Genomic DNA, 72,089 nt, shown 5'->3' with positions numbered 1-72,089 from the left:
TCAAGATTATAAAATCTAATAGGAGAACAAATTGTTAACCGACATTAATATATCTATAGAAGTCCTAGAGGTAAAATGTGAGGGGTGCATTCAAATCCAAATATCCCAATCTTAGTATAGTCATCAGAACCACGTCAATATTCCCAACTATGATCAATTCTAATCCCCGTACAAGCATCCTCTCACTCTCTCCCGCTTCCACCTGCCCTTGTCTTCTATATATATATATATAACACTATTGATATATAAAAAAACATAATTCTAACACTACAACATAACCTTAAACTATAATCCTAACCATTAGTTAACATTATCATAAAATCCTATAATTCTCTTAGCCATGAGGAAAAATAAAAATAGGTAAATAGTTATTGACATTACCTTCATTGTCACTCTATTATTAACCATGTTGTTTTTTCAAATTACCAATTCTGTCTACAAATAAAGACAAATAATGAGAGATACAAATATAAAAAAATCTATAATTAGGAAAAGGGAAGAAATAGATAGAGAGAGGTATTGGGAGAGATGTAGAAAATAAGAGATAAAAATACATAGTAATGGTAATAGAGAGATGAAACATTAAAGAGAGACATATATAGAATTAAGTAGATATATATATATATATATATATATATATATATATATATATATATATATATATATATATATAGAATTAAGTAGATGGAAAGATAGAGAAAAGATGACGAGGAAGAGAAATATAAATGAAAATAGGTAGAGTGATAGAGGTATAAAGATATAAGGAGAAATGGAGATAGGGTAAAGAGAGAAATGGATAGAGGGATAGGAAAACATAAAGAAATAGAAATATACATCTAAGAATAGAGAGGAAGAGATAAAAAGAGATAACCAATACAATGAATAAAAGAGAGGAAGATAAAGATATGTGGGAATGAGAAGGGATAGATGTATGGATAGAGGGATAGACTGAAGAATTGGGAGGAAGTAAGATAGAAGAAAAAGAGGAGAGATGGAGATAGGAAGGATGCATGCGCGCGCGCACGTGTGTGTGTGTGTGTGTGTGTGTGTGTGTGTGTGTGTGTGTGTGTGTGTGTGTGTGTGTGTGAGAGAGAGAGAGAGAGAGAGAGAGAGAGAGAGAGAGAGAGAGGGTGGGGGGGGGGGGGGATTCAGTGCTTATAGTTTAGAGAAAGAGATAAATAGATATGTAGAGAGAGAGGTAGGGAGTTGAGGGAGAAAGGTGCAGAGTGAGAGATGAGGATATTGTTGGAGAAGAGGAAGAGATGATATAGATTTTAGGGATTATGGTTATAGGGTCTTAGGTTTTGAGGTTAGGCTTTAAGGTTTAGAGAGAGGGAGAAAGAGGTGAAATTGTGTGTGTGTGTGTGTGTGTGTGCGTGCACATGCGATTTGAATTATTTATTTTAAAATATGATATATTCTTACTTTATAATATTTCAAACTATTGATTGAAAGTGCCAGAGAAGCTAAAGCTCCAAATCACTAGGATATCTCAAATTAATGGTTAGATATCTCACCATCCATCTTCAATTAAAAGATATATGCACACCTCAACATAATTTCATTATGAATATGAAGTTCTAGATTGAACTATAAGACATAATTTTTTGTCACACCCAAACTTAGTTCTTGGTTGGTAACATGCACTTTCTTTTTTTCCTCATTTGATATTATCTTAGGTTGAAAGTTGGATATCACAACCTTCCTCTTTAGGTAAAAGAGTTGTGTGCATTTCAATAGGGTCTGGTTGCAAATATGAAGTACAAGGGTAAAATACATCTTATGTTTTTCCAGATACATAAATTTAGCTCTATGATGACATAAGATGTTGAATGCGACATCCATCTTATTATTGGAGTGAATTTTGTATCTATACTTACCTATTAATGTTTCATCTAGAATTCTCTCCTACTAATTTTAGCATTCCTAATCCATTTGATATGGAGGGGTCAACTCCATGCTATAAATAGAAACCCTGTAGGTCCTCTCAAGCTCGAATGACTTCCTCTTGTGATAACTTACAAAAATATATAATGAAGGATAATTTTTTTTTTTGGAGTGCATAGGATAACCTAAATTCATACCATAGTTTCACTTAGTCCTTCTATGTATGCTCCATTTGTATCCATATTATTTCTTTACTAGTAGCACACATGTACCCAAGTTTTCTGAGCTACATTTTTTCCTATAAAAAAGGGTTTCATAATACAAGCATTTGAATTAGTAGTAATGCAAACAATGATAAGAAAAGATAAACATGGCAAGAGGCCTAGATTTGTTACATATTAAGGATAAACAAAAGAGAGAAAATGAATTAACAACTCTTATTATAATTAAATGTCAAATAAATTTTCCCTTAAAATTACCAATAACCTAAGTCTATTCGGATAAACAACAAAGAGAACATGAGGTGGTCCATCTAGACTACCATTTGATATTTGAAGTTTGTATAAATGAAGAAACTAAACAATAATTCAAAGAACAACCAAACCAATGAATTATCTTTCTAAGAGATTTAATATCTAGCATTTATTTTATAAATAAATTTTGTAAATAATATAATTAAAAATGTATTATTAACAAACTAATTTTTTTGACAATTATTATGTTTAATTTATTTTATTAACAAAATTAAATTTAAAAAATTACAATTAAATAAAAGGACTCTTTTCTATCACATCGTTTTTCAAAATTTGGTGGCCCAATTTTATTTTTTAAATTATACTCACATTTTTAATGTATAAAAATTAATAATATGATACAATATCTATATTGAATAATAATAATCTTTCATTAGTTCGGTAAACTATTGGAATCATTAGATTTCAAAGAGCAATTAATTTATCTAATTAGATTTTGGGATTTTTTGAAGTTCATAATTATTTTTTACAAGCTCATTTATTTTAAATTTTATTGGTTTAGTGAAAATTAGCAAGTAAGAAATTAAATTATACAAAAGAAAATTGTAAAAAAAAATTGATAAGATTGTACATTTATTGTCTATTGTATTTGCTATAGGCAATATACTATTTGTACTTAATTAATGATTAATATGTTTTATTTCAACCTATCAAATGAAAGTTTTTTTTTCTTTTGTTGTCACTTTTCAATTTTCTAATGTATATATGTGAGTTTTTTAATTTTTTGAATTCATTAAAATTATTTTAATACAATCCGATTGACTAATATATTTGGGTGTTATAAAAATAGATTTCAATATTAGACAATATACAAGGATGCTCAATATATTAAAAAAACTTTACATTATATTTATTTTAGTAAGTGTTTGTACTTTTTGAACCATAGTAATTTCGTTCTACAACCCATAATTCTGTACTATCACTATTTTCTGTAGCTATGCAAATTCAAAATAACTTAGTATTACAGTCTAACTTTATTTCCCACATTTATTCATATATTATTTGCATCTATAAAAAATCATTTCATAATATTCTTTTTAAGGGCAAACCGATTAGCACTGTTTAAATTATAAAATTCTCAAATATAATTATTTAATTTTTATGTATTATTTTTAAAAATGTTTAAAGTTAATCATTTTAATGTATAATATAATAATTAAAGTTTTTTTGGATTTGATTGTGTATATATTTTTTTTAGCATCAACGTTTCGGATCACAGTGATCCATCATCACAATGAAGAACAAGAGTATAATATAATTGTAACTTAGTATATAACTAAAAATTTAATAAACATATTTAGATATTTAAATTTAATACTTTATATTATAGATACATTTAATATTTACATATAATTTTTTTAAAAATTAGTTAGTATTAATAAATTGAGAAAAATCAAAATTCAAGATTTATGGTGTAAATTTAAAACATCATTTCTTCTTTTGAAAAATTATTAATAAATTTACACCATAAATCTTGAATTTTGATTTTTCTCAATTTATTAATACTAACTAATTTAAAAAAAATTATTAATAAATGACAATTCAAAAAACAAATATCCTATCATTTGTCCAAGGAAGCAATAACAATCTATTGTTGTTGGCTATTGGTCAATTTGTTTATTCTTTGATATTTGATTTTATTTGTCTAATTCATTATTTTTAGCTATTGGCCAATAAATTTATTCATAGCTATTTTATTTTATTTTTTTAGATAATTAGAAAGTATATGTTGTTTGAATTTATAGTTTTCAATAATAAATATAAACAATTCAAATCACAAGTTTTATTTCTTATTTAAATTTTTTTTAAATGATTTTTTTTTTTTTATATTTATCATTAATGTATCTACATATCCATATATATTTATATACCACTTCATTTCAATGTGCTCAATTCTAAATGTAAAACTATTTACCCCTTCCTTACTCTTCTAAATTCTTCATCTTTATTATGCATCTTAAAAATACTTTTGGTGCGTCTCTTGTTTATATCTATATCTAAATAAAATAATATTATATATTAATACATATTTAAAATATAAATATTATGTATCTTAGTATAAAATCAAATTACAAAGATCATAAAACAAAAAAATGGAACTAATGTTTTCACTAATAAACCCTCTCAATTAATTTTTTTAATTCAAAATTTTGGCATCTCTAAAGTTTAATGAGTTTTTATTATCAAATTAATTTATGTTTTTTCATTGGTTCTTATGAATTTTTCTAGGATTTAATTTATTTTCTCAATAATAAACAAGAGCTCTGCTTTGCAGTTAATGATCCATATTTTAATAAAAGATTAAAAAATTATTTAATCTTTAGACCATATGGATGTAATAGTCAAACACATACAATGTTTTTGAAAAGAGAATTGTGACTAGCCTTTGTCTAAAAATATATATGTTAATGTAATGCATTGTAAAATAACGAAATTTGAATTAATAGATTTTTAACCAACAAAATTTAAGATTTTTAGAATTTTATTTTATAAGTTAAATTTAGAAATTAATCATTTTAAAAATATTTTTTATTAATATATACTAAAGTCTATATATATATATATATATATATATATATATATATATATATATATATATATATATATATATAGCAATACAACTCTTAATAGCAATAGTATATTTTAATAAAAAATCAAATTTAAAAAATTACAATGATTATTGATTAATATAAAACTAATTTTTAAAATAATTTAAAATATATTAACATTTTTAAAAACTATTTTCAAAACTAAAAATTGTGATAATTAATATTGATTAGACATTATTTTTGTTGTGGAAGATTAAAAACATTATTTTTTTGAAAATCTAATGAACTTGTGACAAATGTGGAAAAGATAAAGTTATAATTAATAATAAATTTGTCACAAATATGAAAAAGATAAAGTTGTAATTAATGAATTCATTAATGCGTGTTAGAAAATATTTGTTTTTTTTTGGGAAAAAATTGATTTTTCTTCCTAGAAAATAGTCATTAGCCAATTGAAAAAAAGGATTTTTGCTTTCATATATAGATTTAAAAATATACAAGTATATAACATTAAATATAACTTTAAGAATAGAACAATTATTCTTTAATAAAAAATTAATAGAGGGGGTGGAAAAAAACAATAGTGGCAGGAACTTAAAAAAGAACACATGAACATTAGTGAATTGCATTAACTATATTGTCAGTTGTTTCCAATATTTCGCTTCCACATATACTTAAGTTACGATATTAAGTGGCTAATGCTCTGGTCATAAATGTAACCGCGTCGTGCATAAACTATATAGTCAGCTTCCCGACATGCACCGTGGGAAGTTTCAAGTTGCTGTTGTGATCCTCCATCTCATATGGTTCGAAATTGCAAGCACACATAACCCTGTTTCCTTTTAGTTTCAATTACAAGAAGAAAACAATTAAAAACAAGAGACCCATCGAACAATGATAGGGCTAATATGTACATCAAAACTACGAAGCATAATAATCACTATGTTTTTGACATTCTTTTCATTTCGTATATATTTTAAAATAGATTTACTAAAAATAATTTTGAAAAAAAATCTTAATTTAAACTTTTAAATTTTAAATTTTTAACATTTATAGTTTTAAAAATAATTTTAAAATTTAATAAAATAAAAAATTAATATAGTAAAAAAATTTATATTGTGATAATATTTATATGTTTTATTTTTTTAAAAATTATATTAATCAAAATTATATTTCACATGTAAATTAGTAATTAAAAATAATAATATTATATTAAGTGTTTACCAATGATTTTTTTAAACATACTTATGTAAATAGTATTATTGAATCTTTGATATATATAAGATTTTTTCACAATATTACAATAGTTTTAGTAGTAAACACACAATTGATTGGTAGCTTGAATAATTTTACCAAGTTATTAAATTATAATGTAAAAGATAATCAAAAGAAAAATAATTATTTTCTTCTAAAATATAATGTTCATTTATAATCTTATAAATCATTGAATAATCATTCTCTTTTTTGACATAATAATTATATAACTATTTTTGATGTGATAATATATTTCTTCAATTTTGTTTGTTAGATAATTGTTTTCTATGATGAGTATGTAGATTTTTAATTTTACTTTAGCTATGTGCTATAAAATCTATACATTTAACATTAGCTTTATTTTATTGCCATATGGTTAGGTAGCCACAAATTGTAGAAGCAAATTTAGTTTTAGTTTTGTTTTATTGTTCTTACACATTTGGTGATGATCAACTTGCTTAAGTTTGTCAGCTTTGTCATAAAGATTTATAATTTTCTTTGTTGGTCAAAGTTGATAACTACTTTTTTATATTACTTTGTTGAACCGTCATTTGAATTGCAAGTTGGAGACCAAACTAGTGATTGATGTAGATAACACTTTTTTCAAAATTTTAATGATGAAGGTTTTATGAGAAAAACATAAAGAAATATAACTACCTTCACTAGTAAATATAAGTGAATACATGAATATTATTAGCAGAAATAAATGAATTTAAATATGTTGTAAACTTTTGGTTCTCCACATCTTTGTAAGCATTTATTGACCAGTTATTGTGTCCACTCTTTGTAGATTAGTATTTCTAATAGTCTTTCTATTTTTGAATAGGCAGGGGACTCATGCTCAAATAGAACTCTTGTAATTAAATCAAATGAAAACTTCTTAGCACTCAAATAGAGCTCTTGTAATTTAATCAAATGAAAACTTATTAGCACTAGTCTAAAAGTATTTTAAAAAAAAATACAACTCTGTACTACCATATTATTTTTCCAAATGCCGGTGGCAAAAAAATTAATAAAAAATAATATTCCATTAGTGCTACCACCAGCTGTCATGCACACAAGTTTGGTATGGTGCCATGCATTTTTGAGATTTTAATGTAGTACGATAATGTCAAGATAGACTGCTCCTTATTCTGAGATTCACACAAAAAAACCTCTCATTCACACAAAGGTATTTCAGAGGTTTGTTACAGTATTGTGTCAGAATTATGCAACACTAGGTGTGCCAGAATTCATGCTTGTTAAATGATGCGTGAGATATATGATTCTATGAATTGTTAATTAATTAATTAGCAAGGAAGTTCATATTCCTCGAAGTGGGAATTGGAAATCTACCGTTGACAGTTGTTATCGACGAGATTATCATTTGGATTAGTTTATTATTAGAAACACAAAACAAAAAATAGGTTGTTTGCCTGAGTGGTTAAGGGGGAAGACTTAAGATCTTCTGCGCATAAATACACATGGCTTCAAAGCCCATAGCCATCATTTAATGGTTCCTCTAGGTGGGTTAATGTGATTATCTCTTTCAAAATTCAAATAAACTTTAAATCAATTTAAAATATGGAATTATAGCAGTGCTCTTTCCTAAAATACAAACTATGGTTCACAAAGAGGATCAAGTCAAAAAAAAAGAGTACAAACTATGACTCTTTCAAAATTTAAATAAATATTAAATCAATTTAAAATATGGAATTATAGTAGTGCCCTTTTCCTAAAATACAAACTATGGCTCACAAAGAGGATCAAGTCAAAAAAAAAAAAAAAATACAAACTACGACTCTTTCAAAATTTAAATAAATATTAAATCAATTTAAAATATGGAATTATAGCCGTGCCCTTTTTCTAAAATACAAACTATGGCTCACAAAGAGGATCAAGTCAAAAAAAAGTACAAACTATGGCTCTTTCAAAATTTAAATAAATATTAAATCAATTTAAATTATGGAATTATAATTTGCAATTTGTTTTTAAAGTAATTTTGTTTATATTTTATAACTCAAAATAAATAGTCTTTTATTAATTTTTTTAAAACATATAATTATTTATTTTGAAATTTATTTTATATGTATTTTAAAGTTTCCAATTTATTTGATTATTTCTTTCAAAATTCAAATAAATTTTAAATCAATTTAAAATATGGAATTATATTTTTCAATTTGTTTTAAAGTTATTTAAAGTGATTTATTTATGTTTTATAATTTGAAATAATAGTCATTATATATATATATATATATATAAAATTTAATTTATATGTATTTTATATTTTCCAATTTATTTTATAAATTATTTGAAATAATTTATATTTTGATTACAAGATAGATTTACATTCTTTAATGATTACTTCTCAAATAAAATCTTTCATTCAATTTTAACTTTTCAATCACTTTCAACTATTTTAGAGCTTACCAACTTGTGAGGTACAATTCATTTCTTTATAGCATCACACCAAATGAAATGGAATGCATCTAGGTTTTGTCAACAAATGTAGGAATTAAGAATGATAAGTTTATCAATTTGTTTTGTAAGTTATTTAAAGAGATTTTATTATTATTATTATATAATTTTTTATTATTCTTAAAAAAATACTATTATTTGTTTCAAAATTTCAATTTGTTTTTATATAAATTTACTATATGTAATTATATTTTTCAAATTTTTTTGTAAGTTATTTAAACTATTTTTATTTTAGAATAAGGGGAAGATTTACATTCTTCAATGGTGTTAGTTCTTAAAGTGGTGCATGAGCACCTAGGTTTTAGGTCCTCTAGATTGCTAGCAAGAAAATAAGATTCTTTGGCAGACTTAGGAGTAGTCCTTGCTTAGTTTTGAGGTCCTTATGCATGTGGGGAAACAATGTAATGCATTCTAGACAACTTGGTGTCAAAATGTTGTGTTGTCAAAATATTGTCAATTAGGACAATTATTGCTAAAAGTTGTCTTAGAGGGCCAGTTTAGTGTAGGAGGCTAGTTAGGAGTGGAAATGGCCTAATCAAGGTCAAAATAACTTCCATGTTTGATTTGGAGTCATGATGTTTAGCTTCATATAGATTAGAGTGTAAAAATGCAAAAATTGTCAATATTGCAAAAGTTGCAATGTGACAATTTTGCAATTTTGCAATTTTCTTGTCCAAGAAGTTGCAAAAGTGGTTGGAGAGCACAAAGAGGTTATCAATGAGTAGAAGTAGGTTGAGTGAGTTGTTATCAAAGCCCTCCAAATCAAATGGAAGAGGTTAAAAGTTGTGAGGAGGATGGATGCTAATCAAATAATGGAAAAATACTAACAGGTTTGAATAGAAGAGAATGAATTTTGTAAGAATTTGCCTTAGGGAAAAATCACCCAAGATCAAGGAACTCAAGCATAAGCAAAAGACTAGATGAACAAGGTATGATTAGAATAAAAATATCCAAATGAATTGATCTATTTTCATGTCATACACACTAGGAGTGCCTGTATATAAAGGCCTCTAAGATGCATCTAGAATGGTTCTAGAAAGAGTTAGGAGATAAGCATGACAACTAAGCACACATCCACTAGAAGTGGATTATCCTCCATTTTGAATGAGAGGATAAGTATGACAAGGTGTATGTTGTGTAGAGATGTTGTAGACACCATGTGCTTAATTAGAATGCTAACTTCTGTGTTGTCAACTAGACAACACGTAAGAATACACATACTCCTAGGTGACTAACTAATAAATAATAAAATAATGCATTAACCTAAGTAAACTTAATTCAAGTTTAAATAGTAAATACGTATTTACACCAATAGATTTGATTGCAATGTGATTCAACTAGTCTTCTATGTTTGTGATTTATTTTTTACATGTTTATATCTTACCTTTTGAATTGGTTTGAGACTTCTAGCAATCTTTTAGTGTTTTAAATAAATGTTTTTTGTGAACTTCCTATTCACTGGCTAGAACTAGGGTAGATTTCACAAAATGGTGTCTACCAACATTCTTCTAAGAATTTGGTATAGCTCTGATACCATGTAAGAATTTGCCTGAGGCAAGAATGAAATTCCAAGATCTAGAAGCTCAAGAGATAGCACAAGAGAGACAAGATATGATCAAATGAGAATGGATATCAGATGATTGGATTAATCAGATAATTGAATGAATACATCATAGAAGTGCCTTTTAGATAAAGTCAATTGATATGACTAGGAGTTAGCAAAGAGACAAGCATACCAAGCACATGTCCACCAAGAGTGGATTATCCTCCATTGTGCATGAATGTACGTACAAAAATGAGAGGATAAGAATGTAAAGGTGTATCTCATAAAGAGATGTAGTAGACAACTTGTGCTCAATTGGAGTGCAAACTACTGTGTTGCCTACATGGCAACTCATATGAATATGCAAACTCCTAGGTGTCTACATGACAACTAATATGAATATGCATTATCCTAAGTAAACTTAAGTAAAGTGTAAATAGTAAATGCTTATTTACACTGACATCCCCCCTTAAGTGAAACGTAGGAGAATGTACTTAAGCTCACAAAAGCTAGATAATAATGCAAGATGGTTCCTGACTACTAGGCCATGTTAGCTACCCATGTAAAATATCCAAGTGCAAAAGATAGATGCAATGCAATCTCTCATAAAGCGAAGAAAGTGGGAAAACCACATGGGAAAACCCCCCCTCCAAAAAGAGAGTTAAGAACAATAAGAGAAAATGAGAGGGAAGAAGACCTCATGTGAGAAAAAGATCCCCCCCATAAGAGAGAAGAAGAGGAAGATAGATCAAGTAAGCCCCCCTCAATGTAGAATGTACACCTATGGTAGATGCACATGGCTCAATGTAGAAACTCCTCCATGAGTTTAGAACAACATTCCTACCCTTAGGAAGAAACAAAACCAAAGGTGTATCAATGAAGCCTCTCCCATCTGTAGGAAGAAACCTCAAAATGTATGAAATCTTTGAAACCTACTCTCAAGTGTCCCCATGTTAATACTGAAAGGTGCCTCCTCCAAATCATGTGCACTATGCCACTTTGTTGAAAAAGACAAACTGGGCTCAACTAAGGATGAATGTAGAACATGTACCAAAGACTTAAGTGTCTCCTCTAAAGAGAAAGTGACATCCTCCAACTGTTGTATTAAAGGATCATCCATCATGTCAACCTCGAAAGACCAATCAAGTAGAGAATGAAGATGAGGGTTAGAGTGTTCCCTTGCAACAACTAAAGAAGGATCATCTTCACCAAAGAGAATATGAATGTCATCAATAGTGTCTCCAAAATCCATAATGTAGGGCTCCAAGAACAAACTAGAAATGTTTGTCAAGTAGTCATCCCATGAATTGAGTCTAGAAGAAAATGAATATCTTGTTGCACTAAATCACTTGAATCTATGGCTATGTGAATACAACTATCATCAGGAACAACAATAGATGTAATATTAGTGGGAGGACAAGAAATGGAAGGCTCAAGAACTTGATCATATGTGAGAACACCTAAGTTCAAGTAGCCAAAGTTCTCCTCAAAGTCTGAATCAATAGTAGAAGTGTGATCAAAATCTACTGAGAAATCACTTTCATCATCATGAGAAAAATCTTATGTAAGAACACCTAAGTTCAAGTAGCCAAAGTTATCCTCAAAGTCTGAATCAACAGTAGAAGTGTGATCAAAATCTACCAAGAAATCACTTTCATCATCATGAGAAAAATCTTAGAAGTAGTATAGCCTAGATGTGTAATCAACCACCCGCATAGCAATGGTCTCTCTAGTCTCCAAGTCTCTGATATAAATTGAATTAGGTGTGAATTCCACAATTCTTCTATCTCCATGAGTGAGCTAATAGATGGAAAGAAGATTATGACTTAGGTGAGGTACACATAACACATCTTTGAAGTATCCCTCCCCCTTATCAATATTGTGTTTCCAAAAAATATTCATGTAAGTATGATTTCCCATCAAGATAGGTGGAGTATGACAAGGATCAAATGATGAAAACATAGACTATGAAGATGCCATATGATGACAAGCCATCTCCCTAAATCTTTACTTGAAGTAGCTATTAAGGCTTGACCTTTTCCCATGTGATCCTTTCCTTTATCAAAATCTGAATGTGAAGAAGAGGGTGAAGTAGTCAATCTTGAAGATAGACTAATTTGATTCTTCTTAAGAAGATTCTTGAGTTCATCTATCTCCTTCTTATAACAATGATGTTCTTCATGTCCATTCTTCTTGCAATATGCACAAGTAAGAAACTCCTTCTTGGATTATCTTACCTTATTGTTGGAGTTGTCTTGTGGTGAGGAGGTTGAGTGTTCTTTCTCTTGTTGTGAATTTTGTTGCCATTATTTTTGCTTCTTGTTAGACCCTTTTCCTTGATTCCCTTTACTAGCCACTAATGCTTTGGACTTTAAAGACTTGAGAATCCCCATGCTCATCAAATTTGATTGTTCTACCATCAACATCTCTATGAAGGAATCAAATGAAGGCATGGTGTAGGAAGAACCTAAGGTCAACTTATGAGTGTTGAAGCTTGAAACAAATGATGCATACTTTGGAGGAAGTTTTCTCATCAAATTATAGATCAAATTTTCATCCTCTATGGTAATTCCACAATCCTTAACCATTGACCTTAGCTCATATGCCATATTCTCTAGAGGAATTTTTCTCATAAAATTATAGATCAATTTTTCATCCTATATGGTAATTCCACAATCCTTAACCATTGACCTTAGCTCATGTGCCTTGGTGATATAGTCTTAAATTGTGTCAAACTCCTTTGGATCTAATGAAATGAGATTTTCATCAAGTTCAAAACCCCTAGCTTTTTTGACTTTTACATACAAGCTAGAAAACTTATCCCATGCTTCCTTTATTGTTTTACAATTATCAATATGGAAGATAAGATCTTCATGTACATACTTCCTTAAAGTACCAATAGAAACCTTATTGTTATGATTCCATTCATTTAGTTGATCAGAATCAGATGGTGCAAACATGGTTCCATCAACATAATCAATTAAACCTTTTTCCATCATTTTACTCCATGCTCTAATTTTCCATGTAGCATAATTATGTGGAGTTAAAAATGGAAACCTAGGAGAAACTATGTTGAATATGTGTCCAGACGAGCCTGAAATAAGCCTTTGAAGTTGCAAATTAGGATTTGTGATTTTTAGAAAAATTTAGGAAAAGGGATTGGAAAAAACTTGTAGTAATGTGTAGATCATGAAATTCTACCCCAAAACAAAAAAAAAAAAAATTTCTTAAAAAAAGGAGTCCCTATGAGGGAGATATCGTTGTTTGAAAATCACCTCTGTAATTATTTTTTCTAAATTTTTGCCGTCACACCTATAAAAAACAAATGACTCTAGATTTCACTTTAGATGTCTGATTTTGATGAAAAAAGGTTGATTTAGGGGTTTTTTGACCTTTTGAATGTGATCCCAATATCTGATTTGCTCTAGCAAGCTCCAACCTTGACCTACAAAAAACATCTCTCCAATGGCTATGCAATGAAACTCCTATGGCTCTAATACCATGTAAGAATTTGGTATAGCTCTGATACCATGTAAGAGTTTTCTTGAGGCAAGAATGAAATGCCAAGATCTCGAAGCTCAAGAGATATCACAAGAGAGGTAAGATATGATCAAATTAGAATGGATATCAGATGATTAGATTAATTAGATAATAGGATGAATACATCATAGAAGTGCCTTGTATATAAAGGAAATTGATATGGCCAATAGTCAGCAAAGAGATAAGCATACCAACTAAGCACATGTCCACCAAGAGTGGACTATCCTTCATTATGCATGAATGTACATGCAACAATGAGAGGATAAGAATGTAAAGATGTATCTCACAAAGAGATTTTGTAGACAACATGTGATCAATTGGAGCAAAAACTACTATGTTGTCTACATGACAACTCATATGAATATGCAAACTCCTAGGTGTCTACATGACAACTAATATGAATATGCATTATCCTAAGTAAACTTAAGTAAAGTGTAAATAGTAAATGCTTATTTACACCAACAATTCCCCATGGTTGGAAACCCCTAAAACCCTAAGAAATGTTAGTAGAAATCCTATTTATTGTATCTTAGCAAGGATGGAGAAAGAAACATAAGGTTATGCATTTTCTTCGGAAGCCATAAGTGAGACTGGGTAGTTCTCGACTAGAATTTGAGACAAGGAATGTTGATATCTTGCAAGGGTAAGCTATTTTTGATGTGTTGGTGTATTTGGGTGGTAAGAGAATATCTAGAGTGAAGGTTCTATGGGTGCAAGGAGAGGTGTTCCAAGTCACAGGTGAGTGAGAGAAGGCAGATTTACCTTTGACTATCAAGAAATGTTGTCAAACCCTAACAAACACTTGAAGTTTGGGTTAGGGCATCTGGTGTACCTTGGGAAAACAAGACCTCAAAAATCATGAATGTCTTTGGAAAGGGTATCCAAAACTAAGGTTAGTTGGGAACCTTGTTAAGGAAAGTTTAGCACAAACCAAGTTTTAGTCCATTAGGAGGGCTAATTTAGGGCTACTAGGCCTAGAAGGAGATTTCTCTTGTTTTGAAGAGATCGTATAGGGGTTAATGAAAGAAATTGTGAAGATGGATGTAATCATATCCAAAATACCCTAAGAAGAGCCTCCAACCCTTGCAAGACAAGAACAGTCATAGGGAGGCCTAGAAAGAATTTACAAGCTAGTAAAGCAAGCCTAAATCAATGGCTTGGTCTATTAGAAAATGATCTCTTAGTGGTTAGAATTAATCTTTATCTATATCCAAGGGGTGTGTATCATCTAACTACACCTTAGAATATTCCTATCAAATTGATATCAGAGGAATTTGATTTTGGGAGTTATAAGTGTATGTCTAACTTTGAAGTAGATTCCTTCATAGGATCCACCATGGTAACAAATGCATAATTAGCAAAGAAGGTTCAAGAACAGGATGAGGAAAACCTAGAGTTGAAGGCAAAGACAGAAGTCTTGGAATCAATTGTTGAGGAAACAACCCTCAAGATTGAAGTAGCGACTAGCAAGGTCATCCAATAAGAAGAGTATGGTAGGAAGAAGCAACTAGTGTCTAATGAAGATGAGGCACCGACACCTGATCCTAAAATAATTGAGGAACCATTCCTTAGAGAAATCAAGGCACTAAACCAAAAATCCTTGGAAGGAGTGCTACTATTTAGTGGAAAGTTGGATGTTGATCATGTTTAGAATGGTTGGAAGGCATTGAAAACTATTTTGAGTGTGAAAGTGTGATGCAAGCCAAGAAGTTCAAGGTAGAAAAAGAAAGAATGAGAGGAGCAACTCTCACATGGTGGAAATTCACTCAAGATGAAAGAGTGAAAGAGGGAAAGAAACCCTTTGCAAATTGGAAGAGTATGGTGAGTCAGATTCAACAAACCTATCTTCCTTAATACTTTGTAGTACAATTTCAAACAAAGAGGTAGAATCTCGAATAGAGAGAGAATGATGTGGCAAGTTATATTGAGGAGTTTCAAAAACTTTGTCTAAGATCCAAAGTACAAGAGGCTGAAAGCATTACAATTGTAAGATATATTAATGGCTTGAGGTGGAACATCCAAGAGGAACTTCAGTTGTGGAGTCCTAATATAGTAAAAAAGTGCTACCAATTAGCTCTAAAGGTAGAGGAGAAATTGAAGAAGAAGCAAGATTTTAGTAACAGGAACAGAGGCAAAGGAAGAGAGAAGAGCAATCAGAGAGGTAATTTTGGGGGTGGAATAGGTCAAGTAAATAGGCCCCAAGGGGATGATATGTCAAGTGAACAAAGTGGCTCAAGCAGTCCAAGAGGTGGTTTTGATCAAAGAGGCAGAAGTAATGGTAGTCTCAAAGGAAGAACTAGTAGCCAAGGCAGAGGTCCCTCATATTTTTCAACAATGAAGTGTTACAATCATAACCAACTACAGAATCCATCATATAGATGTCCAGAGAAGGCTTCTACGTTAGGAGAAAGGAAAGTGGCCTATGTTGGAATTCTTTAGAATAACTAAGATAGGGGTGAATCAGTTATCCAAGGTCCAAATGTATAAATAAAACTTTTCACAACTTAGTAAGCCCATATCCATAAAACATATTCATGCATGCATCCATTAAATCATGGAACCACTTAAACTTGTAGGTTACTATCCTCAGTCAAAATAACTTTTCACACTAATACATTTGGCATCAATTTGCGATGGCCATTTGTCACAATTACGATAGCTATATGTCGCCACTACGATAGTAATAGATGTCGCTATTTCTTAGTCACAAAATATGATGTCTACTCTATTCTATCACAATTACAACACATAGCTATCACAATCCAACCACTTTCTTGTGACACCAACCTCGTCACAATTTGTGGGGTATTCATCGCAATAGCCATGCCTCCAAGGTTTTTGTGATAGCAGTTGGGGCATCCACCTACAACGACTCCAATAGCAACCCCATCGCAATAATTCCTTTTGTGTCACAATTGCGATGGTGATGATTGAATTGCGACAGAAGGGGGTATCGCCTTTACAAAAACCTTGTCGCAATTCATCATTTTTTGTGTCGCAATTAAGACGAGATGCAATTGCAACGGCGGCATAGTAAAACATAAAAAAAATTTGTTGGCTTCCAGCTATGTCAAACAAAATCAGACCTCTTAAACCCTACGTAACTTCATTTTGTCACATCTTATATTTGAGTAGGATGGTGTCTTATTGGTGCTCCCTTGATTATTTCATGAGATATTATTATCAGGCCATCCAATCAGCTATAGGACAAAGATGATTCCTAAACAATTGAATTAGCAATATGGTCGATCTACATTGCATTTGGACACTTGGTTTGAGGTTTATCTCATCGATTCCCATTCATCACCGGATCTTTATTTGATTAGACCTCGATAGAAAACTATGAGATTTCCTGAGCCATAAGCCCAAACCGTGCAGGCTTCAATCTCCACATATCATAAAGCCTGTATATAGAGTTGAGCATCCTATAACTGGAAGCTTCACTTGCATCAGCTCTTGAATGGTCTGAGAATGCTCAGCTCTATATACAGGCTTTATGATATGTGGAGATTGAAGCCTGCATGATTTGGACTTGGGGCTCAAGAAATCTCAATGTTTTCTATTGAGGTCTAATCAGATAAAGATCTTGTGATGAATGGGAATCGATGAGATGAACCTCAAACCAAGTGTCCAAATGCAATGCAGATTGACCATATTGCTAATTTGATTGTTCAAGAATCATCTTTGTCCTATAGCCGATAGGATGGCCTGATAATAATATATCATGAAATAATGGAAGGAGCACCAATAAGACACCATCCTGTTCAAATATAAGATGTGACCAAATGAAGTTATGCAGGGTTTAAGAGGTTTGATTTTGTTTGATGTTGGAGGTAGTTGAGAATGACATAGCTAGAAGCTTCACCTCTCTTGTCTCCTCCCTTTGCCTCACTCCTTCTCAGGCCTTAATATGTCATACTTATGTTGCTTAAATCATTGAGTACTAACAATTTTGCTAAAATTGATTCCTTACATTTCTCTTTTCAAAAGCTTTCTTATAAGGATAAACTATGATAGAAACAATCTCTTGAACATGCACACACTTTTCTGGCTATGGTGGACTAGGAATGTGCAATATATATTTTGTGCACTACAATATCATGTAGTGAAACTGATTATACAAATACAAATATAGAAGTAAGGAAACCATGGAAGCAAAAGCCAGTAAAATTGGGAAGGTTCAATGAAAACAAATAAGAAAGATTGCAATGATGTGGCATTAGATTGAATACATCGATATATGTAATTGGATCAAAAATATCTCTGGATATTAATGCCATTAAAGAAACATCATAATTTTTTGAGATGTGCGTATTGATCTCATCATTTTTTATTTAATTAACGTTACTTGAATGATTTGAACAAAACCTTACACAGAATAATAAAGCTACTTTGATTTTTAATCCATGTCACTTAGGTAGAAGAAAAACATAACAACTTTCTTTTTTAATAATATGTATAGATACTTGAAATGCACCCATAAAGCCCCATCTCATTTGATTTGTTGTTAATCTTGGGATGACAACAGAAATTACTGGCATAGTAGGCCTGTACTTAGCAATCAACTTGGGGAAAATAAAACATAAATATCATGCTGAGAATTAGAATTCGTAGATGTGTTATCTGTATATCATAAAATCAAATTCACATTGGCATGGCAACAGATAAATCTAGAATTGACGAAATTGCCTGTATTATGAGCTAATGATTATGATAACCAAACCCCAATAGTGGCAAAAATGAAACCAAATTGTAACTTATCACCAATTTCCCAAATTTGATAGTTTCAAATGTCCAAGGAATATATAATGTAGAATAAGAAAATAATTACTTTGCAATTCATTCGGATGTTGTAAATACTGCTATGGCAGAAGTTTTCACTTTGATTGCTGCACTTACCTAAAATTATCATACAAATACTTCTATTAAATTTATATCACTTTCCACATATCAAAAAAATAGTAAATTACAACCAACGTTGAAATTCATCTGTAAACAAAACCTGAGTCATGGCAAAATGAATTAAAATAATTTTATGTACTTACTACAGAGGTTGCAATGCATTCCAACTGAGACATCGGTTCACTTTGACATTTGAGAGTCTTCTTAAAATAAACAGCCTGATTGTACACTTTCTCTGCCTGCATGAAATAATTAGAATATGTTATCTTTTAAGCATTTGTTCAGATCATAATATGATATCACAATACATATATTTAGAGAAGCGGGAGAGAAGGTTATTGGTTGACCTCAATTCTAATGATCAGTGGCTAAAATAATTGATTGTAACTAATCTCTATATCCTCCCACCTAGTGCTGAAGCAAAGTTCATTCCAAAGATTTTTTTTTTCCCTCAGAGAGTAAATTAGGTGAGATCGAGAAACTACAGTTGAAAGCAATCAAAATATATAAAAGAAAGAATGATGACCACATCAAAACCAAATTTGTGATGGGTTTTTAACAAGACATAGCTATTAGGCAGATAGTCAAATAACATCCTTCTACTTGATCCTTCATTTAGAAACTGAAAACAACTTAATAAGCCATCAGTTAGCACTAGTCTAGATCATTCTTAGTTCATATTCACATACCGTTGTAATGTACCTCACCCATGGCAATGCTTGATATCCACTCTTTTCAATGATTTTCAGATACCTGACCTGCAGTAAAGAATTGCAACAAAAGAAAGTTGTTATAAAGTAGTAGCCTAAATCTAAATGAACAAAATGTAAATTCTCAACCATTTATTCAATGCATCAATTTACTTGTGGAGCTAAATATTTAAAAAGCATAATGATTTTCACTGAGGCCAATATAAATATAAGAAATGAGCTTGTTCTCGTCAGAAATATAGAAGAGAACACACAAAAGGGTCCAACACTGTGATGACTTTTATGGAGTCAGTCCAAAATGACCTGAAACGACTCAAATTTTAGATAAGTTATAAATCATGGTAATGAGCTAATGATACTCGCAAAAACAATAATCTACATTTGTAAACTAAAGTTAAGAAATGACCTGAATTCCTGATACAGTAAAATATGGTATCTCAAATTTGACATGAATAGGCACCTGCTTTTCTGGGGTTGCTTCTTCAACAATTATGCTAGAAAGGCTAAACTTAGCCCTCAATATGTATTCATAAATCAAAACCAACATAATAAGTCAACCAAGAAACTAAAACATCAGGGTCCAAAACCATGGTACTATTAACCATCTTTGAACAAGAAAACTAATGAAAGCTGCAAGATACCTTTCCACCAAGAAATGATTTTATTTTCCAAAGAAAAGAATCCCTCTCTGGGGAGTATGTAGAAGTACCCATTGATGTGCATACATGAGGTGTAGATGCATCAGCTGGTATTGGCAATTCAATTTCAACATTTTTTGCCGTACTGAAAAGTTAAAGAAAACCATGAGACAAATTAGCAAATACATAGAAATATCAGTTATACTTAAATCATTCCCTGAAGCTAACATGTTAGAGAGATCTATCTAAACAGCAGATAAATCAGATCTAAAATAGGCATACATAAGCCAGAGAGATAATTTGAAACCTGTAATCTTTGTATTGGCTGCGTGCTCTCACCAAATATTCTACTCGGCTTCTTGAATGCTTTTCTACTTGAGCTTCAACCCATATCAATGGCTTTACCTGCAAAGTAATAAAAACATATGATATGAAACCTACTTTAGAAGGATATCCTTCATAATAGAACTTCAAAGATTTGACAACAACTGCATTTTCTTGAATATATGAACAAACTTGTGTGCTAAGTCTATAGTTCATAAGATCAAAAGTCCCATCATGAGGTATGAAGGATATAGTTCTATCATTTTCAAAACAAGCAAGACGAACACACTTGACAGAAGAAATAGAAATTAACATATACCTTTTCAAGGGAAAAAAAAGACCAACTACAACATCAAAGGAATTTGCATGCACTTTAATATAAGATAAAATTGATAGTTTAAGGAATTGAATAAGAAAATGAGCTTGATTGCATACTGATGAAACTTGATGTCATCCAAATCAATTGCTTTACCCTTTGACACTTTGCCTTGAGCTTCTAGTAGCACCCTGTCATTGAGTCCAAGTTTGCATTCTCGCATTCTGCTGAAAAAAAGTGAATCAAAATACACTTATCATCAACAACTAGCTATGTAACATGTCAGCAGTCATGCTAAAAGTACATTATAAATAAATAAAAATTAGAAATAGCCACATTTTGCACAAAACAAGCTAAATTAACCATGAAACACAATCAATAATTCAATTCCAAATATTAAATCAAAAGTTATAAAGGTTTCATACTTATGGCATATGTATAAAACAAAGAAATCATTAGTGGTCAAACTACTTCCAACACTCAATAATTATATAAAATGTCTAAAGATATATACATATCATTATTTTATTCTTTTTTTGTAATTTTTCATACTGTTTTATTTCCAAGATCGGCTGTGGGGATCCAACTTCAACCTTGATATGGCAAGGGCACAGGTGTCCTGACCAAATTATTCCAGATACATCTATTACAGACCTGGGGAAGGCCTACAAACTGTACAAATTGGACCTGGTCTGGGTATGGGATCCAGTGCAGCATAATCTAAACTTCAACATTTGGTCATTATAATTTGACTTTTAATCTGTCACTCTAAACTCTCCAAGAAATTGGACTCTATTCAATCATCCATCACAATTCATTATTCTTCTATATTTGTTTTATTTTTGCTGAAGCATGTAATTTGTTGAAATGCAAGTATCCAGCAACGAATTTGGTTGTCTCATGACCAAAAAATTGTTATTTATTAAATCTTAACAATGAATATGAACATAATATTTGTACTTATAAAAGTTGGACAATTTGTAGATTCTTTGTCTAATGGGAATTCATAATTCTACCACGTAAAAATAAACACAAGATGTTTATTATCTGAACTCTCATGCGCCAATCCCATTCTCATAATATATGTCTATTTTTTTAGCTGTGTATAAACATACATGGGCCTTTCAGCTTAGAAAATGGGGTTTGTCCTATTTCAAGGCATTCCACAAGTAGGGTACATATTTAAGAAAATAGGTGTGCAGTAACATTATAATGTTCTCCATGAACCTAGCTGGAGTTTACAGTGTTTCAACTTAGCAGAGATTATGGGAAACAGTTCCATGTTTCCTCTCTATAGTCTATTAGCTTTATTTCTAAAAGAACTCAATAATAAGATTATGCATGGTGTAGGAAAAAACTACCTCAAGTACGCTCTCATGTTTAGTGCTCCAACCACATCAGATCGCACTATTTGCCCATTGCTACTCACAAGAATATTTACACTTTCTACTACATCTAAAAAGACCTTTAATAACAAATTAAAAGCACATAATTAGTTAAATATCAATTTCCATATTCAAGCAAAGCACAAAGTTAAATCTGGATTAGCCTTCAACCTCATTTTTTTGTATTGTATTCCTTCACTTTGCTAGGAAACTGCATTTGTAACAACCATTAGAGGTCGTTGAGTGACTTCCATCCTGTAATCATCCATTTTGATGAATTCACTAAGAATCTTTGCCTCTGTATATTGAGGGTACCTGAAATCATTATTTCATCTAGTAGTTCATACTGCACAATGGGAAATAAAAGTGGTGAAATGATATACACATATTTTAAATTTTAAGTTCGTGATAAAATATTCTCAAATAGTTCATTACAAGGAATTCTGAACCCTCGACCCTCTGTGGCTTAGATTAAAAATAGATGTGTACACTCACAACAATGAAAAAATTATCTCTCAAAGACTCTTCTTCTAGCTCTTCAAAATAGTGCTTGAATACCTGAAGAAATAACACACATGACAATCCAAAACTGAACCTAAAGTTGACATGTGAATCAATTATTGCAACACACTAATCATAGTAGAAAACATTTAGAGGAACATTAACAACTCTTGATTACTGTAATAACACCTAAATATGCATGTAATAGCTACAAATAAAAGAATTATATGCATACACTAGAATCCTTGGCTCTATAGGTTTAGTAAGTTCCCTAAATGTAGTGTTCCATTTAATAATTGAAAATAGAGCCTCAGACAAGAAATAAATTGTGAATTAGAAGTGTAGATTGTTGTACTTACATCCACAACTCGATGTAAAAATAATAGTAAGCGAGCTGCATTAGAGTTTTGTCTTGATGCTGCCATAAGGTAGATATTGTTATGCTGAATGAACATGTAAGTCACCCCATTGTCATAGAGTACTAGATTTTGTAACATGGGATCACCCTGTCCATGTAATTCCATCAAAAAACTTGTCAAAACACATATGTTGAAACCATCCTCACACATGGCCAATTTAGCCTTATAAGAGACAAGATATAAGAGAGGGCGGTACATTTTAATGAATATATTCATACGAGACAATGTAATTTATGTGACATTGGCCACCTAAACATCTTTAACTTTTAAGTAATTTGCATACCTCTATGTAAATATTCCATATCTGAGAAGCTTCTTTGTACAACATTGCAATTTTTAACTTCATGATGCACATAGCACAAATGAGTCAACAGAAACTATAGTTTCTTGTGTTCTTTCCACAGTTTTAAAAGTGTTCTTATCGATAGATCCATGTAAGAATTTTATTCCTCCAAAAATGGTTTTATTACCAATTTTAAAGAAAGTGGACACAAACTAACTAAAGAATCTTCAAATCGAGGACTGGAAGTTACATTGATGCAGAGCCTTCTAATATCCCCTTAAGGAACCCTATTCAACTCGAGGATTCAACAACATATTGGAATCCACTCAAGGAACTAGAGTTCAACTCAAGGATCAATAATAAGTCCCTAACTTAGTATATATCTTCCATACACCATACCCACAAATTCACTTCCTACCTCGTTACCACAATCTCTTATTGTATCAATTTCCTTCTAGGTCACCTAGTGTACCTAGCACCTCCATCATACCAAAATCCAACTCTGGCATCTCTCACTAACCCTAACACCTTAGAACATCTTATCATGGCCTATCTACCATGCTTCAACTCTTCACCAGCTTCCAACAACCCATCTTTCACCATTTCCTACTTTAGCCCTTCTAGGCCTGTCTAGTAGCCCTATCCTGTAGCAAATTGCAATTTTCTCTCTAACTCCCAAACAACCTAGTGACTTAGTCACCTTTTCAAATACCCTTTATGGTTTTATTCAAACCTTGCAAATATCAGTTTCTCAACCTATGACTGTTGCACCTTTCTATGGCTATCACTACAACAATTAGGCCTAATTAGCCCTTGCCTAATAAAGCAACTATGCTTTGCACACACACCCAACTCTCCAAACCTTGAAATAGTCTTAAGGCATCTAATAAATGATAGTATTCCACAATTTTTTTGACCCTCCATGCATTTCTAGACACCTTTTCATCAAAACCTCCCTTTAAGGGTTTCTAGCCTAGGGCTTCCTAGAAAAGACCCTAAATCAACTCATAAAACCTTTCTATTGGCTCAAAAACCTTTAAAAATACTCCCTAAAATGTTTTCAACACTCATTTATCCATTCCAACCTCCATTTTCTCATATTCACCATGTGGTAACTTGCAAATGCACCTTCACAGTTTGGTACAACAACCACCCTATTGTTCTTTTCTTTGTTCACTGTCACCTGCATCCTCCTACATTAAAATCATAAAAAAAACATATTCATACACTTAAGTGCCTCTCCAAAAAGTTATAGTCCATTCACAGAAAGTGGGAGAGGCTTGTCTCCATTAATGACTACAAAACTGTGACAATCAGTTACGTTCCCTGTGACAGCAGAGATTTCAAAGATAGTTTTTTTTTAAAAAAATAACTTAAAAAGTCCTTACTAAGAGTTAAAAAATCATGACAATATTTTCAAGGATCAACAACAATAAATCTTGAATATAAAGAACTTTATTGGATTACGAAGTCGAATCTTGCAATTAGGAAACTGTCACTGTGACAGTGAATAGCAGATTTCTTTAATCTATTTATTTTCTTGTTACATATACCTCTCTTCAACTTCTGCCCTTGTGTCTCATAAATAAATTTATTTCCTAAATTTTTTCCCATATAACTAACTCATAAAACTGAACTAAAGCCCCCTTGGATGCCAACTGCTCTTCTAACTGTCTTATGACAACAAATAGATAGTTTTTATAACTTTTTAAACATCATTACCTTTGATTATCTTTTGTGACCTTTTCTCGGCTAAAGACTTATGAAAACTATAATGTCATTCCTAAATGACTCTAAAAGACCTTTTAAAAAACTCTTCACACACCTATAACCTTAACTAACCCCATTCAAGCCTAAGTTGGCTTATGTTGCCAATGTTGGCAATTTTACAAGATCTTGCACTTTGAGTGCATTTTACATCATTTATGGGCTTTAATAGCCTATTACATCATGTAAAGAATACCATCCACCCATAACTCTTCCTAGGAGACCCTAGGACTTCAAATGACCCCTTACATCATATTGACTCCCTATTTGTGCCAATTTGTCTATTCTTGGCAATACCTTACATTTTGTCAACTTTGTAAAATTTATTAAATTTAATGGCTTTAATAGCCATGATTCATCATCAAATAACTCAATAGGTCTCCATTAGGCATTGATTTCCCTTGTACCTTCATTATCTCCTACATAGCTCCTGGTGTACCCTGTAGGTTCATTTTTTCTTGGGTGCCCTTGCACCATACATGGATTCAAATGAAGGATCGGTAAAATAAGGATAGGAAATTGACAAGTATTAAAAGTGATACCTCCTTTAATTCTTAGTAATATCAAAAGTGAGGTTCACCACTAAGTATGTTGTTTAAGTGGTGGTGGTGATGGTGTAGGGGCCAACAAGGTTCAAACAGCCACTAGGCCATCGTCATTGTAGGCTTGTGCCAATTTGCTCTCGGGGTTGAGCCTTAACTTTGTTAATTGTGGATGAGGTCCCCCATTTGTGGCCTCACCAATCCATAGCTCCAGGTCAAAAGCATTTTGCTTGGGGCCAGAGTGTGTGTTGTGTTGTGTTAGCATCACTAATACGATCAAATCCTAATTCCCTTTGCTTAAAATAACCTCTTCCAAGTAGCAACACATTCAGATAACATAGTCCCAAGACAATGTTGATCAAGGGTTTCCCTAGTTAATTATGATAATCGTATCATTGGTGATAACATAGTCCCAAGATAGTGCTGAGATCCAAGGATGCAATAAAAAAGCTACAAATTTAGAACTTCATGACAGTTCAAAGCATGAAGCCTTAGATGCATAGGACAATAGTCTAAACATAGGAAAAAATAGAGAAATATTTAGTATCTTATTGAGCTTCACTTTGTTTCGAGAATAGTTTAATATTATCTACTAAATAGGGCCAACCACGTGAAGGTGGAAGCTCATTTGGCCCCACCCCCCTCCCCCTAACATCACTCTACATTCCCCGTTAACATCTAACATTCATTCATTCTTTCAACCATTAATAAAAATGTAACATTCAATCAATATCACATGATAACATTCATTAACACATTAGATTCGTAAACATGCAACATTCATCAATATTTTGCATTAACACATAATTCATGAACATTCATTAGCACATAATTAAATTTGTTGAGACATAAAATTCAGTCATTATCAATTAAGGTATGTAGATGATAATCATTTCTTTTTTATCTTTCTGTTTCTTTTTTCTATGTAAGCTCTAAGAGGAGCATCAGTGTCATCATCAATTCCCCCCTCATCAGTTGTTCTTTTCTCTATTCTTGATGATCTCAAATTCCTATGCTGTTGCAAAGGGGGGTCCTTTGCAATAACAAATAAAAGAGTTAAATTAAAAATAATTTATTATAATTGTTACAAGTATTTAATTATTTTAAATAACATAACTGTGGTGCTCTTTACTTGATCTGACCAGATCATTTTCTCTGGACTCAACGTCAACATGCTCAAGACCCCTCAATCCTCTACAACTGCTATAAAAAATATTACGTTAATCCAAACACCAATTGCAATTACATATAAAAAATTTAATAAAAAATGCATACCTCTACCACTGGGATGCACATCATGTGAACCTTCAACATTCACAGGTTGTGTAGAAGGATTGTCAAGCTGCATTCCAACATCCTACACATTTTTATCATTGCTTGCTTAAAATAGATATACTGACTTTATATTGGAACTTAACATCAAATAGACTAATTGGTAAAGTATTCAATTTGAAATAAATTTCATTTAGCTTATTTACTTGTGGCTTAAATGCATCATTATTAGAACCTTCCACACTAATTTCAGCTCGTAGCCATTCAGCCACAACTCTATAGCCTTGTTGGAAGCCAATTCTCTTATCCTCTTCTGTGAGGCATCTCTTGAACTCCGAGCCCTGCATTTTTGCGTGGTATTGTGAATTTTACTTGCATTATTTCATCAACCAATGGAGGGTAGTTAAAATATCAAAAGGAAATAAAAAAGTTGCAAAAGTTGAGGATCAGGAGCATAGACAAGCTAGTCTATCCTAGCATTTCCCATCACAATATATAAAAAATTTGATACAATTTTACATTTACTAATACTTACAACTTGTGCTTGAAGTTTCAAAAAACCACCAGAGCCGAGCTTCTGTGTCCCGTGCTTTTCTAGTCTTGCCTTTGTTGCCTTTGATGTGCCAGGCTATCTATGAAAAGTTTGAAATATGTTAGATAGTATAAATATAGAGGTTAATTAGTACATAATTACATTCTAAACAGTATCACATACCTTGGTGTACTCTCTACTGGTGTAATTGCATTTTTCTTGTCAGCTTTATTCTTTCCATCCAAAATTAGAGCCTACCACTTAGCCTTAGGAACATAGGGCAGACGCTCATACCTAGGGTTATCTCATAAATTTTTTCTGTACTGGTCCCTAATATACTTCAAACATAAACCAACTTTTTCAAGGAGCTTGTTTCTCTCGAATGCACGAGGTCCAAAGAGTTGGGTCATGCTCTCTATAAGATCATCCTTCAACTTTTTGTCTTGGTTATTCCACCTTTTAAGTAAAAAAAAACATGTTAGACTCATAAATGAAGTGAAGCTACCTTTAATATAGTTCAAGAAATGGATGAAAAGGAAAACTATTCTAGCAATGATATGAAATCAAAATAGTGGTTTGGGGTTTTAGTTAGGATATGATGTTCCACCAGGTACGCACAATGGGCCCAAATATTTGCAAACACTCATCACCAAGTTTTTTCCAAAAAAACATCATTCCCTACAAAACAATCATGGGATCATTAGTTAATGAAGAGTGATCAAAAACTAAATTACTTTTATATCACTATAGAATAATAACTTTAAAGTACCTAGAACTTTGGCTACTTATAATGGAATGCCTTCATCGTCGTTGACGATCAATATGATATCCTTCACCATTCCTGTACTAGGAACATAGGAACATCTAGGAAATGATGTTGCAGCTCCTATTGCAAAAAGTTTCATAATTTTCATAAGTCTTTGTCATGAAGTATAAACACATAACACTTAAACACATAACAAAAGAGAGAAAAAGAGGGATTTGTGTACTAGTAGATGGTGCAACAGTCGATGCCTGTAAGCTGCATGTTGTCAACTCAGCAGTCAAAAAGAGATTTGTGGTTGTCCTAGATGGAGGTGGCATCGTCATAGGATCTAAAGCTGAAGAATAAAATTGTTAGAGCATGCATAAATATAGAACGTGTGGACTAGCATGGACAAGATTGTTAGAGCATTGAAAAAAAGGATTGTTCGAGCATGTATTGTCAATGATTATGATAATTTCTATATATATTCAGTGGAAAACACAAGTGGGGAATGGAACATGCAATCTACCTGAACCACCTGCAACACCCTCATCATGGGAATGGGGCTCAAAATCACGCAAAAAACTCTGTAAAGACAACGCATCCATATTTTAATTAATGCCAAAAAAGAGCATAACATAAAAACCATTATTGAACTCCTATTATAATTAAAAAATTCATTAATACTCACTTTTAAGGTTTTAGAGGTGTGCAACAATTCAGATGCCCTATCTTTTATTTCCTGAGTAGTAGGCTTAATGGTTGCCAAACGTATAACTTCTTTGCCAATTTTCTTTAGCAACTTTTTAATTGAATTGATCGGGTCATCGGTCTCTGCTAAATCAATATAAAAAGGGTCCTCCTTAGGGGCGGGCTGCTGAAGGACTGCAGGTTCCTTTCCCTCCCTCTGACCACTAGCCCTTTGTGACAACAATAGTATTAGTATTATCAAAATTACTCCAAAAAAATGAAGAAAACAACATTAAAAAAAAAACATTTTGCTTCTATCTAGTTTGCACAATTACAATGAGTTTTACCTGCTCATGTGTAGATGAGCCAGGAACATCACCAGCATCCCCTCCAGGCGGTTGCTCCATATTGTGCCCCTGTGTCAAAGATCAAGTATAAAAATGTTAGCCAAAAATTTATTGACTAAATGGTATGTTGGAGTCATTGATTAGAAGTTGGTTTAATAGTATGTACCACCCCCATGATAGTAGCCTCATTTGTATCTATGCAGTTCAAATTGTAATCAATAAGAAGCTCTTCCTCTGCACGTATTGATTTTATCGGATAAATGAATACACGATTTCCCTCGTGCGCCTCAAATATGCAATTGGGTTGCTTTATAGTTGACCCGAGTCGTGTACTATTTATGAAACCTCCCTATTGCTTTTGGCCTTCCATCAATATATATAGCCACACTTTTACTTTGATTATTTTCTTATTGTTGCATATAATTTGCCGAGAGGGCATACCTACACATACTTTTTTTATATTGAACAATATGCATCCAACTTTTCTAATCGTAACATGGTCCAACATACTCCATCAATTCAGAAACTTTGTTGTAAGACACCTTTATGACGTCCATAGAAGATAGGCCCAAACCATGTAATGATGATGGTGCTATGTGATATATCCTCTCATTAACACAAAAATCAGTGTTTATTGGAGGAAGTTCCTTGGGTACCCAATGTTTCTATAGATGTTGGTACCTAAAGGGCACCTCGATGTCGACTTTCATCTCATCATCATAAGAACATGACCCCCCTTGAGCAAGGAAAAATTTCATGCGTTTATTGAATTTCCTTCTAGTCCTTTGACCTCTAGTTAATCTCCTTGTTCTAGATAAATTGCATGTCTCACTTTCCTCTTCTATTCCTATATTTCCCTCACTCGAGGAAGACACTTTTGACAAATACCTATTCGTTGGTACCTACAAATGGGAGAGATCTTAGAAGACATCAATCTTACTATTGATAAGGGTATTAAATAGACTATCTATAAAGAGTATTGACTTATACCTGTCGATCCATGAGACTATGCGAGATGCTCCTGAAAGGGGTTCAATTTCCTGCAAATGTAATTCAATTATCGTGAGCATAATCACATTATAATCATAATCACATCCATCATAAGCATCACATAAAAATTAAAAACATTAAAAGGTACACAATATAACACTTAAATTAGGCTCACATTATAAGCCTACTAGGGAAGTAGGCATAGTGAAGGGCTAAGCACTTATATTATGTTTTCCCTATGAATTTTATTCTAGGTACAACTCCCTTTTATAGATATTTAATGAATTCCCTTTTCTAAACTAAACACTTACAAATGCTTTTAACCTGAAAGAAAATAAGGCTCAATACATTCACGCATCAATATGTGTTTTAAATAGTTTTACTTAATTAATTTAGATTAATAGTTAATTTAGATTAGTAGTATTATATTTCTAGTTGAAACTTGTAGCTTTTAAATAGATAATGAATAAACTATGTAACCATATAAGACAAATATATTTCTATCAAGAAATGAATATTAAATAGATTAAGGATTGATGGCATACCTCTAAATTTCATCATCATCATCATCATCATCATCATCCTCCTCCTCCTCCTCCTCCTCCTCATCATCATCATCATCATCTTCACCATCATCATCGTCATCGTCGTCATCATCGTCAACATCATCATCATCAACATCAACATCATCTTCTTTATCATCATCAGTAGCAACATCTACATCATCTTCTACTTCTTCGGTATCTTCTTCTTCCATCGCATTATACTTTATTGGCCTTCCTCTTAGTTCATGTCTAACAACAAATGACCAACCCAGTTTATGTGGAACCTTTGAGTAAAATACCTCCTCACATTGGCTTGGAAGAACTAGGGCTCATCCCCAACTGGCTCAAATGACCTTGTATTAACCAGTGTAAATCCATTATCATGTTGAATAATAGTTCTATCAGGATCAGTTGGATTAAGTCGTAGCCTGTACCATTTGACAACAAAGAGTACTAATTTGAAGGAACTAAAGTCACACTCAAGTATATCATCCAAAATTCTATAGTATCAATTTTCAAACTCTCGAGGATGTAAGTCATTTCTAGATGAAATATTAGTCACTTGAAAGACTTCAGTTATTCCTAAATCACAAGTTTTCTTTGTGTCATCCAACACTTTGACGTGAAATTTATGACCATTACAAAACATAGCCTTGTGGTGTTTAACCTACAATAATATGTGGACCATGTCAAAATTATTGTCTAATGAGTTGATAAACATACAGGTGATTAATAAATTTGTACGTACTTGGAAATCTCTTAAACCACTTGCTAAATCTATTTCCCTTTGCATAACATTGGAATCTCCATTATGATGAGCTTCTTTAACCAATTAATATACACCTTCCCATGTTAATGTCCAAACAAAATGTTGACATCGTTCAATCCATACCGTCATCCAATCAAGATTGTTTGCAATATACAAATGTAGTACATCCCACTCTCGAGCACCTGTACAAAAAAAAAATAGACAACTTACAACTGATTTACTTTGAAGATTAAGAAATAATTTATTATAATAACATCCTATAATTTATTACCTCTCACTTTCCTCAATTTACCTTTCCCCATCAAGTACTCCCTTCTAATTTTTTAAAAGGCTCAAGATCCCAAATGGGATCTACACGGATATTTGATGTAAACTTAGGAAGATATTCAGTAATGTACACCATAGTCTGGTATACCATATATCCCTCTACCACAGAACCCTCAGGATGTTCTCTTTGTCAAACCAAAGCCTTCAAATATTTCAAGTGCCTCTCAACCATCCACATTGACCTAGTGTGTACAGGTCCACACAATTCGATCTTCTCAACTAGGTGTATGAGGTAGTGTTCTTGTGCATTGAAAAAAGTTGGAGGTAGACACTTTTTCATTTCACATAGTAAATGAGAAATTCTTCTCTTCCAATAGTTTATATCTTCTTTATGGATTTCTTTAGATGACAATGACCTATATTAAGAGATTCAAGTCACAAAAAATATATAGATACGAGACTTTACAAAATAATATACAATAGATTACATAGCAAGAAAAACAAATCACGAATATAATAAATATATACAACAAATTGAAAAGATATTATTGCTTACCTAGTGTATTTTCCAAGATTGTATATTACTTGTTTGATGTTATTGTTGAAGGGCTCTGGGAGAGATAGAGGAAGCACGTACTGCAGTAATTATAAACCAATCATTTCATTGTTTTCTAACATAACATAACAAACAGTACACATAGTTTATGAATATATTGTAAATACAAAAGAACATAACTTACCTTGATGAAAGTATGTCAATCATGCGTTTTGAGCCCTGGCCCAAATTCACTTTTTTTTATATATGAGATTGCTTATGTTCGCAGCAAATCCTGTGGGAAATCGAATTTTTCGTATGACTTCTTTTATGGCATCACTTTGCTGCTCTGTTAATAAACAAGGAAGGGCACTTATATTAATCTAATCTCTGTTGCTATTTGAGTGAATGAAATTCTTCAATGCATGATTGGATTCATGAATATCATTACAAATTTTGACAATTTTTTCTTTGTCACATCTTCCATCCAATATTTTCCATAATGTCTCTGTTATATTCTTTCCAACATGCATAAAATCAAACAAATGCACAATTTGTAAGTGCTCGTAGTAGGGCAACCTGCTAAATTGTTGGGAATAGCTTTTTAGTCCCTTTGAAAGGTTGTCAATACTGCCTTAACGACCTTCACGATCATCAATTACACAATTAGTAAACAAAAATCATAATATAAATATATAAATTACAAAAATAAACCATTAGGTGGAATGACATTACCTCGATGATTAATTTTATTATATTCCAACTTGCATAGGCAAGGTGTCATTCTTCGTGGCTTTGATGTAGTCTCTTCTTTCCCATTGAAAAGATATTTTTTCGTACTTCAATACTTATGATTCCTGTGGAGGAAGTGTCTACACTCATCAAACACCTGCTTTCCTAAACTTTTTGAATGATGAGATTTCATCTTTGGATCACAAACTAGACATGCAAAATTTCCCTTTGTTTGAAGACCTACAAGATAATGATATAATTGGATTATTAAATATGTTGATTTTTATAATTAGAATTATCGTGCACAACTTGAATTCACTATAACATACCAAAAAAATGTGTTAGCCCTAGGGCATCATGTATTGTCCATGCAAGTATTGCATGGAATTGAAATTGTCTTTGTCCTATTGGTCTAGACACGTCATACATAGTGACACCGTTCCATAACTCCACCAACTCGTTGATAAGAGGCTCAATATATACATTCATATATTTAACTTGATATTTACCTACTTGAATGAACAGTAACATTACATAATTATTGTGACCATTTTACTATAAGATTTGTAAGTACATGTAAATTAATAACTATCAAATGATAAGATACCTGGAACAATCATTGCCAACATAATGTGCTACCTCTTTATTGACATCCATGGAGAAATGTTATTGTTAATAACAAAAATAGGCCACACCAAGTAAACAAATCTCATCTCTCCAAATGGATTGACACCGTCCACTACCAATGAAAGCCTAAGATTACGAGGTTCTTCTTTGAAGTTTTGCCACTTTTCCTCTATGTGCATAAATGTCGAACCATCCACAGGAATTCAAATAATGTCATCTCAACTTCTATTGCATGCATGATAATCCATAAATTGAGCCAAACTACTACACCTAAATAATTGTCGCATCTGTGGAATAATGGGGATGTAACGAAGAACCTTTTGAGGCACCTTTTTTGTTAGTTGATCTATTCGATATCTACTCGTATGACATATAGGGCATTGTATTTCAAATTCATGTTCTTTATAATATATAATATGATCATTAGGACAAGCATGTATTGCTTGATACTCCATTCCAATATCTTTCATAACAACAGATAATTCTCGATATGAGCAAGGTAGAATATTTGATGATGGTAACAGAAACTTGCCTATCAATCTACAGCAAAAAATATAAGTTGTTAAGATAAACAATATTAGTGGTACATTATTCACCCTTTGTTAACTATAAAGACATATATGACATACCTTAACATACGTGACATTGTTATGTTGGATAAACCATTCATAACCTTCAAGTTCAACAACAACAATACAATAGAGAGAAGAGTTGTTTGGGAGTCTTTGTATAGGGGCTCGTATGCCTTCTCAAGTAGAGGTACATCCAGGCTATCATCATCATCATGATCAGATACACTTGGACTAAATGTGTCATGGATCAATGTATTTATACCATCATCTTCAATTGTGTTTTTTGGCGCATGATCATCTTCTTCCATGGGATCATTATCTTCACCTTGGATATTTTCACCTCCATGTTCCTCCACTTCGAAAACCATATTCTTCAGATTGTTGTGGTTCATATCATGTACTTCCCTAGGTAGATCAACCTATATAAAATTGATTAACATAAATAAACCATGATCATCAACTCATCATCAAGTGATTTCATATGTATATAAATTGTTAAAATGATATAATGAATGACTTACTAGTGGATGATAGTCATGCCCCCCCTTCAATGTGACCATTCTCCCTACAATGTCTCTTAACTATTTTGATTAGTAGTCTTCTACGGTTTAAGCCCTTAAAAATTTTGCAAGGACAATAACATTTTCCATCACCTTTTCTTTTCAAGTTAGACCACAATCTAGCGATTTTCTCCCTATTTTGTTCTTCACTTATATTGACTGACATGATCGTTCTTTGCAGGAAGCAAAAATTGGGCTATGAAAACTTCGGTCTACAACTTTCACAAACTAAGAAAAATTGTTGAAATTACACAAATATTCTTAGACCTAGCTAAATACTTTAATATTTTAAAAATACTTTCTTTAACTTTATTCCTAAGACATTTAACCCAATCACCTTTTATAACATTCAATCAATTGCTCTAGGCAAATTTGTGGATAAGATTATTTGTAAAACTTTGACCAACTGCCTGAAGGTCTTATTTCAAGAGACCTTACAACATTAAGCCACTAAAAGCAATTTCAAAACATATAAGCTAAAATTCTAGTTAAAATATACATTAGATTAAAAAAAATATAATTTTCATACCTGAGCACATGGCTATAACTCGTGCAACAACCTTCTTGCTTAGCTGTAGAAGCTCTCCAGCAATCAAATTATACAAACTACAAGGCCTAACAAAAATTTCAAAACATATAAGCTACAAGTCTAGTTAAAATATACATTAGATTAAAAAATATACAATTTTCATACTCGAGTGCGCAGCTATAACTCGTGCAACGACCTTCTTGCTTAGCTGTAGAAGCTCTCCAGCAATCAAATTATACAAGCTACAAGGCCTAACAACAATTTCAAAACATATAAGCTACAAGGCAAGACATATTACATGACATGGCAAAATGAACAAAATTTACAAGCTTCAGCACGACATATTAAACGACATCATAGTGCTAGAGAGATCACAATTATATGAGTCAAACATAGTCATGAAAAAGCACATAAATTAGTTATTATATGCAATTAAAAGATATAAAGTTAGATAGGGACATCCATAGGGCATATTGAAGAAATGAAATGGTCATATAGATTTCATATGGTATTTTGAAGATGACAGTGTTCTAAGGTAAAGAATCTATTCATATAACCATAATGACATTAAATGTTTAAGCATGGACAATCATCAATTACCAAAATAGAGCACCAATAAATCATTAGCAATAGTATTTGCTTGAAAGTTTCTAAAGCCTTTTCAAAAAATCCATTTTGTTCTTTTAACTCTTAAATCATTTGCTTTCATTTTTGTGATGATACAATAGCAAGCAATTTTATTTAGAATTAGATTCAACAAACCTTAGTAGTGTAAATAGCCATCTCCTCTAAACTGGACTCCAGACACGAGGGGAAATTCACATACTCTTCCCCTAAAGGTATCCTGAAGAACAAAAGCCACTATTCTTGAGTTTGTGAATTGCACCTCGAGATGAATGAAGCTTAAAAGGAATGAAAATTGTTTTCATACATTTAAATCAGGATGTAATATTTATTCATAAGTATATACCTTGCAAGCACTTATAATTGTTGTTATATGTGTTGTAGGAAAAGAAGAAGTTTCAAGATAAGTTTACATTGCTGTTAACTTTACATTGCTTTAACTTGCCATTGATGAGTATCATCTAAGACTTTTAGCAAAATTTTCCCAAATTTTTTTATCAATTTTACCTCTCCATTATTATACTTATTAAATAAAATAAACCACACAATTATCGTTTAGTACAAGAGAGTTATGTTCATATGTTAAGAGACAATTCATTTTCTGTTATGAAAATCTAGGGATGCCAAATGCTCTCAAATCTGTTATATTCACTTTTGTTCTAATTTTAATGTAAATTAAGGTTATGCTTTTTTTGAAGAATGATATTGAATGGTCTGTCACAGGTATGTGCTTCATCACTTGATGAGATTTTTGCTAAGGCTCAATTATATGAGAGAGCCATGATTGAAGAGGCCTCAAATTCTGTAGCCGCTGATATGCCAACCATTCATCCAAGTGCTACTGAGGAACATGGTGAAGTAGAGAAACCAGAGTCTTCAGAAAAATCAAAGGAAATGAATGAACCACTTGAGGAAGATGGATGCCAGTTAGGTAAGGTTGATTCTAGTGAAAAAAGACTTGAAATTTTTGAAATTCTCATGCAACAAGATATAACTGAAGAGGTTGAGATGCACCTGGTGGAAAAGTAGGAATCTCCAACCATAGTTCAATCATCAATTGAGATCCTATCTCAGATTGATGATATTGTGAAGCAACAAGAAGAAGGGTTGCTAATTGTGGAGCTGGTTGCTGGAGCTAATGCTAATGCTTTTGCTTCTAAAGAACCCAAGTCTCAAGGGGTACATTCTGGTGTTGATGTTCAGAATGAAAAAAATGTGATAGATAAAAATGATATTCAATGGAACAGTGATATTCAATGTAACAATGATATCAATAGTGCTTTAAGATAGTACGCATCTCTTAGACAGTGAGATATCAATAAAAGACAGTGATGCTCAATAGATGTCACTGCTATGACAAGCAAGGTCTTTTATATTACAGAGATCTTGAAGATGATAAGAGTAGTTAGGAGCAACATTATGAAGAGTCATGAAAAAAGGAAAGAAACTAAGAAATGAAAACAATATCAAGGGCACTAATGAAAACATCGAAAGAATGTGATAGTTGTTAGAGAAGATATGAAGTAGATGAAATATATTTTTACACAAATGTTTCCAGTATAGGAGTTCTTATAATAGTTTTCCATTTTTATTAACTTTCATTATATAAATGAAGATCTATCTACGTTGCATTGCTTGCAAAGAAAATCTTTATGATTCTGGTAAACTTACTATTGGTAGTTGGGTAAGAATGGCACCTTACATCAAATGTAGGATGATTAGGTTGATCTAGACATCCATGGAAAATATTGTGACTCAGAGGGATTTTACATGAATATTAGGTCCTAAATGATATTTACCACTATAGAATTTTGAAAAAAAAGTGATGGTCATGACAACTCAATCAAAAGGATGTTCAATAGAGCATAAGGTCTCATGAATATTATAGTAGTAAGAAAGAGATAATGGAAGGCACGTGTCTTAGAGACAAAGATACAAGTTTTTCTAAGAGAAAAGCATTATATAAAATAAGACAAGAACATTGTTGTTGAAAAGGTGAATACTAAAATCTAAAAGGAAAGCCCAAAGAACGAGAATTCTAGTGCAAAATAGTGATCAACAAATTAAAGGACATCAGCAGTCAAGAATCATGTAATTAAGATAGTAAAAAATAAATTAATGGACAAGAGCCAAGTCATTAAATGGTGCTCATTCAAAGACAAACACAAGTGCTGCAAAAGACTAAAAATAGTGAGAAGGAATTGGAGATATCTTGAGAAGAGATCAATCAAAAGTTATCAAAATTAGTCAATATTATCTAGGAACAATGTTAAAGGACAGTGATAAAGAAATACGACATTAAAGCAAAGTGATGAAGAAATGTTGACACACTTTTATGTGTATGTTTAGTGAGCACAGATCAAGAACAATGGTAAATGTTGAAAATAACAAAACATATATGTCATCAAATGGAATCCATAACAGTGACGACGAGATAGTGAGATGGACTATTATTGAAACTCAGAGATGATAGGAGATGACAAGATGTACATTTACCATTGTCTAGAGGAACATCATCATTAGAGGTTACAAAAGAGCTATAAACAATGACATGAGTAGATTTAATGCAATTAAAACAACATGATCGCAATTAATTTTAGTGAAGAAGAAGATCAAAACTATGATAAATATTAGAGAACATGACTCATATGATGCAGGGCAGAAAGAGAGATAATTTCATCTTTTTGTTAAAGGTATTTAGAGTGTTTGCATGGTGATTCACTATCCTTGGATACATTCACAGCTTTTATTTGAAGGATATTCACCATATAATGATCATCAATTTACTGTCTTGTCTAAGGGGTCCAAGCACTAATGTCAAAGACCATTTTCTGTTAATAATGGTACAACACTTTTGGTGAAGATACAATATCTGCGATTGTATGAAACGATGCTCTTGGTTACATAAAGTAGACCTAGAAATGTAGTAAGAATATTATGATGGCCATCAGACAACAAAGAGCAGTGAGGTGGCCAAGGGCAGAAACAATGTGTGTGCCATATAAAAGCAGCAATAATATATGTATAAGAGAAAAAATAGTGATCAAACAATGTAAGGAAACAATGAGCAGATATGCATCCAAATAGCGCTACTACAATGCAAAAAATTGTGACATCAGAGAGAAAGATAGTGGTGAATATACATGCAAAATAGTGATTGATGTTATGAATAAATTATAAAAAATGAATGTGAATAATAGTGACATGGAAATAGTGAGTAAATAGGAATATCAATATCAGAGGATAGGAAGATCAAAAATAGTAGTCAAAGATTAGTAATATAGCAAAATTGGGTACATTATCCAGTTTTTGAATTTCTTGATTGGAGGGGTTTAGATAATTGGCCTATTAAGTTTTATGCTACTCGAGTTGTACTTCCTAAGAATCCTCCTTTTAAGTTCCAACCAATGTGGCTTCATTTCATGGCTTCGTGGTTCTGAGATGGAGGCTTGCCATATGAGCATATGATTGAAGTAAGAAATTGCAATATGTTTAAATGACATATCAAGAAATGGTCATGTATTGGTAATATTTATGCTAGGATGAGGTACGCACAAGATCATGTGTTGTCACTTACAAAAATTCAAGATCTTGTCTTTTCATAGGATTTGAGTAGAGAGGAGTCTCAAGTTGTTTGAGAACTTAAGTAAGTAATGAGAACTATTTTTAGGAAGTAGAAGGTAAGGGTTGATTGGCTTTAGGAAGGAGATACGAATATAATCTTTTTCTATAATTATGTGCAAACTTATAGCTAAAATAGGATTTATATATCTGCTTTGGTTAATTTAGATGGAATTTATCTGATCTTTTCATATGTTTTGTCTCAAAAAAATCTACGTGGTACTATTTAGAAGATTCATCCCTACTAAGGATGAGGGGAATGATGTAGAGATGGGTAAGGGCTCTTTATCAACTATTAGGTAGTCTCGCCAAAAGATCAAATTGTAATTCAAACTAACAATGTTCCTTAGGGCTACTAATGGCTCACATATAAAAATACAAGGACTCAACTTCATGAGGGTTCTACTATGGTTTCCAAGGTCCTCAAACACCTAACCCAACCCAAAAAGTTCACTCACCAAGTTAATGGTTATAAAGATTAATTTGAGCTTGTAAACATTGTTTCAGGTTTACAATTTTTTGTTCTCTAAATAAATAAACCCTCTATGATCAGGCAGTTGGAGCAAGAAAACATCAAATGCTTGGAGTGTATTTGTAGCATTCATGTTTAATACTACTGGTTGCATCAGTGCTCTTGAGTTCTATTTACATCTTTGCAACTCCAATCCTGAAGCTACTATGGTAGGAGGAGAATGTAGAAAATCTATTAGGAGAATATGCACTTTGGATGATACCAAAATTGTTTTCCTATGCATTAGGTTTCCCAATGCAAAAGTTTCTTCAAGCACAGAGAAAATTCATGGTAATGGCTTGGATTGCGTTGGCGGTGTTGATGTTTCATGCATTTTTGAGTTGGTTATTAATCTTCCAAGTGGGTTTAGGGTTAGCTAGAGTAGCTATTACATCAAACATATCATGGTATATTATCAATATTATTCATCTTTTGTATATAGTTTACTTTTGCAAGGAGCCTTGGAAAGGGTTCTCGTGGCTCGCTTTTCATGATCTATGGGCTTTTCTTTGAATTTTAGTGGCTTTGAGTGTCATGCTATGGTTAGTAGCACAATCACTCTTTCTATTTTGTGTTCTAAACTCAATTTTTGGTATAAACCCTAATTAGGATATGAAATTATGGGTAATTTTAAAAATGCAACAATTCAAGTTTGATGGGCTATCTATTTGGTAAGGAACTCCTCCATAAGTTTGTTTCAAAAATCCAACTTTTTCCTCAAATGCAAGTTATCTAGTAGCAATGGACTCAGATCTGGGTATTTCATAGGTGAAAATGTTTGTTACCAAATTAGGCATCTCATGGTGTATATGGTTGTTTAAACCTATAATAAGTTACAATAAGTAGTTAAATGTTCTCCTTTTGATAGTTCACTATGTTCTATTTACAACATGATTTTGAATGGATGGAAAACCATGATCTTCATCGGTTTCAATGTTGGAATTACGTATGAATTATTCTTATAGTATATATTCTGTGATGAGTGTTAGGTCATTGGGCATCAATAACATGATACTGGCTATAATAGAAATAATTACACTAAATTCGCCTAACCAATCAATCAGAATATGTTACTGGTAGTGTTGTATACTCAAAACTTGTGTGTATGAATGTAACTAATATATCATTTAGCAATAAAACTAATTTATCATTTAGCAATAAAAATTCCACCCACATAAATTGCTAAGTTGTGGACATTTCTCACCTGTAGAGCTTGATAATATACCCTTCTCCAAATGAATATAACACAAAATGCTGGTGTACGTACCCTTCTCCAAATGCATATAATGTACATGATTGATCTGAGGGATACTTTCATCAAAATTGAAGTATCTCCAAAACTCCAATAATCAGCATCAAGTTAAAGTTCTCAAAATTCTAAATTCAATGCAGTTTGAATGGACAAAAATGGAGTCCATATGCAAAAGTTATGGTCAGTCAAAGGTTGGTCAAACTGAGAATGAAGGTCATCAAAAAGGTGAAAAAATAATCATCTCCAAAGTGGTCAACAATGGATTTCAAAATAAAAATCTCGTTGAGAGCTTTCTGACGGTGTTTGTTTCATAAAAAACGGAGCCTGTACGTGGAAGTTATGCCATTTTGAAGTTCAAGGTAAGAGATGAATATAGTTGATGTCATCATGACATCAGCAAAGTAGGGAAATAGGAAAAAAAAAGTTCATGGTCAGATTTGAACTCATGACATTTACCTTCAAAATTCATACCTCAACTATTGCACCAAGCATAGCTCTTAAAACTTATGGGTGGCAACTAAAATTTAAACATTGGCTAGCGCAGTTTCAAATGAGGCAAACCGCCGGCGAGGTTAGGACCCCCGACCGGTGGTTACCATAAAATTTAGTTGGCCATTGTGCCATTTGGGTGCCTGATAATCTATTAGCATGATATCATATTTAAAGTTAGTAGTATTCCGCCTAACCTTAGTAAAATAAGGTTATTATTTATTTTTGAGCCCAAAATTGACATGGAGACAAATCTGTCAAAAATGGCTAAAGGGTTATTCCGAGAGGGGAATTAATTAAAGGGTTATTTTTGTAAAATTTTGTTATAGCCTTATTTTGGCTAATTTCATGTATAAAAAGGGGGTTAGGAGGCTCTTATATTCATTTAGAAAAAGGAGAGAACATCCAAGTGCTGAGTATAAGGGAGATTTTTGAAGTGCTCATTCTTGTACTTTGAAATAGCGTAATGCTATTGTACTTCAAAGGAGTGATTTTGTAAACATTTGTACCTAATTTTGGAGATAATTGGATCGGTCCCCCTATTGGAACAGGACCTGAAGACGTAGTCCATACGGATGAACTTCGAGATCAAATTGTTTGCGTCTTCTTTCTCCCAATTTCTCGTTTGACAGCTTAATCTTGTTGTTCTCTTATTTCAATTACATTAATTTGATTCATTAAAAGTTTTAAATTAATTCTATGTAATTAGTTAGCATTCCTCTGTAATAGTCCTAGATCCTAATCAGATCAGCGATGACCCCTAGTTTTGTAGGTAAGTTTGAGGGTTTTTGAACGCAAAAGAAGTTGGAATGAAATGTCTTGCAATGAACCTCAAAGTTAAAGTTTTCAATGTTTGAAATGGCATATAACATGAATTGATATGCCACAGAAGAAAACTCATCGAATGACCAACGCGAGCTTTTTTTTTTCAATTATAGCTCGACGACATTGCAATTGCGACACCTACATTGCCCAATGTCACAATTGCGATGTCATTGAGCTATAATTAAAAAAAAAAAAAAGCCAACAAAATTTTTTTTTCTCACCGTTGCAAATTGGGGTCGCAAATTGACCCCTACTATATTAGTGTTAGTAATGTAAACATGAAACATAACAAATTTGACACAAGGATTTTACGTGAAAACCCAATTTGGGAAATACCACCAATAATGAGCTACTAATTCTCACTTTTTTGAAGTGATGCCCTATGAAAGGCCTGTAAGAATTTTCCTTAGGGAAAAATCACCCAAGACCAAGAAGCAGACTAACTAGCACAAAATAGACCAATAGAGTATGATCAGAATATTGATATGAATAATAAATGCTCTGATATGTACAAGAGGTTCCTATATATAAAGGCCTCTAAGATGCATCTAAAAGTTCTCTAGAATGAACTAAGAGATAAGCATTACAACTAAGCACACCTCCACCAGAAGTGGATTATCCTCCATTGTGCATGAATGTACATGCATCATTGAGAGGATAAGTATGACAAGGTGTATCTCGTGTAGAGATGTTGTAGACACCATGTGCTAAATTAGATTTTCTTACTCCTATGTTGTCAACACGACAAATCATATGAGTACACAAAATCCTAGGTGTCTAACCTAATAAATAATAAAATAAGACATTTATCCTAAGTAAACTTAAGTAAAGTGTAAATAATAATTATTTACACAAACAAGTCAAACCCTGTTAAAGGTTACAATACACACTATAAAATATGACCTGTTTAGAGGATTTCAATCACCTTATTAGGAGTGAGCCTTGTTAGAGGGCTTTAGACCATTCACTTGGAATGTCACCTAGTTAAAGGATTTACAAATGACTTTTAGGTCAACCTTAATCGAAAGGATTTATCCTAGATTGATACAATGGTTAGAAAGTAACAATAAGGCTTGATTTGATAATAATTTACAACTCACTTGCAAATTATAGATCTCTATTTTAGTCCTCCATTCTTCTTGGCTTTCATACACTTCAACTCTGATAGCTTGTTCACCCTTCAAGCATTCATATTCTTAAGCCTTCTTGTTTTACATGCCAATAAAATTCTCTTATGTTTGGCCATTGAATGAAGCAAATACCCTAGACTCCTTGTCTTACTTAGGTTCTTGAATATGACCAACCTTGCTTCTAACCATCCATCTTTATAAATAGAGAATTAAGATCTTTTGGCATTCATCCTCCATTATCCATTTTAGGGTTAGGTAGGATTAGGTAGGATTCAATGAATCTACCCATATTTTCATTTTAGTCCCTTCTAGAAACTTCTTCTTGAATCCAACTTGAATTCACCTCAAAATGGTTTACCATGAATTCTATGCCACCAAATCATCATTGTTGTCTTCCACACACTTCACAAAATTCAAGAAAACAAAACAGTCAGCTCAAATTGACCAAATCTTCAATTTATCATGAATACTGGCACTCAACATCAATATGTTGTCACTCAACTTCCATATTGTTCTTCCACTCATCTTACATTGGTTAACTCAACACATACTAAAGTTTACTGGTGCTCGATATCAACTAAACTTTACTCGACTTACACTACTTCACTTGGCATACACTGAACTTTCACTTTGCTCGACTCTAGCTGATTTTTTGCTCGACTTGTACTAACTTTTCTCAGCACCTACAATCCACTTGGTCAAGTTTGGTAGACACAATTCTTCTTACTTGTTCTTTTAGACTTAGTCAGTGTATCCAACCTTTGCATCCTTAAGTAGATAATTAATGCACTATAACATCACAATCTTAACTAATCTTTGTACTCCTTTTTCATACCATAACTCAACCTTTCCTCTAGGATCTTTTGTTATCTCATTTGATCAGAACCTCCATATCAATCAAAAAAATGATAGTACTCAAATCAACTAAGCAGTTGTCTTAATGGCAAGTAGCAGGTTTGACATCAGTGACAAAATGATGATTGAAACACATGCTCATACTTATGTCAATTTTTTTTCACAATCTCCCTCTTTGGCATTGATGGAAAACCATACCAACAACTATACAAAAAAGAAAATAATTCCTTGTATTGAAATCCCTCCCTCTATCAACAACTTTCATCTTTTGTATAGGCTACAAAATTTTGTTCTGATCAATAGATAATCAACTCATACCTATGACTCCCTCTTGATCACTCCCTCTTTCTAATATTTAGGTATCTTTGTACTATTCTATTCTTATATCTCCCTTAGCACTATCTCCCTCTTACTAGGTATCTGTATGTCTTTTAGTCATTTCTCCCTCTATAATAACTATTAGGTACACTATCTCCCTCTGAGTAGATATTCCATGTTTCTCCCTTGTTCTCACTATGTTTGGTATTCTGTATTTCTCCCTTTCATCTCCCTCTTTGACAAAAATGCCAAAGATTTGTCATCTTAATATGTAGATATGATCATTTTTAGTTTTTCCCTCTATCACCTAGCTTGTGACTAATCTGTAACTCCAACTCTTTGATTACTTTAGGCAACTCCTAAAGTAAGATCCACTGCATCAATGTGTAACATATGTCAATCATCTCAATTGATGCAGGGCACTACACATGCTTCTTAAATAGCCTTGGATAGGGGTATCGAGTGCCTAGTCTACCTATTAGATACTCATGAGCATCTTTAGTTAATGCTTTTGTGAAGATATTAGCTATTTTCTCTTTTGTATTCACATATTCCATCTTCAGCTCTTTGTCTTGAACTAACTCTCTCAAGTAATGATACTTGATTGTAATGTTCTTATTCTTTTTATGCATCACGGGGTTCTTTTATATATTTATAATACTTCTATTATTACAATAAAGTATCATAGATTCAATGATTTCTTCCTTCATACCCTTGAGTAGATGTTTGATCCATACAATGTTTGTACAATTTACTGCAACAGCAACATATTCAACCTTAGTAATAGATTGAGATATGCAATTTTGTTTCTTGCTGGTCCAAATAACCAACCTCTTTCCTAAGAAAAATGCTCCTCCAATAGTGCTCTTTTTGTCATCAATATTTCCAGCCCAATCAACATCAATGTAGGCTCTCAGTTCAAACTTCTCATTTTTCTTGTAGTATAGAACATAGTCTTATGTTCCTTTCAGTTATCTCATTATCCTCTTAACAACCATCAAATGATTCTCCCCAAAATTAGCAGATAATCTTCCAACTATCCCAACATATAATGCAATATTAGATCTACTATGCACTACATATTGCAATTTGCCAATCATTGACCTATACAATGTTTGATTCACCTCAACTGAATCATCATTCTTTGACAACTTGTGTCCTATCACCATAGGTGTGCTAACTAGTTTGGAATTTTCTAATCCAAAAGTTTTCAATATGTCCTTCACATACTTAGATTGAGTGATGTATATACCATATTTCATCTGATGTACTTGCAAACCCATAATGAACTTGATCTCTCCAAACATAGACATCTCAAATTCTTTCTTCATTTCATTTGCAAAAGTTTTACATAAATTTTTTTGACCTCCAAATATGATATCATCAACACAAATTTTAGATACTAAAATACTTTTTCCTTTTTTTGTCTTCAAGTATAGATTGTTGTTATCATCAGTCTTCTCAAATCCAATATTCATAAGATAATTGTGAAGCCTTTCATACCATGTTCTTGGTGCTTGCTTTAAACCATATAAAGCTTTGTATAGTATATGTACCATGTTTTTGTTGTTAGCATGAAAAAATCCTTATGGTTGTTCTATATAGACCTCTCCTTCCAATATGCCATTTAGAAATGTAGATTTTCATCCATTTGATAAATTGTGAAACCTTTATATGCAGAATAAGAAATAAGAGTTCTTACTCCTTCCAATCTTGCAATAGGGCCAAATGTTTCTCCATAGTCAATTCCTTCTTCTTGTGCATATCCCTTGCAAACTAATCTTGCCTTGGTCCTAGTGACTTCACCATTTTCATCTAATTTGTTTCTGTATATCCACTTGGTACATATCACATTTTTGCCCTATTATCTAGGAATTAGAGTCTATGTCTTATTCTTATCAATCTATTCAATCTCTTCTTTCATGGATTTACTCCGGTCCTCATCTTCTAAGGCATCTTTCACTATCTTATGTTCATGCATACTCAAAAAACATGTATTGCTTCTCAACCTATTTCTTGTCATGGGTTTAGCATTTCTATCTCCAATAATTTGTTCAGTAGGGTGATGTCTTTTGACATATTTCGATAATCTTGGTTCTTCTCTATTTTCCTCACTGGTCTATCAAATTATGAATCACTATGTACTTCTCTATCAGGTAATTCAACATCTCTTTCATGTACACTAATCTCAGAATCAGAATGTGCCTTAGCTTCAGTCTACAACTTGACACCTGACTATAGCTTGGTTCCTAAATGCAACACAACATTCATAGTGTGTTACTCAACACTCACTGAAACTTGCGATTGATTTACAACTTGATTTACAACATCTTCATCAGTAGACATACATAAAAGTATACAATTTTTTTTTTTCCTCTGGTTCCTTCATAGATTCAACCTCATGTACCTCTATATATTCATCAAATTTCACATTTGCACTTTACACAACTTTGTTAGTGTTAGCATTTAAACACTTATAAGCTTTACTTTTTGTGAAATAACCAAGGAATATACCTTCTTCAGTTTTAGCATCAAGTTTTCCATTCCTATTATCTTTGAGAATATAGAACTTGCTTCCAAATACTTTAAAATATTTTATATTGGGTGAGTATCCATATCATAATTCAAAAGATGTTGAATGAGTACCTTTCTTGACTTGCACATGGTTCAAGGTAGATACAACTATACTTACAACCTCTCTCAAATATTTCAAAGCAACATTCTTTTTCATCATGAGTGTCCTAACATAGTCCATTACAAATTTACTATTAAGTGTAGATGTTTTTCTTTTGATTCCTTTGTCATTACAGAACATCTCAAACTCATTTGATGTAAACTCTCCTCCTTTGTTAGATCTCAGGCATTTTATGATTTTACCTATTTCCTTCTCATCTCTTGCTAAGTACCACTCAAACATTTTGAAAGCATCAGATTTCTATTTAAGAAACATAACTGTCATCATCCTAGAATAGTCATCAACAAATAACATAATGTACTTATCTCCTTTGTAGCTTTTCACTTCAATTGGTCTGCACAAATCAATATGAACAATCTCCAAAATTTCTTTAGAGGTGTGAGTTTTACTATTAAAATAGACTTTTTCATTTTTCCTAATTGACATTGTCTGCAAATTATTTTGTAGGTTTCTTCAACTTAGGAAAACCTTTCACTCTTTTCATGTTACTGATACTAACCAAGTTATCAAATTTAACATGACATAACCTCTTGTGCCATAACCACACATCATCAATTTATTATAACAAGAAAAGTAGCATCATTCATATCAAGGTAGAATAAATTACCTCTAGTTTGATCACCTTTCCCAATTATTTTTCCATTAGTGTCATATATCTTAGCTATCTTGTTCTCAAACTCAACCTTTCAACCTGAACTATTTAGTTGTTCTACACTCAAAAAAATATAGTTAAATCCTTCAACATAATAAGAATTTTTGCATAAAATATTTTCTATGAGTTTGATAGATCCTTTTCCTTTTATCAGATAGGGTGCATGATTATCAAACCTTGCACTATTTTTATCATAGTAATTTAGGGTAATGAACTTACTTTTATCTCTAGTCATGTGATGTGAACACCCACTATCAATGATCCATCTATCATTCTTGTTTACACAAGACACTAGTGTAGTTGCCTCATCCTCATCAGAATCATCCTTCATTGCAACATACAACACTTCATCATCATGATCCTTAGATCCATCTTTGTTTTCCTCTTCTGCAATGTAGCGAGACTTCTTTCCTTTGTCTTTATAATCTTTGTTGCCTTCATCTCTTTTACTTATGTATTTTTCTCCACTTATATTGTTCTTCTTTTTTGGACATATAGTAGCAATATGACCAACCTAATTGCAATTAAAACACATGATAGGTAACTTACCTTTGAATTTTCCTTTTCCTCTATGAAATCTCCTTGCTAGCAGTGCTTCAAGCTATTCTACATCTTCCTCATGTGTATCACTATCACTAGAAACATATTTTACCTTTTTCTTCTTCTTCTCATTAGGTTCCTTTAATGATAGTTTAACTTTGAAAGTAGATTTAACATTGTCAGATTTGAAGTTGTCAAAATTAGACAGCTCAAAAGCAATGAGCCTACCTACCAGACCTTCAAGAGTCACATTAGAACTTGGTATAGATCTCAGTTCTTGTATTGCATAAAATCTAATAGCATAGATGGGCAACAGTATTCTTAGTACTTTACTTAATACAATATCATCATCTATCTTACTAGTAGCTCCTCTTATAGCATTAACAACATCTTTTATTCTAGAGCAATATTGAGCAACATTCTCACCTTCTTGAATCCTCATATCATCGAACTTACCTCTAAGACTTTCAGTTTTGGCTCTCAAAATATTTGCATCTCCTCCATATATGGTGTAAATAGCATCCCACATTTTCATTGCACTATCACAACCCTTGATGTAATCAAACTCAACATAACTTTGGGCAGAGGCAATCTCCAACATTACCTGATTGTGTTTGTTCTTCTTTTTCACATCTTCAATAGTTAGGGCTCCAACAGGATCAACATGCTCAGTAGTGATGGTAGATTGTGCATGTCTCCAAGACCTCTTAGATGTAGCTTCATCAAACTTTTTGATGCAAAGAATTTGTCCTTGTTGAGTTTTGGTACCTCTCTTTTTGACATCTTAATCTTTTTCTTCTAGTACCTTCAAACTAGTCCTCTTAAGAAGATGACTCTAATACCAGTTGTTGGAATTTTTAAAATAACTGAGAGGGAGGGGGGTAGAATCAGTTATCCAAGGTCTAGATGTACAAATAAAAATTTTCATAGCTTAGTGAACCCATATCCATAAAACATATTCATGCATGTATCCATTAAATCATGTAACCGCTTAAACTTGTAGGTTATTGTCCTAGGTCAAAATAAATTTTCAGTAATGTAAACATGAAATATAATAGATTCAATAACACATTTGATACAAGGATTTTATGTGGAACCCCAATTTGGGAAAAGCCACCAGTAACATGCTACTAATTCTCACTCTTCTGAAGTGATGCCCTGTGAATGGCCAACCCTGTTAAAGGTAATAATACACATTGCTAAATGTGACCTAGTTAGAGGATTTTAGTCACCCTAATAGGAGTGAGCCTTGCTAGAAGACTTTAGACCATTCACTTGGAATGTCATCCAATTAAAGGATTTACAAATGACTATTAGGTCAACCTTAATCCAAAGGATTTACCCTAGATTGATTCAATGATTAGAAAGTAATAGTAAGGCTTGATCTGATAACAATTTACAACTCACATGCATATTATAGATCTCTATTTTTTTCCTCCATTCTACTTGGCTTTCACACACTTCAACTCTAATAGTTTGTTTACCCTTCAAGCATTCATATTCCTAAGCCTTCTTTCTTTACATGCCAATAACAATCTCTTCTATTTAGCCATTGAATGAAGAAAATACCCTAGAATCCTTATCTAACTTAGGTTTTCAAACATGACCAACCTTTCTTTTGAAAAGCCATCTCTATAAATAGAGAATTAAGATATTTTTTCGTTCATCCTCTATCATCTATTTTAGGGTTAGGTAGGATTAAGTAGGATTCAATGAATCTACCCATTTTTTCATTTTAGTCCCTTCTAGAAACTTCTTGTTGCATCCACTTTGAATTTGCCTCAAAATGATTTACCATGAATTCTATTCCACCAACTCATCATAGTTATTTTCCACACACTTCACAAAATTCAAGAAAATAAAATAGTTGGCTCAAATTAATCAAATCTTTGATTTAGCATGAATACTAGCACTCAACATCAATATGTTGTCACTTAGCTTCCATATGATTCTTCCACTCATCTTATACTGGTTAACTTGGCACATACTAAAGTTTATCGGTGTTGAACATCAACTAAATTCTACTCATCTTACATTGTTCCACTCGGCATACTCTAAACTTTCACTTTGTTCAGCTCCAACTAATTTTCTGCTCGGGTTGCACTAACTTTTCTCAGTGCCTACTATCCACTCAATCAAGCTTGGTAGACATAATTCTTCTTACTTTTTCTTCTAGACTTAGTTAGTGTATCCAACCTTTCCATCCTTAAGTAGATAATCAATGGACTATAACATCATTGTCTTCATTGATCTTTGTACTCCTTTTTCATACCATAACTCAGCCTTTCCTCTAGGTGCTTTTGTTATCTCATTTGATCAACACCTCCTCATTAATAAAAAAAAATGATAGTACTCAAATCAACTAGGCAGTTGTCTTACTAGCAAGTAGAATGTTTGACATCAGTGAAAAAATAATGATTGAAACCCATTCTCATACTTATGTTAATCTATTTTCAACAACTTATGCCCAAGAAGATAGTTGTAGCAAGAAAGCAACTCATCACCCATTAGATTCAGAAGAGGGTGAGAACTTAATGTTTAGGAGAACACTCATTAGAGAGCCCATAAAGGAGGAGCCAAACCAAAGGAGAGCCTTGTTTAAGGCCAAATACAAGGTGCAAAATAAGGAATGTAAAGTTATAATTGATTCCAAATCTACTAATAACATAGTTTCAGAAGAAGTAGTGGAAATCTAAAGCTAAGAAGAATTTCTCATGCCAACCCTTATAGAGTCACATAGTTATATAAGGGTCAGCATGTAGAGGTAAAGGAACAAGCATGGATTGATTTCAATATTGGTATATATAAGGACAAGATTCTTTGTGATGTACTGCCAATGGATACATGTCATCTCCTTTTAAGGAGACCATGACAATATGATATGGAAGCCCAATATGATGGCAGGAATAATGTTTACAAGTTTAAGAAAGAAGAGGAGTCTTACACTATTCAATCCTTGTTAGATGGAGAAGGCACACAGTTGGTGGGACCTAATGTCTTAATGGTAGGTGAAAAAGAATAATGGGAGAATGATTTGACAACGTCACCTCTGGCAATGGGGTGACAGGTAGGGCATATTTGTTATAGAAGGAAAAAAGGACTAGGAAAAAATCATAGCCCTATCAAGTCTCTTTAAGACTCTGTCAGACCTAGGTCAAAAAATTGGACCATGTATGCCAAACCCCATCTGGGCGGCGACAACTGGCATTGGGATAAAAAAGACCTAGCTTGTTCCACATGTAGAACCAAGCCTCTCTTTCGCTAGCTGCCCATTGAAAAGGAAGAAGTCGTTCCTTGTTAGTTACCAACTCAACCATGTTGAAGTCCCCACAAAAAACCCAGGTCACTAGTGGAAAATGATCTGCCAACCAATGCCATAGGTGTGACCACTCAACAAAATCATTAGGAGCATAAACATTAACAATACCAAAAGAAGGATTCTAAAAAGATAGCAAAATCCAAACCACCCTATGTAGTGGGTCAGAACCATGTGAAATGAAAGAAGAAAGTAAACAAGGGGAGAGAAGAGTAACAACTCCACCTCAGCTAACCTCATGTTGGGAAGAAAATACGATGTTTTCTGGCCAAATAACATTACAATCTAAGGTGAGAAGAAACCTAGTAACTTTAACTTCTTGAATATAAAACACATCAATATTACCAAGCCGACGCTTGGTGTCACGAAAAAAATATTTTCTAGGGAGGTCTGTTAGCCCTCACACATTCCATGAGAGAAAATTCATGGTAAACCAACTTGCATGTCATCCTTATCTCCTAGAGAGGAGAAGTTGCTCAAAAATGTGGGAGCATCAAAAGAAGAGTCATCAAGAGAGAAGACCCTCCAAATCTTCTCCCCATTATCAATATACTCATCATGATCATTTGGGCTGCGAGACTGATGCAAATTTTGTTGTGAAATCATCGACACTAATTATAACTCTTCAAATCCATAAGGGATGAGGATCAGAAGTATGACCTCCCATTATCCCCAGCACTCTAGGGTTTTAAACAAGAGGTAGAGGAAGCAAAGGGACTCAAGACTTTGGTTGAACCAGGATTGAGCTAGGTTTACCATTTGTTAGGATAAACCACAGATAGAAAAAAAAACTACATGCAAATATAACCAATAACAGAAAATAATAGAACACACAGAAATTAACACAAGGCACCAAGATTTAACATGGTTCACCCAATCCCTGGGCTACGTCCACCAAAACAACAAGTTCAATCTTATTACAATCTAGTGATTACAACCTGATTACAATCCGTAATCCCTTACAGCTCAATACTGCCGCAAGAACCAATTTCGTATCACAACATTATGAAAAATACCCAACCCTAAGCCCTTTTATACAAGTATTAAATCACTTTAGGGTTATAACATGTCGGCCATATGTCGGCCATAATATGTCGGCTACTGCCCAAAAAAATATTTTACAGTACTTTCTTGATCAGTCACCACAATCTAAAAATCTCCCACTTGGGGACTGATCAGGCTCCACACTAAAAAAAAATCTCCCACTTGGAGAATGATCCTATAGCAATACCACTACCACATGGGGCTCCCGCTCGATCAAACCATCCTGGACTCTACTGTTCTTTTATTCATGTTCAGTCTAAAAGACCAACCGAAGCTGAAGAGGAGTTCAGCTTCTCCCTTGTTACAACCTTTGTCAACATATCTGTTGGATTGTCATTGGTATGTATATTCTCTAGCTTTAACTACCCATCCTCCAAAACTGACCGAATGAAATGGTACCACAACTGTATGTGTTTGGTCTTAGAATGTAGAGCTAAATTCTTAGCAAGATGAATGGCACTCTGACTATCTGTGAACAAATAATTATCCTTCTGAGGATGTCCCAATTCTTCCAAGAAGAATTGAAGCCATATCATCTCTTTGGCTGCCTTTGTAGCAACAACATACTCTGCCTCTGTAGTGGAGAGAGCATTAATCTTCTGTAACCTAGAAACCCAACTCACGGCTGCCCCACGAACAGTAAAGACATAACCTGTAGTACTCCGCCTGGTATCAATATCCCCAGCCAAATCTGAGTCAACATAGCCCTGTAAATTAGTAGAAGAGCCCCCAAAGTGTAAACACTTATTGGATGTTCCTCTCAAATATCTGAGAATCCACTTGACAGCATTCCAATGCTCAAATCCTGGATGACTCATATACCTGCTAATGACTCCCACTACATGTGCAATATCTGACCTAGTGCATACCATAGCATACATCAAACTTCCTACAGCTGAAGCATAGGGTACCTTGGACATCTTATCCTCCTCTTCCTGTGTCTTGGGACACATCTCCTTAGTCAATTTCAAATGACCAGGTAAAGGTGTGCTGACAACTTTAGCATTCTCCATAGAGAAACGTTGCAACACCTTCTCAACATAATCAACTTGAGATAGCGTCAATGTTCTGTTCTTCCTATCTCTGCAAATCTTCATACCAAGGATTTGTTTTTCTGCCCCCAAATCCTTCATAGCAAATGCATGTGCTAATTGGTGTTTCAGCCCCTTAATATGATCCATGTTAGATCCAACTACAAGCATATCATCAACATATAAACATAAAATAATGTAGCTATCATCATCCAACCTCTTAAAATAAACACAGTAATCTGAATGACACCTATTATATCCATGCTCATGCATAAAACTGTCAAATTTTAGATACCATTGCCGAGGTGCTTGCTTCAAGCCATATAAACTTTTCTTCAATTTGCACACTAAGTTCTCCTTACCTTTGACCTCAAAACCCTGTGGCTGAGGCATATATATTTCTTCATCCAAATCACCATGAAGAAAGGCTATTTTAACATCCATCTACTCTAAATGCAAATCTTCAGTAGCCACAAGACTTAAAACAGTACGAATAGAAGTCATTTTAACAACAGGAGAAAATATCTCATCAAAATCGATTCCCTTTTTCTGTGCAAATCCTTTTACAACTAACCTGGCCTTAAATCTTTTCTTACCTCCTTCCTCTTCTTTCAACCTGTAAACCCATTTATTCTGTAAAACCTTTTTACCTGCAGGCAACTTGCACAAATCCCATGTCTTATTTTTCAGCAAAGAGTCCATTTCATCTTTCATTGCAGACTCCCACTGAATCTTAGTATCCACCTGCACAGCTTCATCATAACTTTAAGGTTCACTAGCATTAGTAAGTAAAATAGAATATAAAGAGGGAGAAAACCTTTGTGGAGGTCTAATTTTCCTTGTTGACCATCTAACATTCACTAGTGTGTGTGGTATTTGTTGTTTCAGTTGTTGCACATCATGAGGAATGGCTGGAACATCAACTTTTGGAGTATCATCCAGCACTACATAATCATCTTCTTTCTTCTCATGTTGCTGCAACAGATCTTTGTACAACACTTTCTCATTGAATATGACATCTCGACTTCTAATAATTTTAAGAATTTCAAAATCCCAAAGCCTATAACCAAATTCATTAATGCCATATCCAACAAAGACACATTTCTTTGATTTAACTTCTAGCTTGGTTCTATTTTCAGAGTCTATATGAGCAAAAGCTTCACAACCGAAGGTCTTGAGAAAAGAATAACTCACCTTCTTACCAGTCCATGCTTCCTCTGGAATACCATAGCCCAAAGGAGTAGAGGGACCTCTATTAATCAAATATACTGCAGTATTGACAGCCTCCACCCACATGTGTAAGGGCAACCCAGCATGCAACCTCATGCTCCTTGCGCGCTCCATTATAGTCCTGTTCATGCGTTCAACCACTCCATTTTCCTGTGGAGTCCTTGGAATAGTTTTTTGTCTACAAATACCATTAGTGGAGCAATAATCTTCAAATTCATGACTGCAATACTCACCACCATTATCAGATCTGAGACATTTTAATTTCTTACCAGTCTCATTTTCTACCAAGCATTTCCATTTCTTAAAAGTTTGAAATACATCAGATTTCTGTCTAAGGAAATAAACCCATAATTTTCTAGTTGTGTCATCAATAAATGTAACATAATAATGAGATCCACCAAGGGAAGATACCTGGGCTGGTCCCCATACATCTGTATGCACAAGCTCTAATTTCTCCTTTTTGTTTTCCTTCCCTGTCTTTACAAAACTCACTCTCTTTTGTTTTCCATACACACAACTTTCATAGAAATCCATATTCACACATTTTAGACCTGGTAAAACTTTCCTTGAATGAAGTACTTTCATACCTTTCTCACTCATGTGCCCAAGTCTATTGTGCCACAACGCTATATCAGAATCTACAACAGCTATTTGTTCTCCCTGCTCAACTGCAGTAATTGTTCTTGAATATTCATTTTTCTCTGAAACAATCAAAGTAGAAGGAACAATATGACCTATACAAAGATATAAGGTGCCTACTTTCACACCTTTTGCTACTACAAGGGAACCTTTTGAAACCTTCCAATTTTTATCGTTAAAAGTAACTACACAACCCTCATCACCGAGTTGCCCTGCTGAAATTAAATTTCTACTTAGTTTTGGAACATGTCTTACCTCATGTAGCAGCCAATGATTCCCATTCTGCAACTTAATCTTAATTTTTCCCTTTCCAACAATCTGACAGGGTTCATTATCCCCCAAATAAACAAGCCCAAAATCCCCTTGGACATAATCAATGAAATAACCTCTATGAGGTGTAGCATGAAATGAAGCACCAGAATCTAAAACCCATGAATCATCAACACTCTCTAAAGACAGAAGCAAAGCATCCTCTTCAGATTTGTTACTTACCACATTTGCCTCCTTGTCTCCATTTGATTTATCTCCTTCATTTTTCTTTCGATTCCAACAATCTTTCTTTTTGTGCCCTGGTTTCCCACAATACCAGCAATCATTTGGTCCTCTCGATTGAGACCTCCTCCCCTTTGACTTTCCTCTTGATTTCCCACGATTTCTAGAGTTACTTCCTCTTTCAGTCATTCTGCCCCTGCTTTGTGCATTTAAAGCACTTCTTGATGTAGATCCACTTGAGGATTTTCTATGAGTTTCCTCACTTAAAATAACACCAATCACATCATCATATTTTAGGGTACTAGATCCAGGAACATAATTACTCACTGCCATTACCAAGCCATTCCAGCTTTCAGGCAAAGAACACAAAATCAAGAGAGCACTAATTTCTTCATCAAAATTGATACCCACAGAAGATAATTGACTAGTAATAGTATTAAACTCATTTAAATGATCTGCAATAGATCCACCTTCTGCCATTTTCATATTAAATAAACGCTTCATGAGAAATACCTTATTTGAAGCGGTGGGCTTTTCATATAGTGTCGCTAGGGTTTTCATCAAATCTTCTGTCATCTTTGCTTTTGTAATATTAAATGCCACTAATGGTGCCAAGCATAACCAAATTCTTTCGAGTGCCTTTCTGTCCAAAAGATCCCATTCAGCCTCTGACATAGTTCCCTGATTCTTGGCTTTTCCTTCCAACGACTTCCATAAATCCTTCTAATATAAATAGTCTTCCATTTGCATCTTCCATAACTAGAAGTTCTGCCCATTAAACCTATCAACCCTCAACTTACCCTCATCTTCCATCGCTCCCACTCAACTGTGAGACTCCCACTTAACTGTGAGACTTTCTTGTAGAGGATAACTGAAAGACAACCTTGCTCTGATACCACTTGTTAGGATAAACCACATATAGAAATAAAAACTACATGCAAATATAACCAATAATAGAAAATAATAGAACACACAGAAATGAACACAAGGCACCAAGATTTAACGTGGTTCACCCAATCCCTGGGCTACGTCCACCAAAATAGCAAGTCCGATCTTATTACAATCCAGTGATTACAACCTGATTACAATCCGTAATCCCTTACAGCTCAATACCACCACAAGAACCAATTTTGCATCACAACATTATGAAAAATACCCAAACCTAAGCCATTTTATACAAGTATTAAACCGCTTTAGGGTTATAACATGTCGGCCATATGTCGGCCATAATATGTCGGCTACCATGTCGGCTACTGCCCAAAAAAATAAGAACCCCACTATTTATGAAGTATGTACAGTACTTTCTTGATCAGTCACCACAATCTAACACCATTATCCACAGGAAAAGAGCTTTCCTTAGTCGTAGCTAAACCCTTTCCTTTTTCCACCACCATAATCTATTCATCTTTCTTGGTTGTTGTAGCTGGCTTAGCTTCTGAGATGAGTGGGTGGTTACTATCCAACAAAGGAAAATTCCTAATCTTGTGCTCAATGGACTGGCACTGATAATAGGTATTTAGAAGGTTAAGGTAAAGCACCTTTTGGGTGGAGGTGGTACCACCAATTTGGATATCCATAGAGTCCTTGAGGTCCCTAGAAAGGTTGACCTCAACACAAACCCTACACTGAGGCTGAGTATTGAAAAACTTGTTCAGTTCAAGCCACAAAACCTTGTTGATGGTTTGTGCAATGGCTAACAAAAAGGACTAGCATGGGATAGGAAAGCTAGGGAAATCCACCCAAATAGGCACCTTAAGCTTGCTATCATTAGAAATAACAAAATTACATGACCAATGTTAAAAAACCAAGAGGGAGGACCTAACAGTCTAAGGACCTTGAACAAACACATGTTCAGCTTGGCCCAGGGTGCCAAAGTGAAAAAGGAAAAATCCTTTGGTAAGGCTTTGAATGGCTTCAAGGTAAACACCCCGAGGTGTCCAAACCTTGGAAACCCATTATCGCAGCATGCTTGCAGAAGGAGTGCGACCCACAAAATACCCAATGAGGGTTTGTTTCTGTAACCAAGTGCATGCACTATGAAACTCTTGACATTCAAAACAATATTAAGAGAGGAATTATGTCATGGAACACCTTGGTAATGAACTTGTGTGGTCATTTTTTCGGTGATGCCATTCTCTCCAACTCTAGGAACTCCAACACCACCATCAATTGAGCCGAAGAAGGCTAAGGCCATCATAAATGAAAACTATTCCTACAATAAATGCGGTATGATAGGTGGAAAACAAATGAGGGCTCAAACAGAAGCTGTACAAACTCTAGGAGAGCACAATTTTGATTTGCACATCATTTTAGTTCCCCCTTTTTGGATGTTGTAAAAGAAACTCTCCCTTGAATGCATCTTCAATATACCCTCTTTATAGACTTTGTCATCTTTTCTAGGCTCCTAAGAATGTTTCTTCTTGGGTAGCTAAAATTGAAGGAGAATGTTCAATTGATTATATTATGACCACACTATTCAGTTTTGATGGAGACAAGTCTAGAATTGTGTGTATCGGTGGAACAAAATTAATGATATCTAAGCAACATGATTATATCAAAAAGAATAAGTTTTAGTTAATAGCTCTAAATTATAATTTTAAATATATATTTCATAATCATACTGAAAAAAATGAAACTAAAATGATCAAACATAACACATTCATGCAATAATCATGAAGGTTTCTTACAATCGCATAGTCAACAATGTGATCATAGTAAGTTGCATATGTAAATAATGAATAGTTTTAAACATCAAACTCTCTAATAACTATGTTAAAAATTAAACAAGACATAGTGGCATGCATTTGCCATTATAGTTTATAAATTATTGTAATCAAATTTTTATCTAATCAAATTTCAAAGATTAATGAAGTAAATAATATAAATTTTAATTATTTTAAAATATCATTTAATTGTGTTTGTGGTGAGTTAATGAATTGAGTATATTTTTATAACAAATAGACTTTTGAGATGTATTAATAAATGGTTAGAGTAAAATTTAAAATCATTAAAATAAATATTTTGATTTTTTTTTGTCAAGTCATATTATTATTTTTATTTAATAACTATATATATTTTGGGCAAAAAATTGATGTCAAATCATATCGTTATTAATTTTTATCAAGTACATTATAAAGAATGTGTTTGATGACATTATTAAGAGTATTTTTATTAGAAATATAAATTTCTACATTTGATAACAAAATGGTTTAAAAAATAATTTTGTAACTATTAACATTTATGTTAAAAAATAAAATAAATTGAATTAATTAATTAAACATATTTTAAGAGAAATTTATAAATTGTTAGAATCAATTTTGGAAGGATCAAAATAAATATTTTAAAATTCATTATGATTAATTTTTTGAGGTGAATGAAATAATGTGTAATTACAATCTATACAAATCTAATTTATTTAAATAAGACCAAATGAATTGAACTAATTAGAATTGAGATAAATAATTTTTAATATGTTCAATTAATAAGAAATTTGTAAACTTTAGAAATATTGAAATATTATCAAAATACTTGAATGTAAATTGGTTGATGGTTGCAAAACTAATTTAGTGGAAGGTGAATGCAATCGTGGCAAGTACAACAAGAGCTTTGATAGAGCTGGAGTCCTTGCCTTTTGTGTTAAAATAGAGGAATGTTTGTAGGCATAATAAAAAAATATAGTTTGAGGAGTTATGCTTTTCTTTTAATGGACATCAAAATTTACTATAGAACTACACATGAAGAACAAAGTCATCACATAACATATATTCAATTTCATGATCATAAAGATGAGCTTTATTAGTAAGTTTGTCCATATGGATAAATTACCCTTTCTTCTAGTGTTGACATCTTGCAACTTCATGTAAAAGCTAGTTATATAAGATATCTAGAAAGTAATAGAAAATAAACCATAATAAAGATCTATTCATACTCATGTGAGAAAAGATTGAGAATATACTGACCTTAATCTATACAATTAAATCCCAAAATTGCATAATATAATGATACAACAGAGAAATAGTAGTTAAAAAAATATATCGGAGAAATCTCTATTTGAAAGATAGGGTTAATAAAACAATTTCAGCTCATGGTCTTCTAGTGAGCAGTCCTTGATCCGACCCATTATCTCTTACCCACAAAATAATATCTGGTGTTTTTTGGAAGTGCACAACAGTAGAACTCATTTGACATCTCAAAAAATTAGTATAAACACTATCATTCATCCCTCCAATATTAGTAAACATATCTTCTCAAGGTTCTTTAATAGAAATGTTTTTGTATTTGAGTCTTTTATTCAATATGCTATAATTTATCATGGAAATCCTTGGCTTTATTTTTTTCTAGATTGTTTATTTATTTTGTGTATAAGTGGTAAGGCTATAACATTTTCCATATGTTGACTACTCATCTGATGGAATGTTTTTTTTTAATGATAGAGGCAATATTTTGCATCATTTAGAACCTCTAATCTTTGTATAGGATTTATAATCTCATTGAATCCTTAGTAACAAGGAAGAAATAGCTTTCACCATTTGCATATGTTACATTTGGATGGAATTTTGAGTCTGATCTATATATCAATCCCAATAACAAATTTTAATTTTAAATTGTGTTAAGGGAAAAGCTTAAAAAGAAAATTTTATGGAATTGATCTCGCATGTTTTTAATATCGACATTTTGAATTTGAAAAATTAGGAAGTGTGTAATATTTATGGTTCTCTCATTTTGATCATAGTTAAAAGAATATGAAAGAATGTGAAATGTTGATGTTAATAAAACATACAAAATCAAACTTAGAAATAAAGACATACTTTTCAAATGAAATGTGGAAATCATTTAATTTTTCAATACCTTTTAACCATGCTATTGTAAGTCTGAATTTCTAAATTGGGAATAATATTTTGATTATAGATTTGGATCAATGAATTGAATTCATAACTTCATGCCCATTTAAAACTCTGACACACTAAATTGTAAAATGTTAATTCTTCTTATTTTCTCCACAGATTCATAGAGACAACCAAGATATGAGTAATCAATATTTAGATGAAGTATAACATGCAATTTGTGGGTTTGTTAATCAAGTACTTGACATTTTAACATTTCTTAAATACTAATGTTTGTTGGCAGGTACCAGAATGGCTAACCTAAGACAAGTCTGAATCCTACTCACATACATAGGGTACTAGACATAAGCACACCAGATATATAAACATATGTTTCATTAATACAAAAGAATGATTATAGATTAGAAAGAAGGTTGTGGTTGTTTACAAGGAGCACCTTCACTAACAAACAAAGTCCTATCTACAATCAATCGATTCTCATTGTCAGGTGTTATCTCCTTTCAATGATAAGTCTTAGCCATTACCCTTACTTTTCTACAGATTAACATAAGATTAACAAAAGATTAAATGAAGCCCTTCCTTTTCTATAGGGTGTTAGAGTGTTAGAAGATTAAATGAAACCCTAACTCAGGATTTTAACTCATATCTAGAGTAGCCAAAAGCTATTCCATTAAGCTCCAACGAGCTATGTCATAAAATATACCAGAGTTATGAATGGATTTTCAGATTCAGGTCTGAAAAGTAATTCTATAATTTAGCTATTCATAATTAAATTGCTTTTGTATAATTTCCATAGGTGAAAAACATTTGGGACTGAACCTAGGCCCAACTTTGCATCATTCCATGGGTTGTCCAATTTTTCAATTTTCATGGCCATATTAGTTTTTTTTTCCACCTCTAAATGGGCTCAAATTGTAAGTTGAAAAGACATATTTGCCAAGAAAAAAATGCTTTTGTAGGTGCTAGAGAAAGAACCTATTTAAGGTACCATTTGCTAAAAAAAGCCAAATAGAACATTTATTGATTTCATCACCAAAAGATTGACTTGTTAATGCTTGATACAACCACTAGACTTATAGAACATAGAAGGCGATTAAGCCATGTCATGAATCTTGAAGGGGAATGTTGGAAGTTAGTCCAACACTTGGAATCTCCCTAGCATTCTAGACACCAATCTTGAAAGTTGGAACCAAGTTCCTAGCCTACAAGTCAAAATTGCTCAAAATAGGACTACAAGAATTAGCCCTCGAAACTGAGTTTTTGGACTTTATCTCCAATTTGTTCCAAAGGAGGGGGAAAACAAACTAGATATTTAGATACCCTTTTGGGGAAACTTAAAGATTTTGTGGGTCTCTATTCCCTGAGTTGTCCATACACCCAAAAGCACCATTTAAGCCTACTTTTAAGGGTTCCAAAATAATGTAGACTATCCTAGGTAGGGTATGGTACTTCACCCACAAAAACTAATCTTAGTAACTTTTATTTTAGTAGGATTCAACCTTACTAGTTCTTCCTCCTTCTTTTCTAACTAGGTTGAAGTATCTAACCACTTTCAAACCCCAAACTATTTTTCTTGCTTTGAGATCTCCTAAACAAGTGCGTAGACTTTCCTAGGGAATTAGCTTGAATTTAATTGTCATGCTTCTTAGGGCCCTACCATTAGAATGCATAATGTACATGGTCTCTACTACCATGTCCCTTGAAAACATGAAGAACTCATGATATAAAATCATGGGAGAGCCATTATTGGCCAAAACACTCAAAAATGGAATAACACACTGCCTAGTTTAAAAAGATTTTCAAAACCCACTCAAATGAATATTTACAATCTAACAACCTAACTAGAAAATCACTGTACAAACAAGGGGAACAAAAATCCAAAATCAAATTCTTCTATTCAATCCATTTGTGCATACAAGACCATAAAAAATGCATAAGTGTCTCACAAGAACATGCATTAACTTGCTTAGGCTTGCTTATTACTATTCCCAACCATTTGAATGTGTTTTGATGGTGGATTTATAGCCTTCCCATGAGGTTGTAGGTGGTTGGCATAACCACCAAGCTAAAACATGTGCTTTGCAATTTTTTGCTCAAAAAGTTGCATATCTTGACAACTTTTTAATTTCATGAGCAACTTTACTTCTCATCTTGTTGGGAACCATTGAATCATCTAGATTGAGTTAGGAATGATGTCAAACCCATGATTGTGACCCTACAACATGACTATGCATGTTTTTGAGCTATGGTGCATGTTTGACAACTTTTACAACAAGGTGCACAATTGGACAACTTTTACCTCTTCCCACTTCCTAACTCCTCCATGACATCCTACGACTCCTTATCCATATAAAACTTGAAAAAAAAAGTTGAAAAACCACCATAGATGCACACTTCTCAAGGTCTTAGAACTAAGAATATTTAAGCCACAAACCAAAACTCGAAAAAAATCTACACACCTTTACCTAACAACTCCTAACTTAGTCACCACTCTGACTTGGCTAGAGTCAGTAGAAGCCCACCATCTCAAACCAAAAAGGAAAACTCAAAAACAACCTTAGACTAGGTGCTCCTACACCAAACAATGCCTTGTACTTATAGACTTTTCATACAAGAGGAAACTATTTTTGAAGTGTCTACATTCAACGCATCTATAAATTATTTTAGAAACTTCCTTCTGCACAACCCTTGCATAAAAACAAAGCACAAGAGAATAAATCACCAAAAAACATAAGCTTTATATTTTTCTACTCCAAGTCTTTTCTTGTGGAAGAATCAAGCTTCATTTAGAAACTTTCCAAGAAAGCACAGATAAAATGATAAATCATGGTAAGGTTGAGTCACCTTATCCCAATAAGTTCAACCTACCTAGCCATTATCCATTGAATGCAAAAGAGCCTTCTTTTGATGCTTACTTCAATTTCAAAATTACTCTATGACCCCATCTTTGATCAAGGAAAACTTCTTAGGTGAATTATGAATTAGAAATAATCTTACCAATGCATCCTCTAAAGAAAATTGATTCTTGAATAGTTTTTTTTGGATTTCTAACATCTATGTAATTACATAAGTTATTTGGCTTAAACTCGATTATGCTCACATGTCGAATTAAATAAAATATTACTTTGGATACAACAAAGGTCATAAGAGAGCTAGCAGCCTAGAATAATTTTAACATTTAATGTGAAAATATAGAGAGAAACTAATAAAAATAAATTAGAGTAATAGTTTTGGATGAAGATAAACTGAATATGATTTATTGGCATAAAATAGAAGAGGTTTTTTTCTCTACTAGGTTTTCTTGTTTCATGCAAACTTGTAGTTATATTGCATATGGCTCTCCATCTAAGATTTCCTTTTGTAGTCTCCACTTGTCACAACACATTTACTATGGGAGCTTTTAGGCTAGGATATAATGGCCCTAGCCAGTGGTGAACCATTTATTTCTAGTCTTCACGCTACTACTTTAGATTGCCATGGTGCTGCCACAGAACAAATTCCCTCGCAAGTTTGTCCCAAAGTTTTTTCATGAAGTAATCTTGATATTATCCTTCCTTTACAAGATTTTGATGCTTCTTGTGATTGGTTGGAACAACATACCCTGATAGGTTTTTTTTGGATAGGGACCCTCTTGAAGCTATGCTCTATGAATGGGTTAATAAGAGATAGACTCCTAATGGAGTCCACCTTAAAACTATGCAAAAACTTACCAAAGGTTTTTTTAATTTCACTTTACTAACCCATTGCAAGTAGATGCAGTCTTTAGCAACAGACCTTGGTTTGTGCATTTGTCGTTGCTTGTTTTTCAAAAATAGTCGCAAGACTTCACAATCTCTGATGATAAAAAGCTTAGGGTTCCTATGTGGGTCAAGTTCCTAGGTTTACCCTTGCCATGCTGGCCTTTCATTGAGTCCATTGCCAAAAATCTTGGCAAAGTTGTCATAAAGGAGCTTGAGAAATTTTTTAATGCTCGCCCATAGAGACATGTTTGCATCAAGGTTGATCTTTCCAAGGATCTTAAGGATTTTGTGGAAATCCAAATTGGGGTTCAAAACTTCTCTCAGAAGGTGCTCTATTTGAACCTCCCCAACACCTGTTATAGGTGCTAGTCCACAAAACACAAGATCAGGGATTTCCCTTTGGCTATGCCTAGGGTTAAGCCCATGCCTAAAGAAGCTCCTACTAAACCAACCAAAGGGAAAAAAGAAGAATGGGTTACTTTTGGGCACAAGGGAAAGGCTACCTTGGATCCCTTGGCACCTAAACAATCCTATGCGATGGTCGCCATAGTCCCTCCTATCCCAATATGAGCGTCAACTCCAGCCAGTGAAGGGATGCAAGTGGTTTCCAAAGCACCTATTCTAGGCATCTTGTAGGTTCCAAACCCTGCTGGTTCGTAGGGGATTAAGGTGGCTGCCAAGGCTTTTTCCTTGGCTAGGGATCATACCCCTCTTGCTGCTTCTTCCATAGCATTACAAGTGACGTGGTGTTCTTGTAGTCTTCTTGGACATGCGAAGATACCAGAAGTGAAATGGCAAGTTTTCAGTCTAGAAGATTTCCCTTCTGACTTCAACCAGGTTTCCACTTTCTTGCAGAATAGTTACTCCTCTCTTGAGGGTGAGGATGGCATGAAAGAATTTTCATGAATTTTTTTATTATGGAATGTTAGAGGTCTTATAGAGCTTCCTAGAAAGTACTATGTCTAGGACACCCACCATAGGCTTGGTAATTTAGATTTTCTCTGTTTGTAATAAGTTATGATTATTGGTTTCATGCTCTCTTCTACATGCTGCATCATTTGGCAAGATGACATTATTTTTTCCTCTCAACACGACGCTGATAGAGGTGGTGTAGTTACTCTCTTGTCACCTAATCTTCATTCTGCTATTATTTTGCATAGTTCTAGCCCCACACATAGAATTATTTGGCTCTTACTTTCCATCAACAATCATTCTTTTGGAGTCATTAATGTTTATGCTTCCAATGATGCTATGGAAAGTTCATAGATGTGGGGCTAGCTGGTTGACAACTTGCCTCTAGCTACTTGGGTTATGTGTGGTGACTTCAATATGGTTGAAGTGGCCTCTAAAAAAGGTGACATTTTTCCTTTTCATTGGAAAGCTAGGGAAAGGGAAGCCTGGTACTACATGCACAATAAATTGGGCATTTATGATCCCAATATCAATCGCTACCAGGATAGTGGGGTTTGGCACACTTGGTCCAATTTTTGAGCTAGCCCTGATCAAATTTTAAAATGTCTTGATTGTGCCATGATAACTACACAATATTTTTTCTTCTTTTCTAAGGATCATGTTTTACCTATCATTCCCCTACCAGATGTGACATTATCTAACCACTATCCCATTTATTTTGTCATTTCATGGCAAACAACTAGCCTGAAAGTTGCTAAGTCTCAGTTCTTCCTCAACACATCTATGTTGATGCATGCTTCCACCATCACACATATCCTACATGTCTAGAATTTGGAGCCACATTTGCATTCCCAGAAGGGATGGATTCAATGGTGGAATGATGCCATTTCTAGAACTGCTCACTTCTAGTGCATCTATATGTGCCAATTGGTAATTTTCAGAAAGCGATCATATGAAGCCACCACTTTTGTGCTCAAAAAAACCTCTGAGGCTCTCCCCCTTAATCCTTTCAATGTGGATTTGCAAGTTTAGCTAGCCAAACTTTGCCATGACAAATAAGTTTCTGATAACTATGCTACTCGAGGAGCCCAAATCAAAGACCGTCTCTAGTGGTTGGAGGTTGGCGATAGAGCTTTGAAGAAATTATTTCTGGCTCTTCATGCCCATCATACCAATGTTGGGATTAAAAAGATCAAACAAGGAACTACTATTATTTCTAGTCTCCATGACATCCTGCAAGCATTTGTTCATTATTATGAGAATGTTTTTGCTTCACAGGAAAATTTGGTTGCTCAGGAGGAAGCTCTCAAAAAGTGTATCTCTGTCACTCCAAACTGCCTAACAGTTGAGCAATGAGCCTTCTATGAGAAACTTCTTTCCCTCCAAGACCTTAAAGAGGTAGTCTAATCCATGACTGATGACAAATCTCCTAGATGTGATGGGTTTCCCTATGAATTTTACAAACACCTCTGGGAGCATATAGGTCCTAATCTGCACAAAGTTTATTTTGAAGCCTATCATTCTAAAAGATTAGGAGCCATTATAAATAAAGGAAATATCAAATTCATACCTAAAGCTAGCAATCCAGAGGAAATTTGCAATTGAAGGCCCATTACCCTTCTGAATGTGTCTTATAAGATTATTCCTAAGGCGCTTTCTCTCAAAATCTGGCACATGTTGCCTTTAATTGTGCACCCTGAGCAAACTAGTTTTATTAAGTCCAGATATATTCTTGACAACATTATTGCTATCTAGGAAGGCATGGAATGGGCTTGTAATCCAACCAGAAGGCCATCTTTCTAAAGATTGATTTTACTAAAGCCTATGATCACATCGAATGGCCCTTTATTTTAGCTATGCTTCAGGCTCTGGGTTTTGGTCCCAATTTTTTATAGTTTGTGGAGATGCTCTTTAGCAGTGCTAATTATTGCATTACCATCAATAATTCAAAATAAAAGGATTTTGGTTTCCCTTTTGCTCCAGTGCTTTATGTCCTTGTAGTTGAAGGTTTTGGATATTTGTTAGCTCATTCCATGTCTTTTGGACTAGTTCATGGCATTTCCTTGCTTGAATCATCTTCCTAGTTAGTCAATGGGAACTTTGTGGATGATTCTTTTCTCACTCTTCTTGAGAAAAAATAAAACATCAACAATGCTTTAAGTTTCCTGGACACCTTTTGTCAAGCCTCTGGATTTGCCATTTAATGGCATAAAATGCTCTGCTTTTGCCAATCATTCTTGCTAGCTCTGCCTTGGCTCAACCCATTTGAATGGAAATGGGTTATGCATGGGGAGATTTTTTGCTTTCTTGGCATTTCTTTTGCCTTCCAAGCTTCACTTGTTGAACTTTGGAATGCTGTGCTTGCCAGAATTACCAAGAAGCTTGATTATTGGCTTAAAAAACTGCTCTCTCTTGTTGGAAAATTCCAAGTTTGTTCGAAGGTTCTCGTGACTACTCATGTTTATTATTCCTCTTGTTTGGCTCCCTCCAAAGCTTCTTATCAGAAGTTGGAAAGGTTGCTCAAGGATTTTCTCTAGGCTTCTAGTCTTGATCATCATGGATTCTGTTGGTGTTGAAAATATTGGAGCATTTTCAATTATCCCATTGAGAAAGTGACATATCTAGGGGCAGCTAACTCCCATTTTCAACGTGCCATTTCTAATAATAGGCCAACTATAAGGCATGACCATTCTTCTACTTCAGGCTCTGCTAAACTTAGATGGGTAGACCTTAGATTCAAATTATACCGTACCAGTGCAAAAACATATCCCTGAATCTATTAAGCAAATTTTACCCTTATTTCTCCTAATGACTCATGAAATGACACAGATCTATAGTAACTAAATGCAAAGCTATGAATCTTATAAGCTAAGTGAGGGTTACACATTTAGGTTCTTCAACATGAAAGGGAAAGAACATTTGATTAATAATGCTGAATTCAATAAAACATTAGATATGCAATAGTAAGACCTAAGTGACCCTGTAGTTGATCGGCAAATCTATGAATCAAAAACACACATATGGATATTTGATACCTGTTTGTATCTTTAGATATCTAATCTATATATTAAACTTGTAAATAGACATCAATGTTTAGCTTAACCTCATTCTTACATGATATCCCCATCAGTAACCTCACAACCCTGTTGATTTCCCTAAAGCATTTATGTAACCCTTTGAGTCACAGGAAACAATGAAATAACATACAGCCTTAAGGGACCACAACTACAACCTAAGCTCTATGTCAAAGATTGTAAAACATTGAAAATTAGCTGATAAAGGAGACAAGATTCAACTGAAACTCTTCTTTCTACTACTCTTTGCATTTATTTCCTTGAAACAATACAACCAAATGCATGAAATGAACTCATAAAGAACCTAATAGATCTAAACTATCTATATTTATCTTTCCTATTGCTATTCATACAAGAAGAATTTGTTGAAAAATATGGTGTCTCAGTATTGGGAATGCATCGAGACTGGAACTAGGACCTGGTATCAAAACAGTGAGTGGTTTTTTCTCCAAAAATTGGAACCCCTCTAATGAGAAAGAATGAGAAAGATATAGGTTGAAGGAATTCTCGGATTGAATCTACAATCGACATGTGTCCCTTTAGAATTCTCCCTCAAGAAGTTGAAAATACTCTTTCTACCTTCTCTCCTTAACTGCCAGAATCAAATCTCCATCATTTGGTTTCCAAAAGTAAGAAATATCTCAATGAAAGACAAAGATCTGATAATTGAAACCGGATATGTGCCAAGTTACCAAACTTTTAGCCAAAACACCACAAATATTAAAATCATCAGATAGAAAGGTCATTGAGTGTGTTTTAGGTGATTTTCCATTGAATTCTACAACTAATGACTTGAAACAGCTGATTAAACTCACAAACTAATCTTTGATAGAAAACCCCCTATAGCATGAACTAGTGGCATTCTGTGCAAAAACTAACTCCAGAATCAAAAAATTTAGATTCTCACAATTCTGACAATATATAATATCGCATACTTTACTTACCAAAAACCCCCAGAAAGTTGAATTGAAAATAACTCCCCTGGATATAAATGTTAGGTCTGCAACTTTGAATATTTTCAAAAATTCAAAAATTCTAAAGTTTATACTTTAGAAAATAACTTCTCTACATTTAAAAATGCTACACATATCATTTTTTGAAAACAATTTTAAAATGGAAAATTTTTAAAAGCATTTTATTTTTCCACCTCCTTCAAACTCTGAGTCAACCCATGTTTGATCGGTGCCACATGTCAGTTTTTGACTGGTCAACTATTGTGAACAAATGCCACATGTCATCTTTTGATTGGCCCACTAGATGCATCTATCACATCACCATCTAAGCGAGGCCCACTAACATGTGTCAACAACTTGCTTACTTGCATTATGTATCCACCGAGCATCTCTGTTTTGCAAAAATGCATTGTTTGTCAAATCTACCACATGGAAGCATCCTGTGTGTTGATCTCAGACTGCTCTTTTTTTGCCACCTCATCACTAGCCAGGACCCATCGCCAGGTGTCTCAATCCTTCAATTTTGCATTGTCTAACCGTCGAGCACTTTGGAAATGCAGGCATGTGCCGACCATAGGATGAGGACACATGTCGACCTTTGGATGCATCTCACCACATCAGCTTGCATGAATCTTTGTTCAAATTTTACCTTATGTCTCGTGCTAGTTGTCACAACTAGGGCCCTCCTGTGCATGCCACAGCCTCTCAAAAGGCCTTTCTCTTTAAGACACCTCTATTTTGTGTAGAATAGTATTTAAAATACAAAAAGTTCCTTAACACAACAGATGTGGGATATATTTTTTTAAAAGAAACTCCTCCCTGTTCTGCACTTTAACTTTGATCTTGGCCTCTTCACCATTTGGAGTATGGAATGGACCAATCGTTATGAGCTTATATGCTATACCCAAACAAGAGTTGGATCTACATATAGAATGTCAAGCGTAAAGGTCCCTGGCTTGAAAATAGTTACGGCCTTCATACTTGGTACTGCATTGCCTTTTTATAAACTGACTGCCCTTGTTGCTTGATGCATAGACCTCTTTATGCTTTCATGCATTTAGTATAGATGGATTACTCAATTCGTGAGTGTTTTCCTTCATATCGTGGGCTATTTTTTACTTTGATCCTATCACTGGTAGCATGTCCCTTTATTTAAATCTGTCGTTGAATGGGCACCTCCCCTTTTCATGCCATCTCCCATTCATAGCCCCTTTTCAAACGTTCACTTGCAATTTTTGTCTGTTGCGGCTTTATTTACCTATTGTGGGAAATGTTCTTTGATTGCATCTTTATCTTATTTAATTAGGGAGAATGAATTTAGGTATGAATATCGTGAAGTTTTCTTGAGATTGATGGCTACACTAACCATTTTTGGTGTTGCAGTTGTTATGAGATTGGACAACCAAACTATTGAAATTTACAGCATCTACATTCATGCCAAATATTATTATATGCCAGGCCTTACGTATGCTTTCCATTCTTTTCATGCTCTGCATTAGATCTCTATGTGCAAGGCTCGTAGACCCCATGGATTTCTCCCTCTTCTTTGGTGACTACCATTTTTTGATGCACGGATCTCCTTCTAATTTGCTTCAAACCGTGACTTCTACTTTGGTCGAGTTCCCTGTGGATGGCAATTTTTAACTAGTGGCTTCCTTTAACCAGCATGTTACTTGTCTTGCACATAGTCTTTATGTATGGACAGCTCCTCTGAAACCATGGCCTTCCTGTTCCTTTTACTGCATTTTCAATCATGTGTGTGGAGCTTTATTATGGGTGTTGACTGCCCTTCTTCTAAGCCAGTTGTGCTCCTTTCTATATCGCGTGAGGAGCTTCTTGTTTTATTGGTGTTTCCTGATGTGTTGCCTTTGGCCTTTCGTGGGTACTTTTCCTAATCGGGTTCCATCTTCATTACATGTGAATTGCTCCCTCCTCACATGCTCAAGTTCATCCTTTCAACACAAGAAGCTCAAACATGACTAATGTTTGTAATATTGAAATCTCACATTCCTCTTTCAAAACCTAGATCTCCTTTCGATC

General features: G+C 33.3%; 1 pseudogene; it reads right to left on the bottom strand.

Annotated features, from left to right (window-relative positions):
* Nucleotides 1–19,324: 19,324 nt before the first annotated feature.
* Nucleotides 19,325–36,401, bottom strand: LOC149541095 (AP-1 complex subunit mu-2-like; annotated as a pseudogene).
* Between the last annotated feature and the right edge of the window lie 35,688 nt (nt 36,402–72,089).

This window comes from Cupressus sempervirens, chromosome 9, assembly GCF_028749045.1.
Source record: "Cupressus sempervirens isolate cs-2001-9-10 chromosome 9, ASM2874904v1, whole genome shotgun sequence".
In the NCBI taxonomy this organism is placed as follows: Eukaryota; Viridiplantae; Streptophyta; class Pinopsida; order Cupressales; family Cupressaceae; genus Cupressus; species Cupressus sempervirens.
This window is presented reverse-complemented; position numbering and strand designations above follow the sequence as displayed.